General features: G+C 43.2%; 1 long non-coding RNA gene across 2 annotated transcripts; it reads left to right on the plus strand.

Annotated features, from left to right (window-relative positions):
- Positions 1–34908: 34908 nt before the first annotated feature.
- LOC121715907 lies at positions 34909–37703 on the plus strand. 2 transcript variants are annotated; one of them, XR_006033708.1, is made up of 5 exons: positions 34909–34971; positions 35451–35517; positions 36116–36145; positions 37086–37142; positions 37650–37703. It is a non-coding gene; the product is annotated as an uncharacterized LOC121715907 (long non-coding RNA). The 2 variants fall into 2 exon arrangements; XR_006033707.1 differs by having other exon boundaries at positions 35451–35512; positions 36125–36145.
- The last annotated feature ends 23245 nt before the right edge of the window (positions 37704–60948 follow it).

A 60948-nucleotide genomic window follows, 5' to 3' on the forward strand; every position in this document is an offset into this window, starting at 1 on the left:
AAGGTCCTTAGGTCAACCCAAGCCAACTTGTGATGTCATCGTAATTGATTCGGCCGCCATATTGAATTTAATCAAAAACACGTACAAGTTTTCGCAGGTCACAAATTTCATCTGTTCTTCACCAAAATTGGTAGAGACCATCTTCAGACCATGCCTGATGAGTGCATTGCTTTCTGGAACAATTGACAGAAGCATTGACCTGTACCAGCCAATCGAAATTTGCGGCGAAGCAGCCAAACAGGAAGTGATTTCATATCTCAGCAACGCTTTCATGTATCAAAACCAAACTTAGTACATGTACCTCAGACCACATTGGGAGGACGCTCAAGAAATTTGGTGACATTTGACCTCTAGGGGGCTCCGTAATTGACAAAAATGCATTTTGGCCAGTAGTTGCTGATGCGCATTATTTTGCAATGGAAGTCAATGGCAGCCCATAGAACCGTCTGGTAAAAAGTTATACAATTTTGCACACTAATTGGGGACAGTCCAATAATTCATTCCACCAAGTTTCATGCCGGCACCTCAAGCGCTCTAGCGCCACCAACAGGCCAAAGTTGGACTTGTGTTCACGGACGTAACTTTTGACCTGTTGACCCGAATGGCAAAATGAGGTATCATTGGAATCCTTGGGCCAAGTCGAGTTCACACCCCCACACACCCTATGACGTCAATTTTTGACCTCTGTGTTTAAATCACAGCAAGTGTGATCATATCTCAGTCAATCTTTTATTTTTGATGTGAAACTGATGACCGCAAGTTCCATCTAGTTCATTCTAATGTGTACGTGCAAGGGTGGGACGGGGTGGGATGGGCAGGGGCGGTTGCGGCGGTGGGCTGGCTGGGGGAGGGGGCGGCGACACTCAGCCCTGGTTCAGCCCCACAAAATCAGTTATGTTTTGATGTGAAACTTGACCTTGTAACTCAGCCAATCTTGGGTTGTTTAACATGGAACTTGTTGTGACTGCTTAATGCTATATGCCTGATGCCACGGCATTGAGTTGCATGGCAAATCTGGCCTGCTGATCTCACTGCTTGGCCCCCTCATTGCTGCTTGCAGCTATATTTATTATTATTATTCCGCCATGGAAGTCTATGGCAGCCCATAGAACCGTCTGGTAAAAAGTTGTGAAATTTGGCACACTGATTGGGGACAGTCTCATGATTAATTTCACCAAGTTTCATGTTGGCACCTTGACCGCTCTAGCGCCACCAACAGGCCAAAGTTGGACTTGCGTTCATGCACGTAACTTTTGACCCGTATGGCCGATTGTCAAAAATGAGGTACCGTTGGAATCCTTGGACCAAGCCGAGTTCAACGCACCCTATGACGTCATTTTCCGCCATGATGGATTTTCCGCCATTTTGGATTTTGTCAAAAACCTTTAAAAAGTTTCACGCCTCACATAGTTTGTCCGATTTTCACGAAACTTAGCACATAACATCTTCAGACCAAGCCGCACAAAAGTTATCGATTTTCATCTTCGGAACTAAAACTGTTTGCCCGTAACAGCCAAACGAAATATGCGGCGAAGCCGCCAAACAGGAAGTGAGCTCATATCTCAGAAACCCTTTCATCTGTCATAACCAAACTTAGTACATGGACTTATAACCCCATCAGTAGGGCACTCAAAAAATCTGGTGACCTTTGACCTCTAGGGGGCGCTGTAATTAAGAAATATGCCTATTGGCCTGTAGCTGCTGTTGTGCTTAGAATTAAAACGCACTAGTTGTGTCTGACAATACTGTGGAAGGTCCTTAGGCCGACCCAAGCCAACTTGTGATGTCATCGTAATTGATTTGGTCGCCATATTGGATTTAATCAAAAACATGAATAAGTATTCGCAAGTCACAAATTTCAGCTGATCCTCACCAAAATTGGCAGAGACCATCTTCAGACCATGCCTTATCAGTGTATTTTTTTCTGGAACAATTGACCGAAGCGTTCGCCTGTAACAGCCAATCGAAATTTGCGGCGAAGCCGCCAAACAGGAAGTGAGCTCATATCTCAGCAACGCTTTCATGTATCAAAACCAAACTTAGTACATGGCCCTCAGGACCAACCAGGAGGACGTTCAAGAAATTTGGTGACCTTTGACCTCTAGGGGGCTCTGTAATTGGCAAAAATGTATTTTGGCCTGTAGTTGCTGATGCGCATTATTTTGCAATGGAAGTCAATGGCAGCCCATAGAACCGTCTGGTAAAAAGTTATACAATTTTGCACACTAATTGGGGACAGTCCAATAATTCATTTCACCAAGTTTCATGCCGGCACCTCAAGCGCTCTAGCGCCACCAACAGGCCAAAGTTGGACTTGTGTTTACGGACGTAACTTTTGACCTGTTGACCCGAATGGCAAAATGAGGTATCATTGGAATCCTTGGGCCAAGCCGAGTTCAACACACCCTATGACGTCAATTGTTGACCTCTATGTTTAAATCACAGCAAGTGTGATCATATCTCAGTCAATCTTTTATTTTTGATGTGAAACACTGCCAGTTCCTACAAGGGCAGGGACATCCTTTTCCACGTTCAAAAAACTCCTGAAGACCCAGCTCTTTAGAGAACATCTACTCTCATAGCAACACTTACAACAAGTCTTACTGATCCTAGCACTCACCAGCCGTTTTAAACTGACAAGTAACTGTTAAAATACAGCACTCACCGACGCACTTATTCTTACTGTACTCTAATGTGTTTTTTTAAACTGTCCTAAAATTGTGAGAATTGTTCTAAAACTTACTGTTTACCATGTTGTTAGTCGCTTTGGTTAAAAAGCGTCAGCCAAATGTAATGTAATGTAATGTAATGTAAAATGATGACAGCGAGTTCCATCCAGTTAATTCTAATGCGTGCGTGCAAGGGTGGGGCGGGGTGGGACGGGCAGGGGCGGTTGCGGCGGTGGGCTGGCTGGGTGAGGGGGCGGCGACACTCAGCCCTGGTTCAGCCACACAAAATCAGTTATGTTTTGATGTGAAACTTGACCTTGTAACTCAGCCAATCTTGGGTTGTTTGACATGGAACTTGTTGTGACTGCTTAATGCTATATGCCTGATGCCACGGCATTGAGTTGCATGGCAAATCTGGACTTCTGGACTGCTGAACTGCCTGCTTGGCCCCCTCATTGCTGCTTGCAGCTATATTTGGGGGCCAAGCAGCGAAGCTGCGAAGGCACCCATTGTTTTTCTATTTGTTCTTATTGGGGGCCAAGCAGCGAAGCTGCGAAGGCACCCATTGTGTTTCTATTTGTTCTTATTGGGGGCCAAGCAGCGAAGCTGCGAAGGCACCCATTGTGTTTCTATGTTTTCTTATTATTATTATTATTATTGGGGGCCAAGCAGCGAAGCTGCGAAGGCACCCATTGTGTTTGTTAGTTTTCTTATTATTATTATTATTATTATTATTATTACGCTTCCGTCATTGAAGTCAATGGCAGCCCATAGAACCGTCTGGTGAAAAGTTCTGAAATTTGGCACACTGATTGGGGACAGTCTCATGATTAATTTCACCAAGTTTCATACCGGCACCTTGAGCGCTCTAGCGCCACCAACAGGCCAAAGTTGGATGTGCGTTCACGCACGTAACTTTTGACCCGTTGATCCGATTGTCAAAAATTAGGTATTGTTAGAATCCTTGGACCAAGCCGAGTTCAACGCACCCTATGACGTCAATTTCCGCCATGATGGATTTTCCGCCATTTTGGATTTCATCAAAAACACTAAAAAGTCTTCAAAGGTCACAAATTTTGTCCGATCGACACCAAATCTGACACACTTGATCTTCAGACCAAGCCTCACAAAAGTTATTCATTTTCGTCTTCGGAACTCAAACCGTTCGCCCGTAACAGCCAATCGAAGTTTGCGGCGAAGCCGCCAAACAGGAAGTGAGCTCATATCTCAGCAACCCATTCATCTATCATAACCAAACTTAGTACATGGACTCAGGACCCAATCAGGGGGACGCTCAAGAAATCTGGTGACCTTTGACCTCTAGGGGGCGCTGTAATTAAGAAACATGCCTTTTGGCCTGTAGCAGCAGTTGTGCTTAGAATTAAAACCCACTAGTGGTGTCTGGTACTACTGTTGAAGGTCCTTAGGCCGACCCAAGCCAACTTGTGATGTCATCGTAATTGATTCGGCCGCCATATTGGATTTAATCAAAAACACGTACAAGTTTTCGCAGGTCACAAATTTCAGCGGATCCTCACCAAAATTGGCAGAGACCATCTTCAGACCATGCCTGATGAGTGCATTGCTTTCTGGAACAATTGACAGAAGCTTTGGCCTGTACCAGCCAATCAAAATTTGCGGCGAAGCCGCCAAACAGGAAGTGATTTCATATCTCAGCAACGCTTTCATGTATCAAAACCAAACTTAGTACATGTACCTCAGACCACATCGGGAGGACGCTCAAGAAATTTGGTGACATTTGACCTCTAGGGGGCTCCGTAATTGACAAAAATGCATTTTGGCCAGTAGTTGCTGATGCGCATTATTTTGCAATGGAAGTCAATGGCAGCCCATAGAACCGTCTGGTGAAAAGTTGTGAAATTTGGCACACTGATAAGGGACAGTCCCATGATTAATGTCACCAAGTTTCATGATGGCACCTAGAGCACTCTAGCGCCACCAACAGGCCAAAGTTGGACGTGCGTTCACGCACGTAACTTTTGACCCGTATGGCCGATTGTCAAAAATTAGGTATCGTTGGAATCCTTGGACCAAGCCGAGTTCAACGCACCCTATGACGTCAATTTCCGCCATGATGGATTTTCCGCCATATTGGATTTCATCAAAAACACTAAAAAGTCTTCAAAGGTCACAAATTTTGTCCGATCAACACCAAACTTGACACACTTGATATTCACATCAAGCCTCACAAAAGTTATTCCTTTTCGTCTTCGGAACTCAAACCGTTCGCGCGTGACAGCCAATCGAAATTTGCGGCGAAGCCGCCAAACAGGAAGTGAGCTCATATCTCAGCAACCCATTCATCTATCATAACCAAACTTAGTCCATGGTCTCAGGACCCAATCAGGGGAACGCTCAAGAAATCTGGTGACCTTTGACCTCTAGGGGGCGCTGTAATTAAGAAACATGCCTTTTGGCCTGTAGCTGCTGTTGTGCTTAGAATTAAAACGCACTAGTGCTGTCTGGTAATACTGTTGCAGGTCCTTAGGCCGACCCAAGCCGACTTGTGATGTCATCGTAATTGATTCGGCTGCCATATTGGATTTAATCAAAAACACGTATACGTTTTCGCAGGTCACAAATTTCAGCGGATCCTCACCAAAATTGGCAGAGACCATCTACAGACCATGCCTGATGAGTGCATTGCTTTCTGGAACAATTGACAGAAGCATTGACCTGTACCAGCCAATCGAAATTTGCGGCGAAGCCGCCAAACAGGAAGTGATTTCATATCTCAGCAACGCTTTCATGTATCAAAACCAAATTTAGTACATGTACCTCAGACCCCATCGGGAGGACGCTCAAGAAATTTGGTGACATTTGACCTCTAGGGGGCTCCGTAATTGACAAAAATGCATTTTGGCCAGTAGTTGCTGATGCGCATTATTTTGCAATGGAAGTCAATGGCAGCCCATAGAACCGTCTGGTAAAAAGTTATACAATTTTGCACACTAATTGGGGACAGTCCAATAATTCATTTCACCAAGTTTCATGCCGGCACCTCAAGCGCTCTAGCGCCACCAACAGGCCAAAGTTGGACTTGTGTTTACGGACGTAACTTTTGACATGTTGACCCGAATGGCAAAATGAGGTATCATTGGAATCCTTGGGCCAAGCCGAGTTCACACCCCCACACACCCTATGACGTCAATTTTTGACCTCTGTGTTTAAATCACAGCAAGTGTGATCATATCTCAGTCAATCTTTTATTTTTGATGTGAAACTGATGACAGCGAGTTCCATCTAGTTCATTCTAATGTGTGCGTGCAAGGGTGGGACGGGGTGGGATGGGCAGGGGCGGTTGCGGCGGTGGGCTGGCTGGGGGAGGCGGCGGCGACACTCAGCCCTGGTTCAGCCCCACAAAATCAGTTATGTTTTGATGTGAAACTTGACCTTGTAACTCAGCCAATCTTGGGTTGTATGGCATGGAACTTGCTGTGACTGCTTAAGGCTATATGTCTGATGCAACGGCATTGATTTACATGGTTAATCTGGCCTGCTGATCTCACTGCTTGGCCCCCTCATTGCTGCTTGCAGCTATATTTGGGGGCCAAGCAGCGAAGCTGCGAAGGCACCCATTGTGTTTCTATCTTTTCTTATTATTATTATACCTTCTTCCGTCATGGAAGTCTATGGCAGCCCATAGAACCGTCTGGTAAAAAGTTGTGAAATTTGGCACACCGATTGTGGACAGTCCCATGATTAATTTCACCAAGTTTCATGTCGGCTCCTCGAGGGCTCTAGCGCCACCAACAGGCCAAAGTTGGACGTGCGTTCACGCACGTAACTTTTGACCTGTTGATCCAATTTTGAAAAATGAGGTACCGTTGGAATCCTTGGACCAAGCCGAGTTCAACGCACCCTATGACGTCATTTTCCGCCATGATGGATTTTCCGCCATATTGGATTTTAGTGAAAGTGAAACTAAAACTTCACAGGTCACAAATTTTGTCCGATCGTCACCAAACTTGACACACATGCTCTTCAGACCAAGCCGCACAAAAGTTATCACTTTTCGTCTTCGGAACTAAAACCGTTTGACCGTAACAGCCAATCGAAATATGCGGCGAAGCCGCCAAACAGGAAGTGAGCTCATATCTCAGCAACCCTTTCATCTGTCATAACCAAACTTAGCACATGGACTTATAACCCCATCAGTAGGGCACTCAAAAAATCTGTTGACCTTTGACCTCTAGGGGGCGCTGTAATTAGCAAAAAGGCATTTTTGCCTTTAGCTGTTGATGTGTTTGGAATTAAAACATACTAGTGGTGTCTGGTAGTACTTTTGGATGTTCTTAGGCTGACCCAGGCCAACTTGTCATGTCAACATAATTGTTTCGGCCGCCATATTGGATTTAATCAAAAACACTAAAACGTTTTCACTGGTCACAAATTTCATCTGATTTTCACCAAAATTGGCTCAGACCATCTTCAGACCATGCCTTATCAGTGTTTCATTTTCTACAACGATTGACAAAAGCATTCGCCCGTAACAGCCAATCGAAATTGGTGGCGAAGCCGCCAAACAGGAAATTACCTTGTAACTCAGCCAATCTTGGGTTGTTTGGCATGGAACTTGTTGTGACTGCTTATGTAACTGCATTGAGTTGCATGACAAATTTGGACTGCTGAACTCTCTGCTTGGCCCCCTCATTGCTGCTTGCAGCTATATTTGGGGGCCAAGCAGCGAAGCTGCGAAGGCACCCATTGTGTTTCTATGATTTCTTATTATTATTATTTAACATCTTTCCTCTGCCATTGAAGTCTATGGCAGCCCATAGAACCGTCTGGTAAAAAGTTGTGAAATTTGGCACACTGATTGGGGATAGTAAATTGATTAATTTCACCAAGTTTCATGTCGGCACCTCGAGGGCTCTAGCGCCACCAACAGGCCAAAGTTTGACGTGCGTTCACGCACGTAACTTTTGACCTGTTGACCCGATTTTGAAAAATGAGGTATCGTTGGAATCCTTGGACTAAGCCGAGTTCAACGCACCCTATGACGTCATTTTCCGCCATGATGGATTTTCCGCCATATTGGATTTTAGTGAAAGTGAAACTAAAACTTCACAGGTCACAAATTTTGTCCGATCGTCACCAAACTTGACACACATGCTCTTCAGACCAAGCCGCACAAAAGTTATCACTTTTCGTCTTCGGAACTCAAACCGTTTGACCGTAACAGCCAATCGAAATATGCGGCGAAGCCGCCAAACAGGAAGTGAGCTCATATCTCAGCAACCCATTCATCTATCATAACCAAACTTAGTACATGGACTCAGGACCCAATCAGGGGGACGCTCAAAAAATCTGGTGACCTTTGACCTCTAGGGGGCGCTGTAATTAAGAAACATGCCTTTTGGCCTGTAGCTGCTGTTTTGCTTAGAATTAAAATGCACTAGTGGTGTCTGGTAATACTGTTGGAGGTCCTTAGGCCGACCCAAGCCGACTTGTGATGTCATCGTAATTGATTCGGCCGCCATATTGGATTTAATCAAAAAAACGTACACATTTTTGCAGGTCACAAATTTCAGCGGATCCTCACCAAAATTGGCAGAGACCATCAACAGACCATGCCTGATGAGTGCATTGCTTTCTGGAACAATTGACAGAAGCATTGACCTGTACCAGCCAATCGAAATTTGCGGCGAAGCCACCAAACAGGAAGTGATTTCATATCTCAGCAACGCTTTCATGTATCAAAACCAAATTTAGTACATGTACCTCAGACCCCATCGGGAGGACGCTCAAGAAATTTGGTGACATTTGACCTCTAGGGGGCACCGTAATTGACAAAAATGCATTTTGGCCAGTAGTTGCTGATGCGCATTATTTTGCAATGGAAGTCAATGGCAGCCCATAGAACCGTCTGGTAAAAAGTTATAAAATTTTGCACACTAATTGGGGACAGTCCAATAATTCATTTCACCAAGTTTCATACCGGCACCTTGAGCGCTCTAGCGCCACCAACAGGCCAAAGTTGGACTTGCGTTCACGCACGTAACTTTTGACCCGTTGATCCGATTGTCAAAAATTAGGTATTGTTAGAATCCTTGGACCAAGCCGAGTTCAACGCATCCTATGACGTCAATTTCCGCCATGATGGATTTTCCGCCATTTTGGATTTCATCAAAAACACTAAAAAGTCTTCAAAGGTCACAAATTTTGTCCGATCGTCACCAAACTTGACACACATGATTTTAAGACCAAGCCTCACAAAAGTTGTGGTGTTTTGTCTTCGGAACTATAACTGTTCACCCGTAATATCCAATCGAAATTTGCGGCGAAGCCGCCAAACAGGAAGTGAGCTCATATCTCAGCAACCCATTCATCTATCATAACTAAACTCAGTATATGGACTCATGACCCCATCAGGGGGAAGCTCAAGAAATTTGGTGACCTTTGGCCTCTAGGGGGCGCTGTAATTAAGAAACATGCTTTTTGGCCTGTAGCTGCAGTTGTGCTTAGAATTAAAACGCACTAGTGGTGTCTGGTAATACTGTTGGAGGTCCTTAGGCCGACCCAAGCCAACTTGTGATGTCATCGTAATTGATTCGGCCGCCATATTGGATTTAATCAAAAACACGTACAAGTTTTCGCAGGTCACAAATTTCATCTGTTCTTCACCAAAATTGGCAGAGACCATCTTCAGACCATGCCTGATGAGCGCATTGCTTTCTGGAACAATTGACAGAAGCATTGACCTGTACCAGCCAATCGAAATTTGCGGCGAAGCCGCCAAACAGGAAGTGATTTCCTATCTCAGCAACGCTTTCATGTATCAAAACCAAATTTAGTACATGTACCTCAGACCCCATCGGGAGGACGCTCAAGAAATTTGTTGACATTTGACCTCTAGGGGGCACCGTAATTGACAAAAATGCATTTTGGCCAGTAGTTGCTGATGCGCATTATTTTGCAATGGAAGTCAATGGCAGCCCATAGAACCGTCTGGTAAAAAGTTATACAATTTTGCACACTAATTGGGGACAGTCCAATAATTCATTTCACCAAGTTTCATGCCGGCACCTCAAGCGCTCTAGCGCCACCAACAGGCCAAAGTTGGACTTGTGTTTACGGACGTATCTTTTGACCTGTTGACCCGAATGGCAAAATGAGGTATCATTGGAATCCTTGGGCCAAGCCGAGTTCAACACACCCTATGACGTCAATTGTTGACCTCTATGTTTAAATCACAGCAAGTGTGATCATATCTCAGTCAATCTTTTATTTTTGATGTGAAACTGATGACCGCAAGTTCCATCTAGTTCATTCTAATGTGTGCGTGCAAGGGTGGGACGGGGTGGGATGGACAGAGGCGGTTGCGGCGGTGGGCTGGCTGGGGGAGGGGGCGGCGACACTCAGCCCTGGTTCAGCCCCACAAAATCAGTTATGTTTTGATGTGAAACTTGACCTTGTAACTCAGCCAATCTTGGGTTGTATGGCATGGAACTTGCTGTGACTGCTTAAGGCTATATGTCTGATGCAACGGCATTGACTTACATGGTTAATCTGGCCTGCTGAACTCACTGCTTGGCCCCCTCATTGCTGCTTGCAGCTATATTTGGGGGCCAAGCAGCGAAGCTGCGAGGCAACCTTTAGTGATTCTATGATTTCTTATTGGGGGCCAAGCAGCGAAGCTGCGAAGCACCCATTGTGTTTCTATGATTTCTTATTATTATTATTTAACATCTTTCTTCCGCCATGGGAGTCTATGGCAGCCCATAGAACCGTCTGGTAAAAAGTTGTGAAATTTGGCACATTGATTGGGGACAGGCCAAAAATTAATTGCACCAAGTTTCATGCCGGCACCTCCAGCGCTCTAGCGCCACCAACAGGCCAAAGTTGGACGTGCGTTCAAGCACGTAACTTTTGACCTGTTGATCCGATTTTGAAAAATGAGGTACCGTTGGAATCCTTGGACCAAGCCGAGTTCAACGCACTCTATGACGTCATTTTCCGCCATGATGGATTTTCCGCCATATTGGATTTTAGTGAAAGTGAAACTAATTTTTCACAGGTCACAAATTTTGTCCGATCGTCACCAAACTTGACACACATGATCTTCAGACCATGCCTCATTAATGCATTGTTTTCTGTCTTCGGAACTAAAACCGTTCGCGCGTAACAGCCAATCGAAGTTTGCGGCGAAGCCGCCAAACAGGAAGTGAGCTCATATCTCAGCAACCCATTCATCTGTCATAACCAAACTTAGTACATGTACTCAGGACCCAATCAGGGGGACGCTCAAGAAATCTGGTGACCTTTGACCTCTAGGGGGCGCTGTAATTAAGAAACATGCCTTTTGGCCTGTAGCTGCAGTTGTGTTTAGAATTAAAATGCACTAGTGGTGTCTGTTAATACTGTTGGAGGTCCTTAGGCCGACCCAAGCCGACTTGTGATGTCATCGTAATTGATTCGGCCGCCATATTGGATTTAATCAAAAACACGTACAAGTTTTCGCAGGTCACAAATTTCATCTGTTCTTCACCAAAATTGGTAGAGACCATCTTCAGACCATGCCTGATGAGTGCATTGCTTTCTGGAACAATTGACAGAAGCATTGACCTGTACCAGCCAATCGAAATTTGCGGCGAAGCCGCCAAACAGGAAGTGATTTAATATCTCAGCAACGCTTTCATGTATCAAAACCAAATTTAGTACATGTACCTCAGACCCCATCGGGAGGACGCTCAAGAAATTTGGTGACATTTGACCTCTAGGGGGCTCCGTAATTGACAAAAATGCATTTTGGCCAGTAGTTGCTGATGCGCATTATTTTGCAATGGAAGTCAATGGCAGCCCATAGAACCGTCTGGTAAAAAGTTATACAATTTTGCACACTAATTGGGGACAGTCCAATAATTCATTTCACCAAGTTTCATGCCGGCACCTCAAGCGCTCTAGCGCCACCAACAGGGCAAAGTTGGACTTGTGTTTACGGACGTAACTTTTGACCTGTTGACCCGAATGGCAAAATGAGGTATCATTGGAATCCTTGGGCCAAGCCGAGTTCAACACACCCTATGACGTCAATTGTTGACCTCTATGTTTAAATCACAGCAAGTGTGATCATATCTCAGTCAATCTTTTATTTTTGATGTGAAACTGATGACAGCGAGTTCCATCCAGTTAATTCTAATGCGTGCGTGCAAGGGTGGGGCGGGGTGGGACGGGCAGGGGCGGTTGCGGCGGTGGGCTGGCTGGGGGAGGGGGCGGCGACACTCAGCCCTGGTTCACCCACACAAAATCAGTTATTTTTTGATGTGAAACTTGACCTTGTAACTCAGCCAATCTTGGGTTGTTTGACATGGAACTTGTTGTGACTGCTTAATGCTATATGCCTGATGCCACGGCATTGAGTTGCATGGCAAATCTGGACTTCTGGACTGCTGAACTGCCTGCTTGGCCCCCTCATTGCTGCTTGCAGCTATATTTATTGGGGGCCAAGCAGCGAAGCTGCGAAGGCACCCATTGTGTTTCTAGCTTTTCTTATTATTATTATACCTTCTTCCGCCATGGAAGTCAATGGCAGCCCATAGAACCGTCTGGTGAAAAGTTGTGAAATTTGGCACACTGATTAGGGACAGTCCCATGATTAATGTCACCAAGTTTCATGATGGCACCTCAAGCGCTCTAGCGCCACCAACAGGCCAAAGTTGGACGTGCGTTCACGCATGTAACTTTTGACCTGTTGATCCGATTTTGAAAAACGAGGTATCGTTGGAATCCTTGGACCAAGCCGAGTTCAACGCACCCTATGACGTCGTTTTCCGCCATGATGGATTTTCCGCCATTTTGGATTTCATCAAAATCACTTAAAACGTATCAGAGGTCACACATTTTGTCCGATCGACACCAAACTTCATAGATATCATCTACAGACCATGCCTCATTAATGCATTGCTTTTTGTCTTCGGAACTAAAACCGTTCGCGCGTAACCGCCAATCGAAATTTGCGGCGAAGCCGCCAAACAGGAAGTGAGCTCATATCTCAGCAACCCATTGATCTATCATACCCAATCTTATCCCATGGACTCAGGACCCAATCCGGGGGACGCTCAAGAAATTTGGTGACCTTTGACCTCTAGGGGGCGCTGTAATTAAGAAACATGCCTTTTGGCCTGTAGCTGCAGTTGTGCTTAGAATTGAAACCCACTAGTGGTGTCTGGTACTACTGTTGAAGGTCCTTAGGCCGACCCAAGCCAACTTGTGATGTCATCGTAATTGATTCGGCCGCCATATTGGATTAAATCAAAAACACAAAAAAGTTTTGGCAGGTCACAAATTTCATCTGTTCCTCACCAAAATTGGCAGAGACCATCTTCAGACCATGCCTGATGAGTGCATTGCTTTCTGGAACAATTGACAGAAGCTTTGGCCTGTACCAGCCAATCAAAATTTGCGGCGAAGCCGCCAAACAGGAAGTGATTTCATATCTCAGCAACGCTTTCATGTATCAAAACCAAACTTAGTACATGTACCTCAGACCACATCGGGAGGACGCTCAAGAAATTTGGTGACATTTGACGTCTAGGGGGCTCCGTAATTGACAAAAATGCATTTTGGCCAGTAGTTGCTGATGCGCATTATTTTGCAATGGAAGTCAATGGCAGCCCATAGAACCGTCTGGTAAAAAGTTATAAAATTTTGCACACTAATTGGGGACAGTCCAATAATTCATTTCACCAAGTTTCATGCCGGCACCTCAAGCGCTCTAGCGCCACCAACAGGCCAAAGTTGGACTTGTGTTTACGGACGTAACTTTTGACCTGTTGACCCGAATGGCAAAATGAGGTATCATTGGAATCCTTGGGCCAAGCCGAGTTCAACACACCCTATGACGTCAATTGTTGACCTCTATGTTTAAATCACAGCAAGTGTGATCATATCTCAGTCAATCTTTTATTTTTGATGTGAAACTGATGACAGCAAGTTCCATCCAGTTCATTCTAATGTGTGCGTGCAAGGGTGGGACGGGGTGGGATGGGCAGGGGCGGTTGCGGCGGTGGGCTGGCTGGGGGAGGGGGCGGCGACACTCAGCCCTGGTTCAGCCCCACAAAATCAGTTATGTTTTGATGTGAAACTTGACCTTGTAACTCAGCCAATCTTGGGTTGTATGGCATGGAACTTGCTGTGACTGCTTAAGGCTATATGTCTGATGCAACGGCATTAATTTACATGGTTAATCTGGCCTGCTGATCTCACTGCTTGGCCCCCTCATTGCTGCTTGCAGCTATATTTGGGGGCCAAGCAGCGAAGCTGCGAAGGCACCCATTGTTTTTCTATTTGTTCTTATTATTGGGGGCCAAGCAGCGAAGCTGCGAAGGCACCCATTGTGTTTGTTAGTTTTCTTATTATTATTATTGGGGGCCAAGCAGCAAAGCTGCGAGGCAACCATTGTGTTTCTATTTGTTCTTATTATTGGGGGCCAAGCAGCGAAGCTGCGAAGGCACCCATTGTGTTTCTATCTTTTCTTATTATTATTATACCTTCTTCCGTCATGGAAGTCTATGGCAGCCCATAGAACCGTCTGGTAAAAAGTTGTGAAATTTGGCACACCGATTGTGGACAGTCCCATGATTAATTTCACCAAGTTTCATGTCGGCTCCTCGAGGGCTCTAGCGCCACCAACAGGCCAAAGTTGGACGTGCGTTCACGCACGTAACTTTTGACCTGTTGATCCAATTTTGAAAAATGAGGTACCGTTGGAATCCTTGGACCAAGCCGAGTTCAACGCACCCTATGACGTCATTTTCCGCCATGATGGATTTTCCGCCATATTGGATTTTAGTGAAAGTGAAACTAAAACTTCACAGGTCACAAATTTTGTCCGATCGTCACCAAACTTGACACACATGCTCTTCAGACCAAGCCGCACAAAAGTTATCACTTTTCGTCTTCGGAACTAAAACCGTTTGACCGTAACAGCCAATCGAAATATGCGGCGAAGCCGCCAAACAGGAAGTGAGCTCATATCTCAGCAACCCATTCATCTATCATAACCAAACTTAGTACATGGACTCAGGACCCAATCAGGGGGACGCTCAAGAAATCTGGTGACCTTTGACCTCTAGGGGGCGCTGTAATTAAGAAACATGCCTTTTGGCCTGTAGCTGCTGTTGTGCTTAGAATTAAAACGCACTAGTGGTGTCTGGTAATACTGTTGGAGGTCCTTAGGCCGACCCAGGCCAATTTGTGATGTCATCGTAATTGATTCGGCCGCCATATTGGATTTAATCAAAAACACGTACGAATTTTCGCAGGTCACAAATTTCAGCGGATCCTCACCAAAATTGGCAGAGAACATCTTCAGACCATGCCTTATCAGTGCATCGCTTTTTGGAACGATTGACAGTAGCATTCGGCTGTAACAGCCAATCGAAACTTGCAGCGAAGCGGCCAAACAGGAAGTGAGCTCATATCTCAGCAACCCTGCCATGTATCATCACCAAACTTACTACATATGTTCATGACCCCATTAGGAGGACGCTCAAGAAATTTGGTGACCATTTGACCTCTAGGGGGCACCGTAATTGACAAAAATGCATTTTGGCCAGTAGTTGCTGATGCGCATTATTTTGCAATGGAAGTCAATGGCAGCCCATAGAACCATCTGGTAAAAAGTTATACAATTTTGCACACTAATTGGGGACAGTCCAATAATTCATTTCACCAAGTTTCATGCCGGCACCTCAAGCGCTCTAGCGCCACCAACAGGCCAAAGTTGGACTTGTGTTCACGGACGTAACTTTTGACCTGTTGACCCGAATGGCAAAATGAGGTATCATTGGAATCCTTGGCCCAAGCCAAGTTCACACCCCCACACACCCTATGACGTCAATTTTTGACCTCTGTGTTTAAATCACAGCAAGTGTGATCATATCTCAGTCAATCTTTTATTTTTGATGTGAAACTGATGACAGCAAGTTCCATCTAGTTCATTCTAATGTGTGCGTGCAAGGGTGGGACGGGGTGGGATGGGCAGGGGCGGTTGCGGCGGTGGGCTGGCTGGGGGAGGGGGCGGCGACACTCAGCTCTGGTTCAGCCCCACAAAATCAGTTATGTTTTGATGTGAAACTTGACCTTGTAACTCAGCCAATCTTGGGTTGTATGGCATGGAACTTGCTGTGACTGCTTAAGGCTATATGTCTGATGCAACGGCATTGATTTACATGGTTATTCTGGCCTGCTGATCTCACTGCTTGGCCCCCTCATTGCTGCTTGCAGCTATATTTATTATTATTATTATTATTCCGCCATTGAAGTCAATGGCAGCCCATAGAACCGTCTGGTGAAAAGTTGTGAAATTTGGCACACTGATTAGGGATAGTCCCATAATTAATTTCACCAAGTTTCATACCGGCACCTTGAGCGCTCTAGCGCCACCAACAGGCCAAAGTTGGACTTGCGTTCACGCACGTAACTTCTGACCTGTTGACCCGATTGTCAAAAATGAGGTATCGTTGGAATCCTTGGACCAAGCCGAGTTCAACGCACCCTATGACGTCATTTTCCGCCATGATGGATTTTCCGCCATATTGGATTTTAGTGAAAGTGAAACTAAAACTTCACAGGTCACAAATTTTGTCCGATCGTCACCAAACTTGACACACATGCTCTTCAGACCAAGCCGCACAAAAGTTATTCTTTTTCGTCTTCGGAACTAAAACCGTTCGCGCGTAACAGCCAATCGAAATTTGCGGCGAAGCCGCCAAACAGGAAGTGAGCTCATATCTCAGCAACCCATTGATCTATCATAACCAAACTAAGTCCATGGACTCAGGACCCAATCAGGGGGACACTCAAGAAATTTGGTGACCTTTGACCTCTAGGGGGCGCTGTAATTAAGAAACATGCCTTTTGGCCTGTAGCTGCAGTTGTGCTTAGAATTGAAACCCACTAGTGGTGTCTGGTACTACTGTTGAAGGTCCTTAGGCCGACCCAAGCCAACTTGTGATGTCATCGTAATTGATTCGGCCGCCATATTGGATTTAATAAAAAATACGTACAAGTTTTCGCAGGTCACAAATTTCAGCGGATCCTCACCAAATTTGGCAGAGACCATCTTCAGACTATGCCTGATGAGTGCATTGCTTTCTGGAACAATTGACAGAAGCTTTGGCCTGTACCAGCCAATCAAAATTTGCGGCGAAGCCGCCAAACAGGAAGTGATTTCATATCTCAGCAACGCTTTCATGTATCAAAACCAAACTTAGTACATGTACCTCAGACCACATCGGGAGGACGCTCAAGAAATTTGGTGACATTTGACCTCTAGGGGGCTCCGTAATTGACAAAAATGCATTTTGGCCAGTAGTTGCTGATGCGCATTATTTTGCAATGGAAGTCAATGGCAGCCCATAGAACCGTCTGGTGAAAAGTTGTGAAATTTGGCACACTGATAAGGGACAGTCCCATGATTAATGTCACCAAGTTTCATGCCGGCACCTCAAGCGCTCTAGCGCCACCAACAGGCCAAAGTTGGACTTGTGTTCACGGACGTAACTTTTGACCTGTTGACCCGAATGGCAAAATGAGGTATCATTGGAATCCTTGGGCCAAGCCGAGTTCACACCCCCACTCACCCTATGACGTCAATTTTTGACCTCTGTGTTTAAATCACAGCAAGTGTGATCATATCTCAGTCAATCTTTTATTTTTGATGTGAAACTGATGACAGCGAGTTCCATCTAGTTCATTCTAATGTGTGCGTGCAAGGGTGGGACGGGGTGGGATGGGCAGGGGCGGTTGCGGCGGTGGGCTGGCTGGGGGAGGGGGCGGCGACACTCAGCGCTGGTTCAGCCCCACAAAATCAGTTATGTTTTGATGTGAAACTTGACCTTGTAACACAGCCAATCTTGGGTTGTATGGCATGGAACTTGCTGTGACTGCTTAAGGCTATATGTCTGATGCAACGGCATTGATTTACATGGTTAATCTGGCCTGCTGATCTCACTGCTTGGCCCCCTCATTGCTGCTTGCAGCTATATTTGGGGGCCAAGCAGCGAAGCTGCGAGGCAACCATTGTGTTTGTTAGTTTTCTTATTATTATTATTATTCCGCCATGGAAGTCTATGGCAGCCCATAGAACCGTCTGGCAAAAAGTTGTGAAATTTGGCACACTGATTGGAGACAGTCTCATGATTCACGTCACCAAGTTTCATGTCGGCACCTCCCGCGCTCTAGCGCCACCAACAGGCCAAAGTTGGACTTGCGTTCACGCACGTAACTTCTGACCCGTTGACCAGATTGTCAAAAATGAGGTACCGTTGGAATCCTTGGACCAAGCCGAGTTCAACGCACCCTATGACGTCATTTTCCGCCATGATGGATTTTCCGCCATTTTGGATTTCATCAAAATCACTTAAAACGTATCAGAGGTCACACATTTTGTCCGATCGACACCAAACTTCATATATATCATCTACAGACCATGCCTCATTAATGCATTGCTTTTTGTCTTCGGAACTAAAACCGTTCGCGCGTAACAGCCAATCGAAATTTGCGGCGAAGCCGCCAAACAGGAAGTGAGCTCATATCTCAGCAACCCATTGATCTATCATAACCAAACTTAGTCCATGGACTCAGGACCCAATCAGGGGGACACTCAAGAAATTTGGTGACCTTTGACCTCTAGGGGGCGCTGTAATTAAGAAACATGCCTTTTGGCCTGTAGCTGCAGTTGTGTTTAGAATTAAAATGCACTAGTGGTGTCTGTTAATACTGTTGGAGGTCCTTAGGCCGACCCAAGCCAACTTGTGATGTCATCGTAATTGATTCGGCCGCCATATTGGATTTAATCAAAAACACGTACAAGTTTTCGCAGGTCACAAATTTCATCTGTTCTTCACCAAAATTGGTAGAGACTATCTTCAGACCATGCCTGATGAGTGCATTGCTTTCTGGAACAATTGACAGAAGCATTGACCTGTACCAGCCAATCGAAATTTGCGGCGAAGCCGCCAAACAGGAAGTGATTTCATATCTCAGCAACGCTTTCATGTATCAAAACCAAATTTAGTACATGTACCTCAGACCCCATCGGGATGACGCTCAAGAAATTTGGTGACATTTGACCTCTAGGGGGCACCGTAATTGACAAAAATGCATTTTGGCCAGTAGTTGCTGATGCGCATTATTTTGCAATGGAAGTCAATGGCAGCCCATAGAACCGTCTGGTAAAAAGTTATACAATTTTGCACACTAATTGGGGACAGTCCAATAATTCATTTCACCAAGTTTCATGCCGGCACCTCAAGCGCTCTAGCGCCACCAACAGGCCAAAGTTGGACTTGTGTTTACGGACGTAACTTTTGACCTGTTGACCCGAATGGCAAAATGAGGTATCATTGGAATCCTTGGGCCAAGCCGAGGTCAACACACCCTATGACGTCAATTGTTGACCTCTATGTTTAAATCACAGCAAGTGTGATCATATCTCAGTCAATCTTTTATTTTTGATGTGAAACTGATGACAGCAAGTTCCATCTACTGTAGTTCATTCTAATGTGTGCGTGCAAGGGTGGGACTGGGTGGGATGGGCAGGGGCGGTTGCGGCGGTGGGCTGGCTGGGGGAGGGGGCGGCGACACTCAGCCCTGGTTCAGCCCCACAAAATCAGTTATGTTTTGATGTGAAACTTGACCTTGTAACTCAGCCAATCTTGGGTTGTATGGCATGGAACTTGCTGTGACTGCTTAAGGCTATATGTCTGATGCAACGGCATTGACTTACATGGTTAATCTGGCCTGCTGATCTCACTGCTTGGCCCCCTCATTGCTGCTTGCAGCTATATTTGGGGGCCAAGCAGCGAAGCTGCGAGGCAACCATTGTGTTTCTATTTGTTCTTATTATTATTATTATTATTATTCCGCCATTGAAGTCAATGGCAGCCCATAGAACCGTCTGGTGAAAAGTTGTGAAATTTGGCACACTGATTAGGGATAGTCCCATAATTAATTTCACCAAGTTTCATACCGGCACCTTGAGCGCTCTAGCGCCACCAACAGGCCAAAGTTGGACTTGCGTTCACGCACGTAACTTCTGACCTGTTGACCCGATTGTCAAAAATGAGGTATCGTTGGAATCCTTGGACCAAGCCGAGTTCAACGCACCCTATGACGTCATTTTCCGCCATGATGGATTTTCCGCCATATTGGATTTTAGTGAAAGTGAAACTAAAACTTCACAGGTCACAAATTTTGTCCGATCGTCACCAAACTTGACACACATGCTCTTCAGACCAAGCCGCACAAAAGTTATTCTTTTTCGTCTTCGGAACTAAAACCGTTCGCGCGTAACAGCCAATCGAAATTTGCGGCGAAGCCGCCAAACAGGAAGTGAGCTCATATCTCAGCAACCCATTCATCTATCATAACCAAACTTAGTCCATGGACTCAGGACCCAATCAGGGGGACGCTCAAGAAATTTGGTGACCTTTGACCTCTAGGGGGCGCTGTAATTAAGAAACATGCTTTTTGGCCTGTAGCTGCAGTTGTGCTTAGAATTAAAACGCACTAGTGGTGTCTGGTAATACTGTTGGAGGTCCTTAGGCCGACCCAAGCCAACTTGTGATGTCATCGTAATTGATTCGGCCGCCATATTGAATTTAATCAAAAACACGTACAAGTTTTCGCAGGTCACAAATTTTATCTGTTCTTCACCAAAATTGGTAGAGACCATCTTCAGACCATGCCTGATGAGTGCATTGCTTTCTGGAACAATTGACAGAAGCATTGACCTGTACCAGCCAATCGAAATTTGCGGCGAAGCCGCCAAACAGGAAGTGATTTCATATCTCAGCAACGCTTTCATGTATCAAAACCAAATTTAGTACATGTACCTCGGACCCCATCGGGAGGACGCTCAAGAAATTTGGTGACATTTGACCTCTAGGGGGCACCGTAATTGACAAAAATGCATTTTGGCCAGTAGTTGCTGATGCGCATTATTTTGCAATGGAAGTCAATGGCAGCCCATAGAACCGTCTGGTGAAAAGTTGTGAAATTTGGCACACTGATAAGGGACAGTCCCATGATTAATGTCACCAAGTTTCATGATGGCACCTAGAGCACTCTAGCGCCACCAACAGGCCAAAGTTGGACGTGCGTTCACGCACGTAACTTTTGACCCGTATGGCCGATTGTCAAAAATGAGGTATCGTTGGAATCCTTGGACCAAGCCGAGTTCAACGCACCCTATGACGTCAATTTCCGCCATGATGGATTTTCCGCCATATTGGATATAATCAAAAACACATAAAAATTTTCGCAGGTCACAAATTTCAGCGGATCCTCACCAAAATTGGCAGAGACAATCTTCAGACCATGCCTTATCAGTGCATTGCTTTCTGGAACAATTGACAGAAGCATTCGGCTGTAACAGCCAATCCAAATTAGTGGTGAAGCCGCCAAACAGGAAGTGAGCTCATATCTCACCAACCCTGCCATGTATCATCACCAAACTTACTACATATATTCATGACCCCATTAGGAGGACGCTCAAAAAATTTGGTGACCTTTGACCTGTAGGGGGTGCTGCAATTAGCAATATTGCATTTTGATCTGTAGTTGCTGATGAGTTTTATCAATCTTTTTATTTTTTGATGTGAAACTGATGACAACATGTTCCATCCAGTTAATTCTAATGCGTGCGTGCAAGGGCAGGGCAGGGCAGGACGGGGTGGGACGGGCTGGGACGGGCTGGGGTGATTAGGTGGGGGGGCTGGCTGGCGGAGGCGGTGGCAATACTCAGCTCTGTTTCAGCCCTACAAAATCAGTTATGTTTGATGTTACACTTGTTGAAAGTGTTGATCGCGAGTGTCTGCTGAGTTCTATCTTGTCGCCGTGGCTACTCCGGCCTATACTGCTTGGCCCCCTCATTGCTGCTTGCAGCTATATTTATTATTATTATTATTACGCTTCCGTCATTGAAGTCAATGGCAGCCCATAGAACCGTCTGGTGAAAAGTTCTGAAATTTGGCACACTGATTGGGGACAGTCTCATGATTAATTTCACCAAGTTTCATACCGGCACCTTGAGCGCTCTAGCGCCACCAACAGGCCAAAGTTGGATGTGCGTTCACGCACGTAACTTTTGACCCGTTGATCCGATTGTCAAAAATTAGGTATTGTTAGAATCCTTGGACCAAGCCGAGTTCAACGCACCCTATGACGTCAATTTCCGCCATGATGGATTTTCCGCCATTTTGGATTTCATCAAAAACACTAAAAAGTCTTCAAAGGTCACAAATTTTGTCCGATCGACACCAAATCTGACACACTTGATCTTCAGACCAAGCCTCACAAAAGTTATTCATTTTCGTCTTCGGAACTAAAACCGTTCGCCCGTAACAGCCAATCGAAATATGCGGCGAAGCCGCCAAACAGGAAGTGAGCTCATATCTCAGCAACCCATTGATCTATCATAACCAAACTAAGTCCATGGACTCAGGACCCAATCAGGGGGACACTCAAGAAATTTGGTGACCTTTGACCTCTAGGGGGCGCTGTAATTAAGAAACATGCCTTTTGGCCTGTAGCTGCAGTTGTGCTTAGAATTGAAACCCACTAGTGGTGTCTGGTACTACTGTTGAAGGTCCTTAGGCCGACCCAAGCCAACTTGTGATGTCATCGTAATTGATTCGGCCGCCATATTGGATTTAATCAAAAACACGTACAAGTTTTCGCAGGTCACAAATTTCATCTGTTCTTCACCAAAATTGGTAGAGACTATCTTCAGACCATGCCTGATGAGTGCATTGCTTTCTGGAACAATTGACAGAAGCATTGACCTGTACCAGCCAATCGAAATTTGCGGCGAAGCCGCCAAACAGGAAGTGATTTCATATCTCAGCAACGCTTTCATGTATCAAAACCAAATTTAGTACATGTACCTCAGACCCCATCGGGATGACGCTCAAGAAATTTGGTGACATTTGACCTCTAGGGGGCACCGTAATTGACAAAAATGCATTTTGGCCAGTAGTTGCTGATGCGCATTATTTTGCAATGGAAGTCAATGGCAGCCCATAGAACCGTCTGGTAAAAAGTTATACAATTTTGCACACTAATTGGGGACAGTCCAATAATTCATTTCACCAAGTTTCATGCCGGCACCTCAAGCGCTCTAGCGCCACCAACAGGCCAAAGTTGGACTTGTGTTTACGGACGTAACTTTTGACCTGTTGACCCGAATGGCAAAATGAGGTATCATTGGAATCCTTGGGCCAAGCCGAGTTCAACACACCCTATGACGTCAATTGTTGACCTCTATGTTTAAATCACAGCAAGTGTGATCATATCTCAGTCAATCTTTTATTTTTGATGTGAAACTGATGACAGCAAGTTCCATCTAGTTAATTCTAAAGCGTGCGTGCAAGGGTGGGGCGGGGTGGGATGGGCAGGGGCGGTTGCGGCGGTGGGCTGGCTGGGGGAGGGGGCGGCGACACTCAGCCCTGGTTCAGCCCCACAAAATCAGTTATGTTTTGATGTGAAACTTGACCTTGTAACTCAGCCAATCTTGGGTTGTATGGCATGGAACTTGCTGTGACTGCTTAAGGCTATATGTCTGATGCAACGGCATTGACTTACATGGTTAATCTGGCCTGCTGAACTAACTGCTTGGCCCCCTCATTGCTGCTTGCAGCTATATTTATTATTGGGGGCCAAGCAGCGAAGCTGCGAAGGCACCCATTGTGTTTCTATCTTTTCTTATTATTATTATACCTTCTTCCGTCATTGAAGTCAATGGCAGCCCATAGAACCGTCTGGTAAAAAGTTGTGAAATTTGGCACACCGATTGTGGACAGTCCCATGATTAATTTCACCAAGTTTCATGTCGGCTCCTCGAGGGCTCTAGCGCCACCAACAGGCCAAAGTTGGACGTGCGTTCACGCACGTAACTTTTGACCTGTTGATCCAATTTTGAAAAATGAGGTACCGTTGGAATCCTTGGACCAAGCCGAGTTCAACGCACCCTATGACGTCATTTTCCGCCATGATGGATTTTCCGCCATATTGGATTTTAGTGAAAGTGAAACTAAAACTTCACAGGTCACAAATTTTGTCCGATCGTCACCAAACTTGACACACATGCTCTTCAGACCAAGCCGCACAAAAGTTATCACTTTTCGTCTTCGGAACTCAAACCGTTTGACCGTAACAGCCAATCGAAGTTTGCGGCGAAGCCGCCAAACAGGAAGTGATCTCATATCTCAGCAACCCATTCATCTGTCATAACCAAACTTAGTACATGTACTCAGGACCCAATCAGGGGGACGCTCAAGAAATCTGGTGACCTTTGACCTCTAGGGGGCGCTGTAATTAAGAAACATGCCTTTTGGCCTGTAGCTGCAGTTGTGTTTAGAATTAAAATGCACTAGTGGTGTCTGTTAAACCTGTTGGAGGTCCTTAGGCCGACCCAAGCCAACTTGTGATGTCATCGTAATTGATTCGGCCGCCATATTGGATTTAATCAAAAACATGTAAAAATTTTCGCGGGTCACAAATTTCAGCGGATCCTCACCAAAATTGGCAGAGATCATCTTCAGACCATGCCTTATCAGTGCTTTGCTTTCTGGAACAATTGACAGAAGCATTCGGCTGTAACAGCCAATCGAAACTTGCGGCGAAGCCGCCAAACAGGAAGTGAGCTCATATCTCAGCAACCCTTGCATGTATCAAAGCCAAACTTGGTGCATGGACTCAGGACCCAATCAGGGGGACGCTCAAAAAATCTGGTGACCTTTGACCTCAAGGGGGCGCTGTAATTAAGAAACTTGCCTTTTGGTCTGTAGCTGCTGTTGTGCTTAGAAACTGAGCTCATATCTCAGCAACCCATTCCCCTATCATCACCAAACTGAGTACATGGACTCAGGACCCAATCAGGGAGATGCTCAAGAAATCTGGTGACCTTTGACCTCTAGGGGGCGCTGTAATTAAGAAACATGCCTTTTGGCCTGTAGCTGCAGTTGTGCTTAGAATTAAAACGCACTAGTGGTGTCTGATAATACTGTTGGAGGTCCTTTGGTTTACCCAAGTCAACTTGTGATGTCATCGTAATTGATTCGGCCATCATATTGGATTTAATCAAAAACACGTACAAGTTTTTGCAGGTCACAAATTTCAGCGGATCCTCACCAAAATTGGCAGAGACAATCTTCAGACCATGCCTTATCAGTGCATTGCTTTCTGGAACAATTGACAGAATCATTCGCCCGTAACAGCCAATCAAAATTTGTGGCGAAGCCGCCAAACAGGAAGTGAGATCATATCTCAGCAACCCTGCCATGTATCATCACCAAACTTACTACATATATTCATGACCCCATTAGGAGGACGCTCAAAACATTTGGTGACCTTTGACCTGTAGGGGGTGCTGCAATTAGCAATATTACATTTTGATCTGTAGTTGCTGATGTGTTTTATCAATCTTTTATTTTTTGATGTGAAACTGATGACAACATGTTCCATCCAGTTAATTCTAATGCGTACGTGCAAGGGCAGGGCAGGGCAGGACGGGGTGGGACCGGCAGGGGTGATTAGGTGGGGGGGCTGGCTGGCGGAGGCGGCGGCAATACTCAGCCCTGTTTCAGCCCTACAAAGTCAGTTATGTTTTGATGTGACACTTGTTGAAAGTGTTGATCGCGACTGTCTGCTGAGTTCTATCTTGTCGCCGTGGCTACTCCGGCCTATACTGCTTGGCCCCCTCATTGCTGCTTGCAGCTATATTTGGGGGCCAAGCAGCGAAGCTGCGAGGACCTCATTGTGTTTCTATGTTTTCTTCCCTATTATTATTATTATTCCGCCATGGAAGTCTATGGCAGCCCATAGAACCGTCTGGTGAAAAGTTTTGAAATTTGGCACACTGATTAGGGACAGTCCCATGATTAATGTCACCAAGTTTCATGATGGCACCTAGAGCACTCTAGCGCCACCAATAGGCCAAAGTTGGACGTGCGTTCATGCACGTAACTTTTGACCCGTATGGCCGATTGTCAAAAATGAGGTATCGATGGAATCCTTGGACCAAGCCGAGTTCAATGCACCCTATGACGTCATTTTCCGCCATGATGGATTTTCCGCCATATTGGATTTTAGTGAAAGTGAAACTAAAACTTCACAGGTCACAAATTTTGTCCGATCGTCACCAAACTTGACACACATGCTCTTCAGACCAAGCCGCACAAAAGTTATTCCTTTTCGTCTTCAGAACTAAAACCGTTCGCGCGTAACAGCCAATCGAAATTTGCGGCGAAGCCGCCAAACAGGAAGTGAGCTCATATCTCAGCAACCCATTCATCTATCATAACCAAACTTAGTCCATGGACTCAGGACCCAATCAGGGGGATGCTCAAGAAATCTGGTGACCTTTGACCTCTAGGGGGCGCTGTAATTAAGAAACATGCCTTTTGGCCTGTAGCAGCAGTTGTGCTTAGAATTAAAACCCATTAGTGGTGTCTGGTACTACTGTTGAAGGTCCTTAGGCCGACCCAAGCCAACTTGTGATGTCATCGTAATTGATTCGGCCGCCATATTGGATTAAATCAAAAACACAAAAAAGTTTTGGCAGGTCACAAATTTCATCTGTTCCTCACCAAAATTGGCAGAGACCATCTTCAGACCATGCCTGATGAGTGCATTGCTTTCTGGAACAATTGACAGAAGCTTTGGCCTGTACCAGCCAATCAAAATTTGCGGCGAAGCCGCCAAACAGGAAGTGATTTCATATCTCAGGAACGCTTTCATGTATCAAAACCAAATTTAGTACATGTACCTCAGACCCCATCGGGAGGACGCTCAAGAAATTTGGTGACATTTGACCTCTAGGGGGCACCGTAATTGACAAAAATGCATTTTGGCCAGTAGTTGCTGATGCACATTATTTTGCAATGGAAGTCAATGGCAGCCCATAGAACCGTCTGGTAAAAAGTTATACAATTTTGCACACTAATTGGGGACAGTCCAATAATTCATTTCACCAAGTTTCATGCCGGCACCTCAAGCGCTCTAGCGCCACCAACAGGCCAAAGTTGGACTTATGTTTACGGACGTAACTTTTGACCTGTTGACCCGAATGGCAAAATGAGGTATCATTGGAATCCTTGGGCCAAGCCGAGTTCAACACACCCTATGACGTCAATTGTTGACCTCTATGTTTAAATCACGGCAAGTGTGATCATATCTCAGTCAATCTTTTATTTTTGATGTGAAACTGATGACAGCGAGTTCCATCCAGTTAATTCTAATGCGTGCGTGCAAGGGTGGGGCGGGATGGGCAGGGGCGGTTGTGGCGGTGGGCTGGCTGGGGGAGGGGGCGGCGACACTCAGCCCTGGTTCAGCCCCACAAAATCAGTTATGTTTTGATGTGAAACTTGACCTTGTAACTCAGCCAATCTTGGGTTGTATGGCATGGAACTTGCTGTGACTGCTTAAGGCTATATGTCTGATGCAACGGCATTGACTTACATGGCAAATCTGGCCTGCTGATCTCACTGCTTGGCCCCCTCATTGCTGCTTGCAGCTATATTTATTATTATTATTATTATTCCGCCATTGAAGTCAATGGCAGCCCATAGAACCGTCTGGCGAAAAGTTCTGAAATTTGGCACACTGATTGTAGACAGTCCAATGATTCATGTCAACAAGTTTCATGTCAGCACCTTGAGCACTCTAGCGCCACCAACAGGCCAAAGTTGGACGTGCGTTCACGCACGTAACTTTTGACCCGTATGGCCGATTGTCAAAAATGAGGTATCGTTGGAATCCTTGGACCAAGCCGAGTTCAACGCACCCTATGACGTCAATTTCCGCCATGATGGATTTTCCGCCATATTGGATTTCATCAAAAACACTAAAAAGTCTTCAAAGGTCACAAATTTTGTCCGATCGACACCAAATCTGACACACTTGATCTTCAGACCAAGCCTCACAAAAGTTATTCGTTTTCGTCTTCGGAACTCAAACCGTTCGCCCGTAACAGCCAATCGAAATATGCGGCGAAGCCGCCAAACAGGAAGTGAGCTCATATCTCAGCAACCCATTCACCTATCATAACCAAACTTAGTCCATGGACTCAGGATCCAATCAGGGGGACGCTCAAGAAATCTGGTGACCTTTGACCTCTAGGGGGCGCTGTAATTAAGAAACATGCCTTTTGGCCTGTAGCTGCTGTTGTGTTTGGAATTAAAATGCACTAGTGGTGTCTGGTAACACTGTTGGAGGTCCTTAGGCCGACCCAAGCGAACTTGTGATGTCATCGTAATTGATTCGGCCGCCATATTGGATTTAATCAAAAACACGTAGAAGTTTTCACAGGTCACACATTTCAGCGGATTCTCACCAAAATTGGCAGAGACCATCTTCAGACCATAATCTATCAATATATTGCTTTCTGGAACAATTGGCAAAAGCATTCGCTTGTAACAGTCAATCAAAATTGGTGGCGAAGCCGCCAAACAGGAAGTGAGCTCATATCTCAACAACCCTGCCATGTATCATAACCAAACTTACTATATGGATTCATGACCCCATTAGGAGGACGCTCAAAAAATTTGGTGACCTTTGACCTGTAGGAGGTGCTGCAATTAGCAATATTGCATTTTGATGTGTAGTTGCTGATGTGTTTTATCAATCTTTTATTTTTTGATGTGAAACTGATGACAACATGTTCCATCCAGTTAATTCTAATGCGTGCGTGCAAGGGCATGGGAGGATGGGGTGGGACGGGCTGGGGTGATTAGGTGGGGGGGCTGGCTGGCGGAGGCGTGGCAATACTCAGCCCTGTTTCAGCCCTGTTGATCACGGGTGTCTGCTGAGTTCTATCTTGTCGCCGTAGCTACTCCGGCCTATTCTGCTTGGCCCCCTCATTGCTGCTTGCAGCTATATTTATTATTATTATTTAACATCTTTCCTCTGCCATTGGAGTCTATGGCAGCCCATAGAACCGTCTGGTGAAAAGTTGTGAAATTTGGCACACTGATTGGGGACAGGCCAATGATTAATTTCACCAAGATTCATGCCGGGATCTTGAGCGCTCTAGCGCCACCAACAGGCCAAAGTTGGACGTGCGTTCACACACGTAACTTTTGACCCATAGGCCCAATTGTCAAAAATGAGGTATCATTGGAATCCTTGGACCAAGCCGAGTTCAACGCACCATATGACATCATTTTCCGCCATGATGGATTTTCCGCCATTTTGGATTTTAGTGAAAGTGAAACTAATTCTTCACAGGTCACAAATTTTGTCCGATCGTCACCAAACTTGACACACATGATCTTCAGCCCAAGCCTCACAAAAGATACTCCTTTTCGTCTTCGGAACTCAAACCGTTCGCCCGTAACAGCCAATCGAAATATGCGGCGAAGCCGCCAAACAGGAAGTGAGCTCATATCTCAGCAACCCATTCACCTATCATAACCAAACTTAGTCCATGGACTCAGGACCCAATCAGGGGGACGCTCAAGAAATCTGGTGACCTTTGACCTCTAGGGGGCGCTGTAATTAAGAAACATGCATTTTGGCCTGTAGCAGCAGTTGTGCTTAGAATTAAAACGCACTAGTGGTGTCTGGTAATACTGTTGGAGGTCCTTAGGCCGACCCAAGCCAACTTGTGATGTCATCGTAATTGATTCGGCCGCCATATTGGATTTAATCAAAAACACGTACGAATTTTCGCAGGTCACAAATTTCAGCGGATCCTCACCAAAATTGGCAGAGAACATCTTCAGACCATGCCTTATCAGTGCATCGCTTTTTGGAACGATTGACAGTAGCATTCGGCTGTAACAGCCAATCGAAACTTGCGGCGAAGCCGCCAAACAGGAAGTGAGCTCATATCTCAGCAACCCTGCCATGTATCATAACCAAACTTACTACATAGGTTCAGGACCCCATTAGGAGGACGCTCAAAAATGTGTTGACCTTTGACCTGTAGGGGGTGCTGCAATTAGCAATATTGCATTTTGATCTGTAGTTGCAATGTGTTTTATCGATCTTTTATTTTTGGATGTGAAACTGATGACATGTTCCATCCAGTTCATTCTAATGCGTGCGTGGTAGGGCGGGGCGGGGCAGGACGGGGTGGGACGGGCAGAGGTGATTAGGTGGGGGGGCTGGCTGGCAGAGGCTGTGGCAATACTCAGCCCTGTTTCAGCCCTACAAAATCAGTTATGTTTGATGTGACACTTGTTGAAAGTGTTGATCGCGAGTGTCTGCTGAGTTCTATCTTGTCGCCGTGGCTACTCCAGCCTATTCTGCTTGGCCCCCTCATTGCTGCTTGCAGCTATATTTTTTTATATGTTGTTGTCCCAGGCATATGTGGTTTTATCAACCGGAACGGGTGGGAGGTTGTGCTTAGTAGGCCGTCGTATGCAAACACACAGTGCAGGGGCATGGGACGAAGAGACTCCAGAAGACTTTCACAGTTTTCTAGGATTGATCATTGACATGGGGCTTCACTTCCCTCCCTAATATCCATTGCTACTGGGGAACCAAGTCTCTGAAGGGATCAGGGAGCGTTGACCAAATGATAAATACATATTGTGTACACTTTTTCTCCATTGACATTGCCGTTGTCAGTAGTTTCTTATTATTTCAAGTTTGGCAATGCAGAATCTGGTGTTGAACCTAGGTTTGGTAGCTACAGCCAGAAAGACTTCACAACAGCTGGCAGGCATTTCCGTCAAAATTTCAGCCTCTCCTTCAGCTGCTCCAACTTCTAATCTGTCGTCTTTTCATCAAGTACATATTCCTGTACAGCAGGAGCCAAAGAAAAATGGTTGGCTTTGTTATAAAAAATAATACATAATAACACTAGTAGCTTGTATGGCCTGAAGTTTAGCGGTAGGTGACTTTTTGGTAAACAAAATTGCTGTCAGATTTGGCATTCTACAGGAGGGGATGCGTTTCGTTATGAGTCATAGGTCTTCTGTGTTCAACCTTCAGGATCCCCACCCCACCTTCCCTATCCTCCTCTTTGTGTGTGTGTATGAGTTTGTGTATAAATGTGTTTATTCTCAACAGGCTTGTTCTATGTAATCCACTTTCAAATGTTTAGAACACATTAAGCGCTTTCAGATATAACCTCCGGAGTATATGAGGAGGTTTGTCAAACGAAGGTCCTACCCTTCGGATGATTCAGATATGATGCTAACCTGCGGACCTAATACTGACCTTATACGGACGTATGTGTGAACGACATACACGCACATTACAGAATCTCTGTGTGGTTGTCGAGTGAGGGGTGGGGGCTTGTAGAGTTCACAAGATGCGAGATATGACGCAGAATATATGCGGCCGCTGCCTGTCACAGCTGCTTTTTATTTACAAAGTGTAGCCTATGCATTATGTAGGCTAAAGAAGAGAAATCTATTGTGCATAGGCTAATACTTGAAGTAGGCTAGTCACGTAAGTGCGCACTTGAAATTGACCTAGCCTACAGTATTTGTATGTGTGCTTCAAATAAACACATTTATCTGTTTTCAACGTTATGTACCAGAATTAGCTATAGAACCCCAAATCTGGTTTGCGTTGGAGAGAGAGAGAGCATGCACAAACTTTATGGTAGGCTACCAGCCAATTCAGTAGGCTAACTCAAGACTTCAAGATCATACAACGTTTTTAAGCAACAAACAAAATACTAACATCAATAACAGTGAAGTTGTTCATTTTTTCATGGTTTATTTTTTCCAAAAGCATCCTCTCCCCATGTGTCGCATTTACGTAAGGAGCTTGGAACAAAGTTGGGTTTACTTCGTTTTCATTTTCTCTAGGCATATATGCTCAGCAGGTCATGAAGGCTATCAATGAAGAGAAAACCGTGTTGGCTAACAATTTATTAAATAAATATTGTTTATTAAATACTCCTGTTATTGTCGTCAATGACGTCGCTGTAGGCTACTGCCTTTTCAGCGCCTTCTGCTTATGATGATTCAGTCTTCTGAATTCGTTTGTCCTTGCCATGCAGTTGTAGGCTAACGTGTCTCTAACGTTCCCTTCAGGTGTTCTATCAAAATGTTGAATGCCCTCATGGACAGTAGCTCAGTGATGTCTGCATCTTTCCAGGTCGGAGATTTTCTGGACAGCATGCCACTCCATCATAACACTGGCATTTAAGTCAGATCTAACCACATGGACGCACGAAAGAAACGTCACCAACACGCCCTCTCACTAGGTGTGAATTTTAACCACATGTTCTACTCCTCGTTCAGACACAGCACATTTACATAATGTCCGGAGGAAATACTAGGGGGGAGTAGTATAAACACTGGGTACATTCGGACTTCCATATGACCGGTTATGTCGTTCAGATATACGGCCCCACCGTTTAACATCGGCAGAACCTCCGGTCTTACACGTATGTCTGAAAGCGCTTATTGATTTTTGAGTGATGTTGAAGTTGATTGTATTCCTAACTTTTCATAAGTAATAATACATTTTATAGATGTATATAATTTTCATATTATACTGATTTATATAAGGAAGTTGTATCTGTTGAATCAAATGTATTTTATGTCTCTATATTTGAAATGATCTTCAATAACTATACAGTATACTTACTTCCCGTATTACTGGTAAGGTACATGTTTTTTTTTATATATCATTATTATTGACTGTAGCATTTGCTTATATACAAATAAATGGTTTATTCTTATGGACCAAATAAATCTAAACCATTGTGTCTGACTTCATTATTAGTTTTTATGCATACTTTTATGTTTTTGGTGAGAAAGAGAATGTGAATTCTTTCAACATTCTAAATCCCGTTTCCTGCATTTTTTTACACTGATCACTAAATTTATCATAACTTTTGAAAGGTTAATGATATTCCAATTCAGTCTTTTTTCAAGCACTTACCCATACTTCAGATACTTTTTCTAAACTCTTAACACAGACTCACACCTACAAAACACAATTGGCCAAATGGATAATTTTCTTCTAAAAAACACATTTTGTTAAATATATACTAACTCTTTATTTCAAAACAGAACACATATTTCTCTGCAAACTGTTCAGGTACCTCTCATTTGTTTCTAGTGGAGCTACTGTAGGTGTGTTTGAATCTTGTTAATGTAGTGTCTGAACAGACCTGCTTGGTCCTCTCCCTGGTCTCTGTTGTTTGCATGGAGCGCGACACATGCTCTGATCGACCACATGGCTTTTCTGGTCTAGATGTTGGCATGGTTACGAGATTTCCTTTAGATTGCATGCATGTTGCATGCGTTATAAGGAAGCTGTTAAACATTTGGCTAAGAAGTCCCCTGAAATGTCGCTCAGCTACTATGATGTATTAGATATGTGTGTATAATGTATCATGTACACTGTGTTTAATGGGTGAAATTGTTCAACCTTTGTTTATTTTTTTTCTGTTAAAACTGTGACATTACTGCATGAAAAATATGGATGTAGGGCACTTACATTTTTCATTTTTTATCTGGCAGAGTGTACTGAGGCGCTTTATGAAACGAGAAGTCCTGCAGGACATCACAAAACTGCAGCTCACCAAGCTGGACGTGGGTGAGAGGAGAATGGACATTGGCCTAGGTGCAGAAAAAGCCCTGAAGGTATTGTGTTCAATTTTGAAGTTGTAGTTTTAGAAATTGTGGTCAGGATACAAGAAGCAGAAATCATTGTGTTGTACATTCTACCTACTTATGTTTTTATTGTACATTCCTCTTCAGGAAACAACAGTATCAGATCTCAGAGTCCTAGAATTTAGGAGAGACTGCATGCAGGGGCTGACCAATATAGTCAGAAAAGTGCAGGAGAAGAGTCCACTTAAATATTGCACCGTTAGGCAGATGGCCTGTCTGGACCCCTAACATGTTCAGAGACCCAGACAGGTGCAAGGAACAAATGAAATGTCTGGTGCAGACCTTTCTACAGACCAAGCAGCTGGCAGGAGGTGTATTCGCTGGTAGGAGTAGTTCTAGAAGGGGCTTTGACCAAAGTTAAAGGACCACGCTAAATTATACTCTAAGTGGTTATTAGACTGTGTTTACTGTACAGCATTATACTTAACTGTGCAAATCTTGTAGACATTTGCTCCATGTATACTTTTTCTCTTTTCCCATCAGGGTATTTATTTAGCGTGGATCTCTAGCTTTTGTCATGTGGTTGGTAATGGTCCTGCACCTGTTCTGTGTGCAGTGGTTCATGATTTAGGATTAATTTACATAGGGTTTTGCTTGCTTAAAATATAAAGTTTATGTGTGTTTTTTAGGAATCACATATACCTAATAAGTGTAGCACATTTAAGAAAATGTAAAAATCAGAAAGAAGCTCAGTCTCAAATGGAAAGGTATCCTGACAACAGTAATCAACAAAAGAAATTGGATGAGCGATCATGTAGGTGTTGCAGATTAACTACATGTAATTTTTGTGTCCTGAGTTTAAAATTGTATTGATCTCAGTTTAGTGGAGTTTCTATGCCCTCTGAAACCTTAGGGTTAGCCCTGAATTTAAACCATCGTAACCAAATGTTATTGTAGTCTTTATAGAGGTTGAAGTGCATGAATATATACATATATTAAGGTATTCCCTATGTTTTCTACAAAAATTTGAGGCTCTTCTGACCCTTGAGTGTAGGAATGAAGAGTTTCTCTCCTTCCAGCCACTGGTGAAACGGCTGGACAGCTTCTTGGGCGGCTTCTTAAGCCATGCCTATCCAGTAAGGCTTGGGCATTTTGCCAGAAGCTGCTCCTCCTTTCTCATGGGCAAGCTTCAGTTGAAAGGGGGTTCTCTGTGAACAAGGAGGTTGAGACTGACAATATGCAGGAAGAGACAATGGTTGCACATAGACTTGTGTGTGATTTTGTAGATTTGCATGGTGGAGTGACCAAAGTTCCCCTCACAAAAGAACTGCTGGTCTCGGTGGGTGCAGCCAGGTCGAGGTACCGTGTTTTCCTTGATCAGCAGCGTGCAAGGAAGGAGAGTGAAGCACTCAGGAGTATTTGACCGACCTTAAGAGAAAGAAAACCACCCCAGATAGTAGTAGACTCCGGACAGACTCAAACTTGCCTTCAAACTGGCAAATCCGTGTAACTGTCACCTCTGTTTTACTGTCGTGATGGAGACATTGACCCGGATCAGACACCAGGGGGTGGGAAGCACAGTCACAACTGATACGCCCAGCCGTCGTGAAACGCAAGCGCGAATTTTTAGTTCTACGATTTCGTCGACTGCCTTACCGCCGGCAGAGCTGAGTTACGGAGCGGAACGGAGGCGGTTGGTGAACACGAGAGCTAGTGAAAAGAAGAGTTTGTTTGATTTGTTTCAGGTAAGCCTATTTGCTTCAACTATATTAGAATGAAATACATTATGTTTGCTTTCATATAATGTTAATGGATCCTTTTGACGTTTACGCTACTTTAAACTGGTCTTGGACAATTAGCTAACGTTAGCTTTTGGGGTAAGCAAGGGTTAATGAAATGTTCATTTTATCCATGTACAAATTAATTTAGCAACGCTTTTTATCCGAAGCGACTTAATTTGGTCAATTTACTTGTTACTTCAGGGCTAGTCTCCCTTAGAGCAACTTAGGCTGAGATTTTAACTCAGAATTTCCAGGCTAGCGTGCTAGCCTGATTCCTTAACCGCTACCGCATCCTCTGTAAGCCAGAAAATAATTGAGATGTGTTCTATGAAGTGAGATACGTGTTTGTATGTTAAAATAATGATTTTATACAGTTAGCCGTCTAGGCGTGTATCCAAGTATCAAATGAATCATGCCTTCTCCCTCTGCCCCCATCTCTTCAGCCCCAGGACTGAGGCGTTCAGGTGGCGTGATTGGCGTGCCCTGTCTGCAATCCTCCCTTTCAGTAAGGTAAGTGATAAGTCTTGTAGCACTGTTTAGCCTATGTTTCTGACATTTAAAACTCAAAAACCAAAATATATTACATAAAGGTGTTATCAGGGATTAAAATTCTCGTTTGTACGACGGACAATCGTCATTTGGAAATTCGAATCCCCGGTGGTGCACTCGTAATCAAAGATAACGGTCTCTCTAAAAGCTGAATGTGGAACGCTGGATACATGCTTCACTCTAGAATCTTTCGCCCTCAGCGTGCGCCATCTTGACTACATAGCGGGAGGGAGCATTTTCAAACTCGTGGTAATCGTGGTTGAGAAAACTGCAGCAGCAATGGAAAACACACTTTACAGAGTTACAATCTAGTTATAACATAAACAGTGACAGATTCTTTGTAGTGCTGCAGCGATTAGTCGACTTATTCGACGTAATCCACCATGAAAATTTACAGAGCCGTATAGACCGGTTTCAGGTCCCTAACAATGGAACGAATTGGGATGTTGGCGAGTTATCTATGTTGTGAGATACGTGTTAGTATGTTAAAATAATGATTTTATACTGTCAGACGGGTATCCAAGTATCGAATGAATCATGCCTTCTCCCTCCTCCCCAGTCTCTTCAGCCCCAGGACCGAGGTGTTGAGGTGGCGTGAATTCGGCGTGCCCTGTCTGCAATCCTGCCTTTCAGTAAGGTAAGTGTAAGTCTTGTAACACTGTTTAGCCTATGTTTCTGATATTTAAAACTCAAAAACCAAAATATATTACATAAAGGTGTTATCAGTAGGGCTGTAACGATACACGATTCGAGCCCGAAATCGCGACATTCATATCCACGATACTGTGTGAAAAGGCAGAATCGCGACACACCCTTTCTAGTGTTTCACGCACTGCTTTGCAGCTTACGCGGCCGCAAAAGCAACCCACATCTCCCGCTTTACTTATCGGTAGTCTACGTTGTCCAAAAACAAATAAATAAATAATAATTTCATACCTCTCCTTGCTTTCATTGTAGACTATGTGTGCAACTTTACCAAACAGTATATACGTAAACCCCCTCTCCTTGCCCCGTTCTCTCTCACGCTCCCTCCCCCTCCTTCTCAATGAACACGCGCGACTTAAATAAAACATTCACAATCGTGAAAGCAAGGACGCATAGAAGACGACTAGCTAAATTACTATTAAATCCGCTTAGCATCATTAGCTATCATTGCTGCACATATTTGTTTAAAACTCTTGCATTGAAGTTGACTGATCATCTCAATACCAACGTTTCCCAAAAGGGCCTGTCCCAAGGAGAACAAGTATTATCTTGAAACTTCAACACACATGGGTAAACTGAACAGTCCAATCAGTAGACTATGATAGGCTAAACTGGCCAACTATGCTACTTTGTTTACAACATTTCCAGGCTTCAACCAGACAGCTGAATTAAAGAGGTAGAGTTGTAATAAAAAATAGTAGGCCTAGGCTATAGGCTAATCTGCATAAAGTGTGCTGTCATAAATATCAGTCATTCAGAAAAATATAAAGGATATAAAATAAAAGATATTTAATAAAATGTCTGTCTTCAGCCCCAGGACCGAGGTGGCGTGACTGGCGTGAATTCGGCGTGCCCTGTCTGCAATCCTGCCTTTCAGTAAGGTAAGTGTAAGTCTTGTAGCACTGTTTAGCCTATGTTTCTGACATTTAAAACTCAAAAACCAAAATATATTACATAAAGGTGTTATCAGGATTAAAATTCTCGTTCGTATGACGGAGAATCGTCATTTGGAAATTCGAGTCCCCGGTGGTGCACTCATAATCAAAGATAACTGTCTCTCTAAAAGCTGAATGTGGAACGCTGTTTTTTTGCTTAAATTGTTTGAACAGGGATAGAAATAGACATTCCACTTTGTCTTCTAATTTGTACCCTCCATTTTCACATTTTTCAAATTTTCTTGTTCCAAGACTAAGACTTGTCATCTTTCTCAAACAAGATTTTTACATTTCCAATCTAGTGGAAGCATTACACACTGCATCACATCATTCATTCTCAAATTCAACTCAAATCATTAACTATCTTGATAATGTTGAGTAATGTAATTTTTGTACAGGAAGCATTAGCCAAGGATTGTCATGTGTGCTGATTTGCCTTTCTTGTCTCAACAGGGGCAGTAAGGACAAGATCCACCCACCACCCAGTGCATGCTACATATATGTGTGTAATAAATTGAGAGGGAAAGTGTGTGTGATAAATGAAATTTAATAAAGTAAGTAAAATTTTGAATTTGTGCTTCTTTTCTGAAATACATTAGTACAAGGTTTTGATTTTTAGATGATTTATTCCAAGATGTTGATAATTTAACAATCAATATACATGATCAAACTACTGGCTACTGAGTTCAACTAGGGGTATTGGATGTTACTGTTTAAAAAGCTTTATTAGTAATCCTTTATACATTTGACAATCTTAACTTTTTAAAGCTTGAAATTCTGAACAAATACTGTAACTCCTTGATTTGTTAGTGACATTGACTATATAGTACAAATGGGTGCCAGACGTAAAATGAGCTGGTCCGCATTTGGCCCAAATAAGGGCCGCAATCGCCACTATCGAACACTCATCTGGCCCAGATCATTATGAGAAAGTGCACATTTGGCCGAAATAAGGGCCGCAATCGCCACTATCGAACACTTATCTGGCCCAGATCATGACGATAATTTGCACATTTGGCCCGGATCCGCCAAATAAAAAACACATCCGGTTCAGAGCCGTCCCAGAGCTGGGCCAGATCATGAAAACGGATGCGGAACGGTATTGGCCCGTTGTGCCAAAAGACACCGGCCCAGGTCCGTTTTGCGAATCCGGGTCCGGGCCAAATACATTTTGCTATCTGGGACTGTTGAAGAGGTTTCCACCTGTTTCGCCAGAGAGGCCGACATGCTGGCAAAGGGGAAATCGGGGTCAAAGATGGCCCAGCTCCTTTCAAAATCAAATGCCCTCAGACGGGCAAGCAAGGAAAAATTGGCTGAGCTGAAAAAGGTTAAGGAGATCACCGTTAAGGGGGACGAACTGAGATACATGTAGATAGACTGACTGACTGACTGACCGACAGACAGATTGACTTGTTATGCCATAGAATTGATTATTTACAATACAATTTACAGTTGTTAAGTGTTCCTGTGTTGTTGAAAAGGGAGCCTTCAGTTTGTTACTCTTCAGAAAATGGAACCTTTAAAGAATAAAATTTGTTGCTGTCAATGAAAGTCAATAAAAAAAGAAGATTTTTGAAAGGAATTTTAACGACTGAAGTTATTTTTCAGGAATTCATGTATGTCATAAATTTATATCATAATGGTCATAAAAGGTCTTAAAAAGTCTTAAATTTGACTGACTAAACCCTGCAGAAACCCTGTCTTGGCCCTGAGGGGGAAAAAAGATTTTGACTAAATTTATTTATCTAGGGCAGCTACAACATTGGCACTTTGTACCCTCATTGCCCATACACTGAGCTAATTTCACACAGATTTCCAATGCCTACTAGCTACCCCACATACCATTTCAGTCCTATGAAAATGACTATATGAAAATATATATTGAAATATTCAAGCCCACCATAGTGGAGAGCTCAAATATTAGTAGAACAAGAACCAATATATACGGGGGGAAAAAAGGACTGACAATTCTCACATTGTGCTAGGTAGGCCTGTTGCGAAATGTAGGCTAATTGAAGATTATGTTATTTAGGAAACACGCCAAACCAATTTACAAAACAATAAGCAAGTATCAAGAAACAAGTGAGAATATCAATTAATCAAGCATTGCATTGCAACACACAAAATAATCAGTTTACAGTAAATCGCTGAGTTAAAGGGACACCAGGCAACGTTTTCGTGCTAATTACTCATCTTCGTAAGTTAGTATATGGTTAAATGACTCATTACAGGGCGAATGAAGACTCTCTCGCCCGCCCCTACTGCCTGTAGGAAGAATATCCCGCTTGCAAGTTCAGTGTATCATACCCGCTAACCGAAGCAGGATCAGTTTACATCCTGTATTCACAGCACAGAGGCAGGCTAACGAAATGCTAGCGATTGTTGCAAACGTGTGTATAATGGCAGAGCCGGCGAAGAAGCAGCGAAAACCCTTGACAGAAGATGCAAAGAAAAGGAAAAGAGCTTCAGACCGAGTGAGGGGGAGTTTCGTAGAGAAAAAGCATCAGGCTTGCTGGTGTCCCTTTAAACATAAACTAGTGCACAGGCAATAGAGCATCACAGTCCCGCCCACAGGAGTTTCTGGAAGTAAGAATTCAATGCAATTTCTCCATTGACAATTCGGGTATAAGCCATAAAAACTTAACTGCACATGGTAGACTCAAAACCAGCTACGGCTGTACTAAGCGATTGTATATGGTCATATAGAGGGCGAAAATTCAAGGGGCACTAACCTTGTTTTGAAATAAATGTCTTTTAATTGCGATTTCTTGGATAAGTACTTCATTACCCACAATCCTGAACAATCCCACAGTGATGCCTCTGATTGGTGGAAAGGCCGTTATAATCATAGTTTGAAACTTTATCAGCAAAAATTATTGACAAAGATGGCGGAGTCTTTTACTGCCTATGGCGAAAATCTTAATGTGAAGAAAAACTTTCTAGACGAACATTGGTACTTGTATCAACAAGGATTGTGGTTTATATATCACACAAACTTAGTCAGGGCCAATACACCATCAAATAGAACACTGTAAATGCTAGTTTAAACACTTAACTTTTCGGGTAGCCGATAGGCTAATCATTAGCCTTTCAGACATTAGAATGTCATTATAATGCTGCTAGCATTAGCCTACATGCTGCAACACAGGTATGAAATATAATGTTTTAGTGACCTTGTTGTTTCTATGAACATGAATTGTTGTTTATAGGAAACATCAACTTAGTCGAGGCATAAAAAGCCCTGTATATCCTCATTAAGTACTTAAACTTTTGAACTAGCTAGCTAGCTGATAGCACATGCAAGCTGGATGCTACCACCGGCTAGCAGCTAGACACTGCAGTAAAATGGTTAGCAAACTGTCCATGCCCCCGTAAATATTTCACTGTTTCAAGTACGAAATCAAGAGTGTCCAAAGGGGTGAAAACCACTTTAAATCGGGTCACATTATTGACTGTTGTGTGTCCGAGGGTTAGCTTGTGGGTTTTGTAAGGGCCAGCATGAGGGACAAGACCTACAAAGTTGTGTGGTGAGTTTTGCAGGGAGGTTGGTAATGCTAGTTAACATTAGCTAGGCTACTGTAGCCTTCATACTGTACGAGTCATATCATCATTAACCTAGAAATACTTCTTCGTACATTTAATTAACATTTTGTGTAATAATTCACAGCAAACTGAATATGGTGGTCCAAGAGCAGACCATGCACCAGTCCATGCATCAGGATGGCAGTCAGATACGAAGCACTGCACCATGTTGCTAACGTTAACGTTAACCGCTTTCACACACACACGATATAAAATACACGATGGTAAATATAACATTCAATACCAAAACACTATTATTTGCACTTATTACTCCTGAAATAACTGCTATTAACTGCACATTCACTATATAAAAATCACTGTTTGGGGGAAAGGGTTCGCATGCTGTCACGGGTTGGAAATTGTTCAAATGGCATTTTCGCGCGTGCATTGCTTATATATTATTCAGTGAGGCGCGGTGGTTTAAGGGATGAGTAGTTCCTTCGCTCGGAAATGAAAATATGTACAGTCTTGTACCTTTGACTTTCTTTGGACTTTCTCTTTGTTTTTTCACTCGAAATGATATGTTGTATGCTTATGAGTTACGCCGTAGCTGGTTAGCCTAAGACATGCTCTAAAACTCTTTAGATACGGATTTTTCCAAAACATCAATGGGAGAAATTAATAAGAAATTTACTTCCGGAAACTAAGCTCTCTCGGAGGAGGGGCGGGACTGTGATGCCCTATGAAGTATGGAGCTACTTTGAGCCTCGTAAATGGTGTAAAACAGTGATTTATTTGCATGGCTAGGCCGATGCCCAAGGCACCGCAACGAAAAACTGTTGGTAGCATTGGCTAACTAGCGCCAGATTTCTGAGTACAGGGGACAAGCCGAGGTGAGCTATGAGACATAGCCGAGGTGAGCTATGAGGGTAGGCTCCGCCACCTGCCGTTGCATTCCGGCAGGATCTGCAAGGGTCTGCACATTCAGTGACCTGGACCGAGGACGAGGCCTACACCAAAGACTATCTTATTGTTGCTTATGTATTTTATGTATCTTTTGATGGATTAAAACATGTGTTAACTTTCATTATACTTCCCTGAGTCTTTCTGATAGAAATATGTTTTCTTACTGGTTTTCTTTCTTCTTTCACATTTCAGCTCATTCTGATGCATATATAACTATGAATGTTTGTGTCCTTAACTTACCACGCAACAGCTGTTGGTGTGGCTGACGTGCATCTATATTTGAAAATCACAAGGTGCATTGATTAGATTTTTTTCAAAATTGGTGTATCTAAGGAAGAGTTTGTGTAAGATTTACCTTGTGTAAAATGTCCTTCTTGATGGTCTGCATGGTGTTTGAGAGAAAAGAAAAAGAGTAGAGTGTTAGAGGGCAAAGACTGACAGGTACAGGCGTAGGATGTCAATGTGTCAGTAGAGGACGGGTAGTAAGGGTTAGGCCTAAATTACCTCTTTGGGTGGTTGATGACCCAAATAGCCACTCACTATTGATGTCTGCAAAGGAAAAAACACTTTAATACAGAATAAGATAATGGTATAGTTAGCATTTGAGTGTTATTGGAAATGGCATTAAACAGTAAACACATACAACACAAATGTTTAGCCTATCCTACCTGGCCCAAAGTCAATAGCTGGCCTTGCCGTTTTGCTAGGGATTGGCTCATCCTCATCAGTGTCCTCACCTTGAAGCATAGGAAATGGCAGCTGAATTTCAGACTAGCCTAAATGGACAATCAGATATTTGTTTAATTTGTGTTATTGCTGTAGACCCGCACCTCCAATAGCCTCTCGTGGCAAGCTCCAAGTCCTGGCTGTAGCTGATGAGCCCGCTCTTCCAAGATTGCTACCTTGATTGTAGCGTGGGTTTGCCCTTTGGAACAGTCATAGTAGTGGGTCAGCAACACCAGAAATATAAACAGAACACACTGAACAAACTTTTATATATAAATATATATATTTTGTGAGCTTTTCGGTTTTGCTTAGACAGGACAGAATTTTTTTTTTACCTTCTTTTTCTCTTGTCAGGAATCTCAGCCTCTGACTGGATGTCTAGTTGCGCAGTCAGGTTGCAAACATGTATCCAAATATTCTTTGGCCTTACCATATGTTGCTGAAAGTGAATGACATGTGTTAGTGCAATGTAACAAGTTGAATCTTAAAGAAATGTTTTAATGCAGTATGTTTCCTTACCACAGTCTACCAAGACCCTCACGTCAACATAAACATCCCAGTTTTGACCTGGTGGAAGGTGGTTTAAAACAGATTTCTGGAGTCGCCAGTGGTCATAGGAGCCAGGCCAGTAACACCTCCAGCCCCAGCCTCCTCGAGCCAGCTGGATGGCACTACGGCAGCGCCTTTGTCCATGAACTCGACCACCTTCCACATCTGTGCCATCTGATAATAAGGTGAATGAATAAAACACTTGAAAAAGAATAATATTTCTGAATGAATGAAACACTTGAAATAGAACAGAAGTTCTGATGAGTTTTGAATGTGTGAAAAATAACCCTTAGAAATATATTTCCAGAATTTTTCTTTTTAAGGTTTTTTTTTAGGATTAGGAATTGGGGGTTGTTGAGGATTAGGAATTAGGATTGGTGAAGAAGAGGGATGGCAACAAAATAGTCTTGGTCTGGCAAAAGCACACATTTTCTCCGAACATCCTCAAGGTGCCCAACTTCAAGACTGTCTTTTAGCGTGTGGACCTGAAAACAGCCTATGTGAGCGGATGGGCAGGGATAAGTGAAATGTGAATCTCTGTAGCTAAATGTTCTGTAGACTATAAAAACTGAACCAGATGATTTCACAATGTTTCGGACCAGTGCAATCTCCTGTCCTATCGCTATACAGTTGTCCCCAGTCTTTGTTGACAGAGAGAAGTTTTTTGTTACTGCCTTTCTGTACTGTTTGGCATTGCTGAATTGCAGAGGCAATGGACCATCCTGGTGTGAGTCAAACAAAAGGGGCTGCGCACTTGGAGGTGGAGTCAAGGCATCAGGCACCTCTGACAGTCTCTTGACCACTTGTTGTAATGGTTGATGAGGCTTTCTCAACATTTTCTTTATTTTTCCAAGAAAATTTTCATAGGGAAACGAAGAGACACGGTCAAGGGCACCAAATTGTCGGTATACATCAGTTAGATGTATCACCTGATGTATAGTACAAACTATTTCCCCTTCACCATATAAGTCTCCAAAGTGTTTTACAAATGCTGTCAGTACTCTATTGGCAAAATCAATCATGGGTGCAGAGAGGTTGGGACTGAGTTACGCAAAAGGACTCTCAGTGATGTTACTCTACGCGACACATCGTAAGTTGTGTACCCCGGTATCTTTGGGTGTTTCGGCCATTTAACACAAGACACTCTCCTCTGTGGCAGGCCCACCACAGGCTGATCAGACCTGGGTGTGTGTCGCATAGGAACTGAGTGGTCACTTTGCCCCCCATGCCATTTCCTTTCTTCGAAGCCACAGCCAGTGACTACTTCTCTCAGCTGTGGTGGCAAGCTCTTTGATGGTTCTCCTCTGAGCTTGCCCTCTGACGCCCACCTCTTTCAGGAGCCTTATGGTGGAGTTAGCCACAAACTCCCTACAGCCCACCTCCACTGGACGTACCAGCACTGTCCATCCCCGCTCTTCTGCCTGGGCTGCAAGGTCAGAGTACCGCAACCTTTTCCTTTCATAGGCCTCATCAATGGCTTCCTCCCAGGGCACCGTGAGCTCTGATGTAAACACGGCGACAGGAGTTGGACCACAAAACCAGGTCTGGGCGCAAGCTTGACAGAGCAATGTTAGATGGAAACACTAGGCTCTTGTCAAGGTCTACCCGCAATTGCCAGTCCCTGGCAGCACCAATGAGGCTTGAAATTATGGGGGGGGGGCTCTGGTTCGTTGTCTTTCACCCTCCCGGATGAAGGCTGTTGAGGTTTGGACTTCTGGATGCGCATTAAGTGGAATTTGTGGCAGTTCTTTTCTCTTCTATGGCTGAGGCCAGACAACGCAGCACTTCATTGTGGCGCCAGGTGTATCGGCCTTGAGAAAGGGAGGTCTTGCAGCCCACAAGAATGTGCTTGAGGCCTGCTGGGGCTGAGCACAACGAACATGCCGGATCCTCACCAAGCCACAGGTGTAGGTTTGCTGGCGTAGGCAGAATGTCATAAGTGGCTTTTATCATGAAGCTCAGCCTGTTAGACTCCATGTTCCATAACTCGCTCCAGGAGATTTTCTTCTTGGCAATTCCATTCCATTTCATCCACCGTCCCTGCTGCGGCTGACTGACTGCTCTGGCACACCTGGCTGCTTCTTCTTGCCTTCGAATCTCCTCCACCACCATGCACCGGCGCTCTACTGGAGAAGCTACCCAGGTAGGAGCCATCACTCCAAGACCAAACCCCCCCCCTACCCTGTTGCACATGGCCAACTATGTCTCGATGTCTGAGAGCAGCCCTTGCATCTGCTACAGCTGCTTTTGGTGTCCACTTCTTGCCAGTTCTCAAGGCTGGGGCAGCACAGCGTACCAAAGGGTCCCGAGACTCAGACAGGGTCATCTCCAGTCGCGACTTTGCACACTTGTACTCTTCAGTCAAGCTTGAGATTGGCAAGGAGAGTGGGCCATCAACATACAGCCCTACACTGCTCATGCATCTTGGCAGCCCAAGCCACCTCCTTACTTGAGCATTCACCAGTCTTTTCAGTCGGCTGATATGTGATGAGGCGACCTCATAGATGGTAATCGGCTACATGAGGCGGGGCAACAATCCAAATTAAAAGCACCACAGCTTTAGTTTCCCTGGGAGGCCAGTGTTGTTGATTTGTTTCAGGCCGCTGATGGTGTCCTGTCTGAGCTGTTCTATTTGCTCTGTGTCATTGAGAGTGGCATTGTACCAGCGTCCGAGACTTTTAATTGGCGACTGAGATGCTCCTTGACTTGCAGGGTTTGATCTTCATTCCTGCCCAGGATATGTTAGTTTAAAGCTTTTCCAACAGCCGTCTTATGCATGGTTTCGTAGATGTTATGGTAGTCATGTCGTCCATGTATGCCCTGATTGGGGGCAGACGTAGGCCTCCATCCACACGCTCCCCTCCAACGACCCATGCTGAAGCCCTAATGATCACCTCCATAGCCAAGGTGAATGCCAGAGGAGATATGGTGCATCCTGCCATTATTCCCGAGTTCCAGCCGCTGCCAGGCTGTAGTGCTCTCATGCATTGTCACACAGAATTGGATGTCGCGGAAGTAGGCCTGGACGAGGTTTGTGATGTTGTCAGGGACTTGAAAGAAGGCAAAGGCAGTCCACAGAATCCTATGAGGCACTGATCCAAAGGCATTGGCTAAGTCCAGGAACACCACATGCAGATCCTTCTTTTCCCTCTTGGAGGACTGTAGTTGGTGCCAGATGATGCTTGCATGTTCGAGACATCCAGAGAAACCACCAACTCCAGCCTTTTGTATTGAGGTGTCAACAAACTCATTTTTCAGCAGGAATGCAGACAGTCTTTGGGCCACAACGCTGAAGAAGATTTTCCCTTCAACATTCAGCAGACTTATCTGTCTAAACTGTTTGATGGTTGATGAGTTTTTCTCCTTTGGAATGAGTATTCCTCCAGCTCTTCTCCACACCCTTGGTATGATCACCTTTTTCCATGCCAGCTTCATTTGGTGCCAGAGATACTTCAAGACACCAGGCGTGTTTTTATACAACCTGTATGGGATGCCATTGGGCCCTGGAGCTGAAGCCATCCTTGCCCACTTTACTATGTTGACAACCTCATCCCATGTTGGGGTGCCTGTGTCCATTTTATGCATGGGTGGATGAAGTGGTGGCATGTCTGCTGGAATGGTTACAGGCCCATGCCTTTGGTTAGCTGGTGTGTCGGCCTCAGAGTAGGTGTTCTTCAGGAACTCTTCTATGTCCTTCAAGGGAGCCTTCAAAGTACCAGATTTCTCTTGTACAAAAAGGCTTTTGGTGAACTTGAATGGGTTCTTGTAGAAGGAAACTCTTGCTCGCTCCTTTTTTCTGCGTTGTCTCCTCAGATGTTCTGCCCTCCTCAGCATTGCCAGACGCTGCTTGATGTTGCTCTGAAGGGCTTCAAGTCCAACCCTCTCTAGTTCATTGGCCTTCTTCCATTGTTTCTTTAGTTGCCTGCGTTCTTTCACCAGCCTCTCAATTTCCTGTTGTCGTCTTGATTTGTCAGGCGGTGTATGTTCTTTCTTGGCTTTCCTGTCTTTCATCCCAAACCTTTCTCTTCCATAGCTGTAGATCAACTCCCCCATCCTCTCAAGTCGTCTCTCCACATCCCCCTTAAGGCTACTGAGAAGGCAAACAATATCACTGTCAATCGCTTCCCATTCCTTTTTCTGGCAGGACTTCGGCCACTGGATTTGAGGCTTGCATCCTTCCATCTTTCGCTCATAGTAATATGAGTAATAAAAACACACCCACAGAAAACAACAAGAAGTTTTCAAATATCTCTCTTGGTAGAATGCATTTCAGAACCACAGGCCCACTGTAGACCATGAACTGTCTTAGCTCTGTGGCCTTCCATCTGTCTATTTCTGCAAGTTCTTGTGGTCTTCGGGCAAATTCAGTGGGAATATGGGGACGGAGAGCAATCAGTTTCGATGATATTGCTGTGATCACTCTAGATGGCTGTCTAGTGGCCAGATTTTTTCCCTTCATCCAGAACAAAATAAGTTTTCGAGTTACACCCAAACAGCACAGGTGCATGTAATCGATTGGAAACTGTGTTACCATCAGGACAATGCCAGTAAGGGGACTAGGATGTACTGTAGGTGGTGATCTGTGTCTGACATCAAAGCAAAGTCTTCATCAGACCTAAGCCTGGCATTCATCTCAGGGTATGTAATTTTATTTTGCCACACACCTACTTGATGGCACTTGTCGCACCCAGAGTACCCATTGTGGGACTTTGTCTGTTTTATGTAAGCCAGTGCTGGAGCATCACATATAAAAGAACACACCATCACCTTCAGAGTTTCACCTCTGTAGGTCAGTCCATCCTTCAGTAACTGGGTGAGGTCATCTACAAATGACTTCAGGTAATCATGCACATTAGACGGTTTTGCTTTTCCACAGAACAGACCCACAATGAAAGGTTTTTTCGTGTAATCACAATCAATGATTGACATTATTGGCCAAAACTGAACTTCAGAACTTTTGAAAATGGGTAAACCATCAATGTTAAATTGCAATCGAATTGTCTGAAGGCAACTAGGTAGATGGATTGAATTCAATTTGGACAAAATTCCCTTAGCCAATCCAAAATGGTGATATTCACCCCCACCTAATATTTCCACAGCTATTCTCTTTTGAGTGCCAAGAAGTGTCCTAGCATCTCTAGTAGTGGGGCAGATAACTGAATTTTTTCATAAGAATCGTTCACAACTAGTAACAAGCGCCAAAATTGGCACAATTGCTGTATGAGTATTGCTCTTTCAATAAAGAACGTTAGCCATCGCAACCCCCCCCCCCCCCCCCCCCCCCAGCCTTGGTGGCCATTTTGTTTCCGCCATTACCAAATTATGTGTTTTTCATCATCTACTAAGCAAAACAGTTAAGCACATAAATGATGAGGTCTACCCCTATGTTTTGATGGTCAATGATGACAAGGATACCATACACAACATCAATGAATGCCTCTGGACTGCAATGGCGGCCATTTTGTTATCTGCTACAGATTTATAAATATTTTAGGCCTACATCATATCTCTTTCGCCAAACATCGAAAATCAATAATGGTGATGTCTACCCCCATGTTTTTATGGTCAAGGATTACAATGATACTATTTCTAATACCATAAAACTTCCAGATCAATAGGTAAGTCTAATAGTGGGACGTCATGATTCAGAATGGAAATCATACTATTCATAATTATCATAATTATTCATTATTGATTACAATAATTTATTCTTCTTAAGGAATTTTAAATTCATTTTAATTTGAAAAAGAAAAAAAAGTATTTGGATGTTGCCTTGTATTCTTGTATTTCCGTTCACATTGGAATGCCAAGAACTAATGTAGCCTAGCAACTGTTTCTAAGTGGGGTAGGCATTTCTCCTCCGGAGGTGATTGTAGCTGATGCTATGAACGTTTTATCATAGGTAAGGTAAGTTCTATGTATTATCTTACTTTAAGATAATTATTTATGTTTATGTGCAAGGCTTAAGTGTTTTAAAGCATACATTTTAAATGTCAAAAGATCAAATTGAAGGGTGTCTTAGCAAGTTAGCTTGTTAGCAAGTTAGTGCTAATCTTTGCGCTTAAAATAACCTGAAGGTTGAAATTTGACACTATAGTCAATGCAATGTAATAAAATGAATATGTAACTTATTACCATATAAGTACTATTTAATACATGTTTTATAAACTGTTAATAAGGGGTTCATTTTTAATTACACATTAGTTACACAACCCTTTCATCATTGTGCCTTTTTGAACTTGGTAACTCTTTATTTTACGGGATCCCTGATACAATGTATCTACATCATTAATGTATCTACATTACAGTGTAACAGACTGTACTATGTAATATGATTATTCTTTAATTTGTAATCAAATTATTAATTTAAGTAACTATAATTATAATTTTACATTAATTGGTATTTTTTGTATATTGCATGTCGTTTTCGATAAAAGCGGCTTCTAAATATCCATAACCATAATATATGTGTATATCTGTGTAGGCTATATGCAATACAATGTATTATTGCAAAATACAAACATTATTGTGGGTTAGGGGCAGGGCTTGAAAACGAAATTATTTTTCAAACGTTCCGTTCCGAACGGTTCAGGTAGGCCTATGTTTAACGTTTTCGTTCTTGCATGCGTTCCGCCACCAACATATCGGTCCTGAACCAGTTCGGAACGCAAAATATCGTTCGTTCTTAAAGTTCCGGCAGTGTTTGGCGGGCCTATCAAGTCTATTTTTGTGGACTTTACCTTAGAATAGACATACTCATTATTTCCCCTTGATTTAGCCTATACCGTAGCTATGCCCAAAAATAATAAATCACAGGCAGCATCCAAAAACATTCAGATGGGCTATCCATCCCATAGCCTACAGACTTACTATAGGCCTAACCTATGCCTATAAATAATTTCTTATCAAAAATATTTCTGGATACGTGCTAAACTCCTTACCTGGTTGTAGCCTAAGTTTTATCCATATGGAGATCTTCAAAGACTATAATTCGAATTATAGCGCAAGCCTTTGAAGATCTCCATATGGATCCAACCCTGTTTATAAACGAACCTGTCTGTTGCTGACAAGGCCTATCTCAAATTTCCCGTTTAACTCTTCTACATAGAATAGGCTATAATTGCGCAAACATTTCAAATCCCGACTTTAAAACGACAAGGCGTGGACAGGCAAAATAGGCTATTACGCATAGGCTACAAACAATTTCCAAATCAGTTTCAGAAGCCTACGCTACGAGCTGGCCTAAGATCCGAAGTGGCAGACGGATAGGTTACATTACAACAGCAAGACAAAATATACACATTTGGACCAAAGGTCCATTTATTCGTTTTTTTTTTCTTTTCAAACTGCAGAAATCAAATTATTAGGCTGTTCGCCTACAGTAGTTGGCTACATAGCGACTTGTTAGCTACACATAACAGTGTAGATGCGGGCTTGTTTTTCGCACAAACGGAAATAGTCTCCCTGACATAGGATATGCTTTTGTGAAATTTTATAAAATATATAGAGAACGAAAAAAAAAAACGTTATTAACTGGATTTGTGGATTTCAGAATAATGTTTCTGTTCCGGAACAGTTGAAGACCATTTTGTTTTCGTTTCCGTTTCCGCTCCTCGTAAAATTCCGTTCATTTTCGGTTTACGTTTTCGTTCCTTGAACCGGTTCGGAGCCCTGGTTAGGGGTGAGGTACAGTGCAAATTATATTACATATTAGTACACAGTTTGTTACACTGTACTTATAGATGTTGATACATTGTATCAGGGGTCCCGTAAAATAAAAGTGTTGTCAACTTTAGATGCACAATGTGTTGTAATGCATTGAATCTCTGTTCTGTCTTTGTGTTATATAGTGCACTGGTTTAAACTATGTGTTTTTCTGTTTCATGTTGTAGACATATGTTGCAGATGTAAAAAAGACCAAAAAGATGGCAAGTTCATCACCAGTACCACCTAAATGGAAAACTGACTGGAGTAAATGTTGTTTGTGCCAAAAGGAGGCAGAGGAAGATCTCAAAACCCCACCCACACGTTACTCAATAGAACAGGATGGCTACACTATGATTGCAACCAATGTTCCCATCTTTTATGCCCTAAATGACCTGCCCATTCTGGATCCTGCTAGACTGGATGAAGGTAGTGGAATAGAGCAAACTCTTAGACAAAACGAGGCCAAGTACCATCAAAGATGCCGCCTTTTGATTAACAACAGCAAACTTGATCGGGCAAGAAAAAGGAGAGCTGTCAAGGAGAGCAGTACGTAAGTAGAAGGTCAAACTAAGATGCGCAGAGCTAGTCATGCAGGTCAAAAGTATTGTTGCTTTCTCTGTGAAAAAGAAGCACCAGAAACTGAGCTGAGGGAAGTCATGACAATGCACCTTAATAAAAGACTGAATGAATGTGCCAAAATACTAAATGACAGAAAACTTCTGGCAGAACTGGAGCTGAAGTACCATTTCACATGTTTGTCTGAACTGTATAGCAGAGAAAGAACCTCAGATTCATCAAGAGACAGGAGCATGAGCAGACACATGAACAGAATGCTTACCCCCAGGCATTTTCTGAACTGGTCATATATGTAGTGGAGGCCAAATTTAGCTCTGAGGCTGTTTCTGTATACCGACTTGCAGACCTAGTTCATCTGTATCATCAACGGCTAGAACAGTTGGGTGTGGAGAAACCTGTCGTAAATGCCAGCAGACTCAAGGACCAACTACTTGCAGAGATACCTGGGTTGGAAGCTCAAACAGGGAAGAGATATGCTCCTCGCTTTCCAGAGTGATATTGGACTGGCACTTTCACAAGTCTGTGAGTACAGTGATGCCATTATCCTTGGTAAAGCAGCAAAGATCTTGAGGACCCATATCAGTCCCTCCAGGATTTCGTGAGGATTTTTTGAAATTGTTGCGACCTAAAATGCCTGATTACGCGACAACTTTTCAAAAAAATTGCGATGGAAGTTGCGGCATTTTTATGTGTTTGTTGCGGAGAAATTGTGGGAGAAAGTGAAAATTGCAAAAATAGTTGCGATTTTTTTTAATTTTTTTTAATTGAGGGCAATTAAGGTTAGTACGACCAAAAGCACACTGATCATCTTGATGCTTATTAAAAAGGATAAATAAAGGTAAATAGTAAGGATAACAGAAAATCAAAGTAGTAAAGTATTTGGTAATTCATATTAAGTTCATATCTTTTTAATATTGCATAGTCTGTGACCTGCATAATTACTAATAGCCAAGTAAGTATCTAGTAATTTCATATTGATTTAAACTATTTGACTACACTTCTCTTTAATGTCATTACATTGGTGGTGTGTCTAATTGACTGCCTGCCACTTTAAGTAGCCTACGTGAGAGTATAATTAGCCTACATTTCTGAGTGGATTGGAAGGCTTGCATCTCACTGTGTTCGGCTACGAGTGTAAATAACTTTTTGCGTTAGTGCATTGCGATATGTGGATGCAATTCGGGATGTCTTCTGTCATTAGTTAAAATAAATGTTAAAAATAACTCGAATGAAATCATTCTTAGATCATAGAAGAGGTAAATGTCTTGCAATGGTATTCATTTCTATGATTTTGGTAGCACTATTCAAACTAAGCCCACAAGCTAGCAAACATGACCCAAGCTAAAAGGACATCTCCAGATGTAAAAGTTTGCCAATGGGTTGCATAGCCTACTCAAATGTCAGTTAACCATGTAGGCCTTAATTAACTTACTTTCATAGCCTAGGTAGGTTAGCAACACCAGGTTGAGAGATGCAAGTAAGCAGATCATTAACGTTAGCCTTCTAGTTATTGTCATCAAAACTGCAGAGGAACGAACAAGTTAGGGCAGTCTCTGGTGTCTGCAGAAGTGAGTGTGGCATCTGGCTCAATATTCTGCGCGAGGGACTGTTGTGGTAGGTGAAATTTCATGGGGAAACTACGATAATTGGTCAAATTTGCAAAAAAAGTTGCAGTGTTTGGACAAAATTGCGAGGTCGCCCAGAATTCGCGGGGATTTGCTGAATTTGCGTTAATTGTTGCGATTGCAACATCGCGAATTCCTGGAGGGACTGCCATATGCTCAACCATAAGTCATCATTTGATGGGACTTTCCAAGAAGGGTGTATTGAAGCCTTTACATCCAGTCTCCTTCAGTTTGTAGGCATGATTGAACATGCTGACATCAAATCACAGATGACCTTCGGTGCATCAAAGACTGACCTTGCAATTGCCCAACTGCTGCAGTAGCACTGCTATAGAAGGTACAAGGAAGGGGCCACAACACACAGGCATTTGAAAGCCCATGAGACTCCGTTTCCTGTTTACATGGGAATGTCTGTCTACGCAAAGACCCGTAAAAGGGAATTGGTTGAACTGCTTCATGAACATGGTATCAGCATCACATATTTGATGTATACCAGCAATCAAGCCTAAAAGCAGAGGCCATGCAGGTCAAAGAGAGGACATGGAGCCAGGAGGAAAGTGACCAGCAATGGTAAAGTACCTACAAATTGGCGGAACTTCCTCAGAAATAATGACAACAAAACTGAGCTGTTTTACTTCCTTGCTGTTAAAGTAGTTGAAATATTTACACCAAATGTAGTAATAGTGACCAAAGAGAATCAAGCTCTGAGCAACACGTCCATCAGCCTGGATGAAATTAGTCCCATGTACTCATGAGGAGGCTGACACTAGGCAGGTCTGCAACAACTGTGGGTTGCTTTTGGCCAAGGAGGGAATATAAGGTGGATCCCTGTGCATGACCTCTATCAATGTATTGGATGGGAGAGGAGCAGAGGAATCCTTTTCTTCCATGCCTTTACAGGGTGTGATGTTGTTTCAGCCTTCCGTGGTAAAGGCAAGAAGACTGCTTGGCAAACCTGGAATGTTTGTGATGAGGCTTCTGAAATCTTGAACAAACTCAGCCAGTATCCTATAAGATTAGAGGACAGTGACCTGAAGCCTTAAGAAAAGTTTGTCATTATGATGTATGATAGATCAAGTGAAGTAGCAACAGTTGATGATGCCAGGTAGTACTTGTTTGCTAGAAAGCAGAGGCCATACGAAGCCATTACCCCCTACACAAGCAGCACTACTGCTAGGCTAGTGACAAATGGTCAGAAAGGGCTTTAGTTTTTGAGATACCCCTACCGGAGGAAGAACTAAACCCAACAATGTTTTTCCTCATCTCTAAGGTCTCCCATATATGAAATGGATTCTTGGCTAAAAATATTTTACTGCTAAGATTTTTAAATTAACAGATATTGTTATACACCCCAAAACCAAAAAAGGACTAAAATATAGCCTGTCTGTATTGGAGTTAAGGCATATAAATTAGTGCAGATCAATCACACAAGCTCTGAGAACTTTGAAACTTGCCATGTTTATAGTCAGGATGTAAATACTTTAAATAAGCGGACATGCAAAAAATGAATATCTATGCAGAATGTTTTCATTTACTTTGTGGCTGCTTTACCAGGGATTATCATAGAAACACATTATGGCTTGTTGGAAAGGTGGGGTTGTACTGAATCCAACAATACCAAATATGTAAATATAGTATGACAGATTAGGGTGTTCTGTCACTCAATGTATGAGGTGTCCAAAAAGTCCAAATTATCAGTGGTGAGAAGAATGTTGACAAATTCATTGTTACTGCAAGGTAAGTGCTGATCTATATTTACATTTAATAATGATAAATTTCATATGAAACACAGATTGCCTGGTGCCTATGGACCCTCGTGATGGCCATAGGGAATGCCCCACCTGTTTAGGGGTGGCACATGTGAGGGAGAATGTGGAGAATCCATGCATAGCTGAACTTGATCTTCCCTTGGAGGAGTGTGTGTGTAGGGCTGAGAGTTTGGAGCAGCCGGAAGGCTCAATGGCTCCTGCTCTACCGCCGTTGGTCAGAGATGACAGACAGGGGGCTGGCGGGCACAGAAAGCGTGCGCGTGCACACTCCCCCGAGAGAGCACAGGCACACAGTTTAGCGGCACCTGCCACTAAGAGGCGACGAGGAGGAACCCGTGCGCCCCAAGCGGAATGCAGGTGATGGAGGTCAGCGCTTTCCACACGGAGCCTGAGGTCAGGGTGGATAACCTGAACTTGGAAAGTCTCTGCCCTATAAGGGCATTAAGGACTTACGTGACACATACTCAGATGCTGAGACATTCACATTCGCAGCTGTTCAACAGCGCCTGTCACATTGGGTGGTCGACACCATTTCCCAGGCCTATAGTAGTCTGAATCTTCCCGCTCCTGGTAACCTGGTGGTGCACTCTACGATGAGTATGGCCACCTCATGGGCGGCCCTGAGCGGCGTTCCTGTAGCGGAGATCTGTGCGGCTGCTTCATGGAGCACATCCTGCACATTTGCACGATTTTATAGGGTGAATGTGGCAGCACCTGCTCCTCTGAGCTCAGCGGTGCTTTCTGCTGCACGCAGGACATAAGTGCAGAGAGCACTTAATTCCTCGCGACCCTGATGGCATGAGTCATCCAAGGTGTAGACCGTGGTGACGGTCTGAGGGAGGTCGAAATAGGGATCTATGAGACCGACCGATGACCGTCACCATCTCTTGTCGCTCGGAACGAGCTGTGGCGTTCCAGGCAAAGAGGAAGTGGCTTGCTCACCCGGATGATAATATAGGCAGTGAGCCAAGCCCCTCAGGTCAGTCACGACGTGACGTTGTTGACATTAGGTCTCGTGGATAGGTAGAAGGATGGCATCATTCAAGGTGTAGACCGTGGTGACCATAGACATAATATACATAGACGCCGCATTGGCTGCTGGAAACAAGAAATGCGGCCGCCATCTTGGACCGGTCATACTCCTCATTGCGTTGCAGCAGAAAACACAAGATGACAGCACTGTGCAGCATGTTCCTGCTCAAATCGGCGGACCATACTCGGGGGATTTACTTTTCACAAGTAAGATTTAACATTACCGTACTATTGGTTGTATTTTGTATTTTCGAACAATGTGGCCTGTATCATAGCTACATGTATGACCTTTGCAGCAAAAAAAAACGCGTGAAAATCTGTTCGGTATTCAGTGAGATATGATTAATTAAGTGTGCTGACAGCTCATTGCACCGGCCAAACAGATTACACTGAGTGGAGTGGATGACCGGTCCAAGATGGCGGCTCCAAATCTCGTCAGCGCTAGTAGGGAGCAGTGGTCGATGCGGCGTCTATGTATATTATGTCTATGGTGGTGACGGTCATCGGTGGGTCTCATAGATCCATAGTTATGGACATAACTTACGTTTTTTACCGCGAACTGACATATCGCTCAGGTCCTGCTCGCACATATAATTAATATAATATGAATAAATTCACACGAATTTTAGGAGATAGGCCTGCACTTAACACAAATGGAAAACCTTAAGTTAGTGGTTCGAAAATTTAATACCTCATCAGATGACGTTTATTACCTTTTAATACTTTTAAATGGCCTTAAATTTGGCTAATTTCATTTACTACCTTTTAATACCTTTTACAACCCCGCGGACACCCTGGATAGATAAAATTGTTCAATAATATCAATATAAATGGTTCAATGAATATATCAATAAATAATTACAGTACAAGATGTAGGTCAATAAATAGATCAATAAATATTTACAGTATACCCAGATAGCAGACGGGCATTGAAACTATGTAGAATCAACATTGCATTGTCAACGTTAAATCATCGAATCAATGTCGGATTTCGATGTTGATTTAACATCAGTTTGCACCCTCAGTTAATATTGAAACAATGTTGATTTATTAACTATAGACCAGCGGAATTTCAATTGTATTTCAATTAAAATTCATATTGAAACAATGTTGAAATTACAACCAAACTAAAGATCAATGCGATTTCAATGGTATTTCAATTCATATTAAACCGCAGTAAACCATATTAATCTGGCAAAATATTGGGAAATTCATACCCTGCTTTATCTACAGCCAGGACACATTTGGCTAGGCCTAGGTATGTCTGGTTTAGGCTACACAAGCTTGCATAAATAACCATTGACAACTTGTTATCAGTTTGAAAAGCAAGTGCATTTATTCACTCTTCATTTATAAATTCCCGTGTGCTGAGCTTCCCTGCCATCCAGTAGGCCTACGGTTGCAGTCAGAACCTCCACCATCCAGTAAAGTGAAGCGGCACCTAACATAAATAGAAGAAAGATAGACAGTGTTAGATAAATATGTACAACTGAAGGCTACTTACAAGTGAAACTTTAGAATAATCATATTCAGTCTATGTTGTCTACATCGTAGCCTACTGTCTAACTTACAAACTCATTCATGCTAGAGTCAACTTAGGCTAGCTGGTAACAGTAAGCGTTCACGTTAGCCAGCAGCACATCATCTTCAGCCATCATTTTGACAGTAAACTCAACAAACATTTTATGTAAATCATATAAATATAATCAACTCTAAATTACTGACAACTAACGTTAAGGAAGGCCTAATTATAAATCAGACTGGGAGTAACGTTAACGTTAACATAACATTATGATGAACTGCCATAACGTAACGTAAAACATTAATTTGACCACAGCAAATTAAGATAACGTAGCTAGCCTAAGTTGACTCAAGCATGAATGAGTTTGTAAGTTAGACAGTACGATGTACATAGACTGTAAACATGCCCGAATTTAATGTAGTACAATTTTTACTTTGAAACATTATCGTTAGATAAATAAATGCTTGCTTACCATTAAGGTGGAGCGGCGAACTTGACAGAGAGCTGAACACGGTTGGTCTGACTGAACCGTTGCTCAAAATGATCTCCCGCTGGACAGTTCAAACGTCGTCGCGCGGTCAACTAAAAATCCACTACTTTTCAATCACCACGTCAAAATTTCCCAGTAAACCATACATCCATGACTTTTCAATATCTTTTAGTGAACTATGTACCGATGGTCTATCGATTATGGTAATATAAACTATAAACCAATGTTGTTTCGATGTCTCTCTATCTATGCTCATGCACTGTCGGAGTTTTGTCAGGATTGTAATGCTGATTCAATGTCTATTTACCATTGAGATTTCAATCTCAACCAAAATGATGATTTGGATGGAAAATCAACATCATATCAATGTCACCTTGCTATCTGGGTAAATACTTTCAATCTTACTTACTAAAATTTAATCTTTTCTTGTTTAAATAAGTTTAAATGGGTTTAAATATGGGTTTGTTCTGGTTAGTTTTCTTTTTAGACCGGTCTTTTCAATTCTAAATAGCTTTTTAGAACAGTTGCTATACCTATTTTTGCGCTATTTGTTTCTATTTATTTCTAGTTTTCTATCGATAGTGTGATTGTTTCACTTTACAAAAACTCTTTCTTTGCAGGTATAATGGAAATATTTTAAATGTTTCTTTTGTTTGTGCAATTGCTTCACTTTTCAGTAGGGCTGGGCACCGAAACACGGTTCTAATATGGCACCGGTGCCGACACAAACGGTAGTAACTGCATCGAATAACAACGTGGATTTCGGTGCCTCATTTCGGTTCTTAAATAGCGTTTTATTTATTTATTTATTTTATACGAGGCATCACTGCATGTCATGCACCATCTCTAACGTCTTGCTCTGATAACAACACATCCAGACACAGTTAACTAACATAAGTGGATGTATAAACCAGAGGGGTGCACCACATAGGTGAGTGGACAGTGTTTGACAGCTTGTGAGCCCAAGTAGCTTACTTTGAAGCGATATCGCGAGCTCCTGTCAAAATCTAGCAGTGGGCCTAACTACACACAAGCAAAAGGCTATGAAACAACATCAACAGCAGCCTAACACCTTACACAATGTCCTTGCTAATGCGCTAACTGGCATTTATTTGAAATGTTATCAGCAAAGTTGTAAGGTGAAAACTTTATTTCACGGTGTGTTCTAAACAACATAATGGCATGATATTAATATTTCATGTACATGAGGCCCATATAGCATCACAATGAATATGAAGATCATGTTAAAAGTTAGCTGGCAAAAACAAAAATATGTAGGTTACATACCTGATGTCACCTGAGCTGTCAAAGCGGCTACGAAACCATCTCCGTAGCCTACGTTATCGCTAATTAAACTCAGCTGACTGGTGTTAGCGCATAGCCATAGTTGCTGTTAAAATGACTAGGCTAGCGCTGGGAATCTAAACACTTCAACACCGACATGTAGCCTGACATGTTCAAAACTATTGCGTGTTTTGGGTTAAGACATGAAATTTCTTGAAGCATTTGGGAACACACTGAATTAACTGGAAAGTAGAGTCCCTGTTAGATTAGCTTGCTTGCAAATGCAGTTGTCCATGTTCTATGGCAAGCGGTTTTAACATACCTTATGGCAAACCGCCTACACTGGGTAAACTTGAAAGCAGAGCTTACCATTGTGTGTGCATGCATGGCAAGCTGTTTTAACATTTAAATTTATTATTTGTAGGAGCAATGAGATATTGATAGTAAATTGAATATAACAGTTCAATTTCATGTTCAATTTTGTCTTATCAATAAAAAAAAAGCAATTCATGCTTTAGACCATTTTAATTTAAAACATTTTAAAAACAAAGTACCGGTTCAGGCACCGTTTTAAAAGTATCGATTTAGCACCGGTATCGGATAAAACCCAAACGATACCCAACCCTACTTTTCAGTCTCACTTTAAAGGTCTCATCTCATCGTTTTTTCATTAATTTTGCAGTGGTCTGTAGTATTGATGAATGCCCTGTGAGCCGGTTTTGGTGAAAAAAATGCTGTCCTGCGTCTGTTTCATGCTGTTCTAGTTTGGTGGGGAAGGTGGGCGGGGAGGAACGACTGGATTTCGCCTCTAGTCATGAATATTAATGACATGCTAATGAATTCACCTCTGATTGGCTAACAGTACTGTGACGCTTCCTCCAGTGCGTCCTCATCCGATTCTGCCTGTGCTATGCTCCATATTCAACTTTACAGTGCTAAAACCTGGCTAAAACTCGAGTCAAAACTGTTGCACAAAATGTCTTCGGAGATACAACTTCATGTGTTTGATCCTAGTATTCGAGTAGGAAGAAGAACCGCTTCCTGATCGTTTGTCGGTGAACGTTGGTTTAATAGAATGGTAACAATTGCCTGTCAGCTTAAAATTTCTCCTAAAAGAGGTAAACGTTTGTGACAATCGTCATCTTGCTTTCAAGTAATAAACAGTTGGAAACGTTTTAAAATAAAGACCTATTTCTTTACACAGTCAAAAGTCTTTGCAATCTTCCTAGTAGATATTTTATTTCACAACACAGGTAAGCACCCTAAATGCAGTTCAGCCACTGACCTAGCCTGCTAATGCTATCGGAATAGCTAGATAGTTCTGGTTTGAATTCCATGATACTATCATTGAAAGACCACTTGGTCATAGCCCAATATATAGATAGATCTAAATGCAAACACGCCTACCTAGCTATATTTTGCTGGAATTGTACCAGAATGCCTACAGAAGCAGAGAATGTGTGCTGCAAGACTTCTCCGGTAATGAGAACTATGGCTTTGATAGCCTGACATTGGCAGAGGTTAGCCTACTCAAGTTGTTTTCTGTCACGTATGACAGAAAAAGTAGCCTACTATAGGAATCTTATAGTATTTTGGGACTAAATATTACAGTAATCTTATAGGAATACTATAGTATTTGGACATACTATAGGTACTATAAGACTACTATAGAAAAACTATAGCGGTTACAGGATATTATAGAGTTATTAGTAGTACTTCTACAGTATGTCCCAATTATTCCTATAAGATTACTATAATATTTTGTCCCAAATATTATAAGATTCCTATACTACTTTTTCGTAAGGGGATTGCTCATGTGGTTAGAAAAATGGGCAACACCAGTACCCCTGTTGTCTGTATGACCCTGTACCCAGGATTAGAACCAGTCTGCCTTAGCATAATGTACTCCCTTCAAAATGCACTAAACATTCGACTATGACGACTATGGCCCTCTGTGAGACAGAAGATATGAAAGGTAAGATAA

This window comes from Alosa sapidissima, chromosome 1, assembly GCF_018492685.1.
Source record: "Alosa sapidissima isolate fAloSap1 chromosome 1, fAloSap1.pri, whole genome shotgun sequence".
Lineage (NCBI taxonomy): Eukaryota > Metazoa > Chordata > Actinopteri > Clupeiformes > Clupeidae > Alosa > Alosa sapidissima.